At 49.2% G+C, this 70,856-nt stretch overlaps 2 protein-coding genes across 3 annotated transcripts; one reads left to right on the top strand and one right to left on the bottom strand.

The window, feature by feature from the left end:
- Positions 1–47,933: 47,933 nt before the first annotated feature.
- On the top strand, positions 47,934–55,678 carry MAPK8IP2 (mitogen-activated protein kinase 8 interacting protein 2). The gene is made up of 12 exons (XM_075552639.1): positions 47,934–47,998; positions 48,885–48,990; positions 50,080–50,331; positions 50,438–50,528; positions 50,628–51,848; positions 52,124–52,199; positions 52,321–52,493; positions 52,574–52,683; positions 53,153–53,260; positions 53,363–53,433; positions 55,320–55,418; positions 55,606–55,678. Exons 1-12 carry the CDS (start codon positions 47,934–47,936, stop codon positions 55,676–55,678), a joined length of 2,445 nt encoding a protein of 814 aa, XP_075408754.1.
- Positions 55,679–59,826: 4,148 nt separating this feature from the next.
- Positions 59,827–62,782, bottom strand: ARSA (arylsulfatase A). Of its 2 annotated transcripts, none has more exons than XM_075553425.1 (9): positions 62,648–62,782; positions 62,200–62,441; positions 61,826–62,066; positions 61,516–61,734; positions 61,270–61,439; positions 61,006–61,130; positions 60,805–60,932; positions 60,544–60,646; positions 59,827–60,470 (listed from the first exon to the last, which is right to left on the bottom strand). In XM_075553425.1, exons 2-9 carry the CDS (start codon positions 62,412–62,414, stop codon positions 59,929–59,931), a joined length of 1,743 nt encoding a protein of 580 aa, XP_075409540.1. In that variant the 5' UTR covers positions 62,415–62,441; positions 62,648–62,782; the 3' UTR covers positions 59,827–59,928. The 2 variants fall into 2 exon arrangements, with proteins under 2 accessions (XP_075409540.1, XP_075409541.1); XM_075553426.1 differs by having other exon boundaries at positions 62,672–62,782.
- Positions 62,783–70,856: the final 8,074 nt, after the last annotated feature.

Below are 70,856 nucleotides of genomic sequence, written 5' to 3'. Positions count from 1 at the left end.
CCTTTCCCCACCTCCTCCACCATTGTCTACCATGTACATCCCTGGTTTTGGTCTGGTCTCTTCCATACTACACCGTCTTCACCCCTAAAATGTTTGTATACAGTAGCTTTTTTCCCTATGCCACTTTTGCTTTAAAAAAATTTTTTTTTTAATTCTTACCTCAGCGGACTCATGTTGTACTTGTCCTTTTGTGCCTGACTTACTTCGCTTAGCATGATTTCCTCCAGTTCTTCCCATGCCGCTATGTGCCTCATACGTCCATCACTGCTTTTTAGTGATGCGTAGTATTCCATTGTATGTATATACCACAGTTTTTTAATCCAATCGTCAGTTGATGGAAATTTTGGTTGTTTCCAAATCCTTGCAATTGTGAACTGTGCTGTAATGAACATTGGAGCACAGATGTCTGGTCTTGGTTTGTTTCTTGCCTCTTCTGGGTATATGCCCAGTAGGGGGATTGCTGGGTCATATGGTAACTCTATTTCCATCTGTTTTAGGTATCGCCAGATTGATTTCCATAGTGGCTGTACGTACTTACAGTCCCACCAGCAGTGGATGAGAGTTCCTGTCTCCCCACAGCCCCTCCAACACTTGTTGCTTTCCGATTATTTGAATTGGGCTACCTTTGAGGGTGTCAGGTGGTACCTCATTGTTGTTTTAATTTGCATTTCTCTTATGGCTAAAGATCGGGAACATTTTCTCATATGTTTGTTGGCCAGTCGGATATCTGCCCCTGTGAAACTTCTGTTCAAGTCCTTTGCCTACCTTTCAAGTGGGCTATTGGTTTTTTTCTTTTTGGAAGCTAGCAGAGTACTGTAGATTTTAGTAATAAGGCCTTTGTCTGATGTGTCATTGCTAAAGATGTTTTCCCAGTCTGTGGACTCTCTTATTACTCTCTTGGTGAATTCTTTAGATGTACACAAGTGTTTTATCTTCAGTATATCCCATTTGTCGATTTGTGCCTACTCTGTGTTTGTATCCTTCCCTATTTCTGATAGCCTGTGTATTCCCTGCGCCAAAGTTCTCAAGTTGGTCCCAATTCCCTCATTGATGGCCCTAATAGTTTGGGGGTTAACTTCAAGGTCTGTGATCCACCTTGAGTTTATTCTTGTGCATGGAGTGAGATAAGGGTCTTGCTTCATTCTTCTGCATGTTGATATCCATTTTTTCCAGCACCACTTGTTTAAGAGGGCATCTGCTTCCCATTTGATCTTTTTGGGGCCCTTGTCAAAGATCAGCTGTGTGTATGCTGATGCTTTTATTTCTGGGTTTTCAGTTCTTTTCCATTGGTCTGAGTATCTGTCATTGTACCAATACCAGGCAGTTTTGAGAACTGTGGCTGCATAGTATGTGCCAACGTCAGGTAAAGCAAGCCCTCCCACGGTGTCCTTCTTCTTGAGGAGTTCTCTGCTAATTCTGGGCTTCTTCCCTCTCCATATGAAGTTGGTAATCAATTTTTCCATTTCTTTGAAGAAAGATGATGGTAATTGTATCGGGATAGCATTAAACTTATATAGTGCCTTTGGCAGAACTGACATCTTAACTATATTAAGTCTCCCAATCCAAGAGCATGGAATATTCTTCCATTTGTTGAGGTCGCTCTTGGTTTCTTGTAATAGTGTTCTATAGTTTTCCCTATATAGATCTTTTGTTTTTTCAGTCAAGTGTATCCCTAGATATTTCAGTTTGTGTTTGGCTATTGTGAAGGGTACCACCTTTTTGATCTCTTCTTCTGTGGTCTTATCTGATGTGTATAACAGTCCGATGGACTTCTGTTTGTTGATCTTGTATCCTGCCACTCTGCCAAACTCCTCTATTGCTTCCAGTACTCCCCTTGTGGAACTTTTGGGATTTTCCATATATAAAATCATATCATCTGCAAATAACGATAGTTTCACCTCTTCCTTCCCCAGACGAATACCTTTGATGTCACTTCTTTGCCTTATGCTGTTAGCTAAAACCTCCAGCACGATATTAAATAGGAGTGGAGACAAGGGGCATCCTTGCCTGGTCCCCTTTTTCAGTGGGATTGTGTTAGTCTTTTCTCCATTGACTATGACTTTGGCTGTTGGTTTTTCATATATCGCTTGTATTGTCTTGAGGAACTTTCCTTCCATTCCTATCTTCGCTAGTGTCTTAAACAGGAATTGGTGTTGGATGTTGTCGAATGCTTTTTCAGCATCCAGTGATATTATCATGTGATTCTTATACTTTTTCATGTCAATGTGACGAATAATACTAATGGTCCTTCGTATGTTGAACCATCCCTGCATCCCTGGTATGAATCCCACTTGGTCATGGTGAATTACTTGTTTTATATACTTTTGTATTCTGTTGGCTAGTATTTTGTTAAGGATTTTTGCATCAATGTTCATTAGGGATATCAGTCTGTAGTTCTCAATTCTTGTGGGATCCTTGCCCGGTTTGGGTATCAGAGTTATACTAGCTTCATAGAAGGAGTTTTGGAGTTTGCCATCTTTTTCTATGTTTTGGAAAAGTTTGTGTAGGATTGGTATTAGTTCTTCCCTGAATGCTTGATAGAATTCTCCAGTGTATCCATCTGGTCCAGGGGATTTTTTGTTGGTAATCCCTTGATAACCTTTTCCATTTCTTCTATTGCGATGGGTCTGTTGAGATTCTTGATGTCCACCGAGGATAGTCTAGGGAGGGATTGTTTTTCCAGGAATTTGTCCATGTCTTCCAAATTGTTGAATTCATTGGAGTACAATCCTTCATAGTATTGTGTAACTATCCTTTTGATTTCATTAGGGTCTGTTGTAATGACCCCTCTTTCATCCCTTATTCTTGCTATTAAGATTTGTTCCCTCCTTTCTTTGGTTAGGTTTGCCAATGGTCTATCGATCCTGTTTATCCTTTCAAAGAACCAACTTTTAGTGATAATAATTTTTTCCATAGTTTTTTTATTTTCCCTCTCCTGAATCTCAGCCCTGATTTTTATAATTTCTTTTCTTTTGCTATTAGTAGGGTTGTCCTGCTGACTCAGCTCTAGTTTTAGTAAATTTTGTGTCAGCGTATCCGTCATGAGTCTCTCTTCCTTTCTCAGGTGTGCTTGTATTGCTATGAACCTTCCTCTGATGACTGCCTTTGCTGTGTACCATAAGTTTTGGTACGTCGTGTGCTCATTTTCGTTGGTTTCGAGAAATTTCCTGATTTCGTCTCGGATCTGCACCAGTATGCACTCCTTTTGCAGTAGAGAGTTATTCATCCTCCAATTATTTGCTCTTATTTTCTTTGTCTTCCTTTTGTTGATTTCCAGTCTTATGGCACAGTGGTCAGAGAGAGAGGTCTGTATTATTTCAATGTGCTTAAATTTATGTAGATTTGCCTTATGCCCCAGCATGTGGTGGTCTATCTTCGAATATGTGCCATGGGGACTTGAAAAGAATGTGAAATTTTTTGTATTTGGATGAAAAGCTCTGTAAATATCTATTAGGTTAAATTGTCTAATTGTGGAGTTTAGCTCTCTAGTCTCCTTGTTGAGTTTCTTTCCCTGTGATCTATCTTTCTCAGTGAGTGGTGTGTTGAAGTCACCCACTATAATTGTCGAGTCTGTGATTTCTTTCTTAATCTTTTGGAGTGTTTGGTTCACATATTGAGCTGGTCTCTCATTCGGGGAATATATGTTTACAATGCTTAGTGGTTCATTGTCTATCATTCCCTTGAGCATTATATAGTGTCCCTCCTTATCTCTTTTTATGGTTTGCACTTTGAGGTCAATTTTATCCCAGATAAGGATTGCAACCCCTGCCTTTTTTGTATTGCTGTTTGCTTGGTAGGTCCTTCTCCAGCCTTTGATTCTCAGCCTATTTTTGTCTGTAGCCTTGAGATGTGTTTCCTGTAGGCAGCAAATTGATGGGTTGTGTTTTCTAAGCCATTCTGCTAGTTTCAGTCTTTTAATGCCTGAGTTCAGGCCATTGATATTCAGGGTTATTATCTCCATGTGCGGACTCTGTGATGCCATTTTATACTTTTTGTGTTGGGAGTTTTCCTACTTTCCTTTCTCATTAGTGTGTGTTTTGTGTGTGTATCATTCTTGACTTCTTTCCATCCTTAAGCCATTGCTATCTTGGGGTCTGTTTTCTCTTTGTTGTGCTCTGGGTGAGGTTGTTCTATGTGTTGGTCTCTTATTTGTGCTTGGTGAGTGTTGTTCTTCTGCCCATACTGAGTCGGCGAGGATCTTTTGTAAGGCTGGGTTTGTTGTAACGAATTTTTTGAGTTTTTCCTTGTCTGGGAAGACTTTTACTTCTCCATCGATCTTGATCGATAATTTGGCTGGGTAGAGTATTCTTGGATTTGCATTGTTTTCTTTCAATTTTTGGAATATGTTACTCCACTCTCTCCTTTTTTTCATAGTTTCTGCTGATAGGTCTGAGCATATCCTTATGTGGGAACCTTTATATGTGATTGCTTGCTTTTCCCTAGCTGCTCTCATGATTTTCTCCTTTTCCTCAAAGTTTGAAAGTTTAACTATTATGTGCCTTGGTGATTTCTTCTTGGGGTCCCGTCGTGCTGGCGTTCTTTCAGCCTCCTGGATGGTTGCTTGGTTTTCATTCATTAGGCTGGGGAAGTTTTCCTCCAAGAATTCTCTCGCTATTGTTGCAGATGACTTTTTTGTTGTGTCTTCCTCCGGTAGGCCAATAATTCTAATGTTGTTCCACTTCATAGCATCAGACATAGCTCTTAGGTTTTCTTCGGCTTCTCTGATGCTCTTATTAGATTTTTGTTCACGTTTATTAAAGTCTGCTTGGCTGTCCTCCACGACACTGATGCGGTTCTCTGATTCCTCCAATCGATTCTCAAGGAACATGATTCTGCTATTGTTTTTCGTTACCTGCTCCTCAAGCTCCTGTATTTTCCTTTGGTATATGTCTTTTATCTCCTCTATCATTTCATCCTTTTCCTGTAGTGTTTCCCTCATATTCTGCATCGCTCCAAGCACCATTCTGAGAGCTTCTTTGTATGGCATCTCAATGTCTGCTTCTTCTATGTATGTTGTTATGTTCAGGACATCTTCTTCCTTTGCCTTTTGTTTCTCCTGTTTTTTCATTGAGGTCGTTGGGGGTGATGGCTGTTTGCGTTGAGTTGTTTTTGAGGGACCAGGTGCCATTTTCTAGTCTCTCTCTGGAAGACTTATATGAATTCTTCTTCGATCTGCCTACAGCTGATTTTCTATGGGATTAACCTACCACTTTATCTTCCTGTGGCTTCCCTATCAGGGGAGTGCCCCAGATGGCAGATCGACTGCCTGCACCAGTGTTGCAGAGGCTGGGCTGAAGTTCCCGCTATTGGTTTGAATATTGATAAGTGTTGGCTGAGCTGCCTTATGTCCCCAGGTACACAGGCAGGAACTCCCTGGTGAGAAGTCTGAGGAGTATCCGCGGGAGAGCAAGCAGGCCTTACCCTAGCCTTGGGCTATCTATGCAGGGTGGAGCTCACCTAGCTGGGTGTGACCCAAGCACAAATGCCCTAGGGCAATGGGAGTACCCCGTAAGTCCGCAATGGAGTGTGAGAGAGCAGGGCAGGAACAAGGGGGGGTGAGAAAAATCAAAAAGTGAGACTAGACTGTGCAGGGGTACAGGGAAGTGAGGGAAGCAAAAGAAACTATGTAGCTGAGTCCCACTCCCTGCCTGTGGATCTACAAGGGCTTACTCCCTGCCCCAAGCCCCAGCGGTAGTTCGCAGCTGAGCCCCAAGAAGGGTCACAAGAAAACTGCTGAGCCGCCCCCAGAGAAATTGGGGGACAGAGAGCAGAGATGTTAACAGACGCCTCTGTGTAGCTGAAGCTTGATCCCTGCCTATGGAGCTGTGGGGGTTTGGGTTTATTCCCTGCTCAGACCACGCGGCATGGCTCCGGCTGTGCCTTGAAAAAGCCCCTGCGTAGTCCTCCAAGGCTGTGTGGGAATATAAAGCAGAGACGCAAACAGAAGCAACAATGTAGATGAACCCTGATCCCTGCCGGTGGGGCCACAAGCGTCCTGTTCCTGCCCTGAGGCAGATAGGGAAAAACTGTGGCTGTGCTGAGACCAAGCCCTGCTACAGGCTCCAAATGGTCCCGGCTTGTGCAGATCCGGCAACTGGACTAGGGTCGAGCCCCAGCCGGCTTCCACTGAGGTAAGCCAAAAGCCCCAGCCCCTCAAAACCCCGTGGATCTGTGCCTACTTATCTTTATGATGCACCTCCTGCGATCCAGTGGCGTTGAATTTCACTCTGAGCAACTCTCCAGGGCTGGATTCTGCGGAGTCCCTCTGGTGTGTGTCACTCCGTCACCATCTTCCCGGAAGTCCCATCTTACTGCTCTTATAACCTTCCACGTGGCTGAATGTCTTTAAAGACAGATTTTCTTTGTGCTGCTGGCAGTCGTGGCACTCTTAATATTCACCAACAACACCATCATTCAAACGCATCCATTCTTCTCTGCTCCTTCGTATTCACCGTCCTGCTTTTGCACGCATACGAGGCCACTGAACGTACCACCATGTTGTAGAACAGGCACACCAGGTTCTCAGAGTGACAGCTTGGCTCCTTAACACTTTAAGAGAGGTCGTGTGCAGCAGGTTTGCCCAATGAAGACGTAATTTGTTTTCTTGACTGCTGCTTCCTTGAGCGTGGATTATAGACCCAAGCAAAATGGAACCCTTAACAACTTTAATCTTTTCTCTTTGTCATAGTGTTGTCTCTTGGTCCCGTTGTAAGGGTTTTTGTTTTCTTTACACCGCGTTGTAATACATATGCTGAAGACGGCGGTCTTTGGTTTTCAGCAAGTACTTCAAACCTTCCTTGCCTTCAGCAAGCTGGGTGTGCCATCTGCATATTGCAGATCGTTCACAAGCCTTCCTCCAGCCCTGGGGCTGCATTTTGCCTCATAGAATCCAGCTTCTCAGGTTACTTGCTGAGTAGGTATGGTGAGAGGAGACAACTCCAATGCACACCTTTAATGATTTTGAACCATGCAATATTCTCTTATTCTGTTTGAACAACTGCCTCTTGGTCCATTGTACACTTTTCACGAGAACAATGAGTTTTCTGGGATTCCCATTTTCCCAATGTTACCAATAGTTTGTTATGAGTCACAAGCCAAAAGTCAAATGCCTTTGCAGAGTCAATAGAACACATGTAAACCTCTTTATGGTATCTCCTGCTTTGGGCTAAGTTCTATCTGATGTCAGCAGGGGTAACCTTCATTACACATCCTCTTCTGAATCTGGCTGGCATTTCTGGAAGCTTCCCGTCAGTGTGCTGCTGCAACCACTGTTGAATGATCTACACCATAATTTTACTTGCACGTGAAACTAATGATGCTGTTGTTAGGTGCCATTGAGTCCACTCTGACCCATGGTGACCCATGGTACACAACAGAATGCAGCACTGCACAGCCCTGCACCATCCTCAGAATTGTTCCATGTCCAAGCTCATTGATGCAGCCACTGTGTCAACCCATCTTGTTGAGGTCTGACCTCTTTTTCACTGCCCTTCACATTACCAAGCATGATGCCCTTCTCCAGGTGCTAATCTCTCCTGACAATATGTCGAAAATATGTAAGACAAAGTCTTGCCATCCTCGCCTTTGAGGAGCACTCTGGCCTTACGTCTTCCAACACAGATCAACTTGTCCTTTTAGCAGTCCGTGAGCTTCCCATGTTATTCTCCACTAGATACTCATGATATTGTTCCCAATTACCACATTCTGTGGGTTCCCCTTTCTTTGGAATGGGCACACGTATGGATCACTTCATTCAGTTGACCAGATAGCCACGTTCCAGATGTCTTGGCCCAGACAAGTGGGTGTTTCCAGTGTTACATCAGCTTGCTGAAACATTTCCATTGGTGTTGCATCAGCTCCTAAAGTCTTGTTTTTCACAAATGCCTTCAACGCAGTTTGGTATATATGTTAGTCTGGGTAGACTTGAGAAACAAATTCATAGACATGTGTGTATAAGAAAGAGCTTTATGTCCCTGGGCCTATAAACGCCCAGGAAACAAAGTGCTCGGGGCCAATTCCCTTCCGACGCTGCATCCCCACTATTCCGGGCAACAGAGGGAGGAAGCCCTAGCTCGAGCTAGCTAATAAACTCCTTTTTCCGCTTTTGCATCTCAAAAAAAGAAGAAGAAGAAGAAGAAAGAAAGAGCTTTATACAAGCCTGCTGAGGTAAGCTAAAAAAAAAAAAAAACACTGCAGAAGGGGCATAGGGAAAAACTACTGTATACAAACATTCCTGGGGTGAGGACCAGGTAGTGTGGTAGGGGCCAGACCAAATCCAGGGCTACATATGGTAGCCAACTAAAAAGGAGGTGGGGAAACAAAAAAAAGTAAAAAAGAAATGGATAGCAGGGGAACAGGACACTAACCCACCCAAGGGGAGGGTATTGTTTATATCTCCACAGAGAAAGAGGGACCAGACTTCAACCCAGTGCTCCAAGATGTGAATGCAACATGCCGGCATGGAGTAGGGAACCAGTGGAGAAGTATGAGGGGCCGGCCTCAATCCCAACTACTATGTGGACAGATGCTCCTCCCCCAGAAGAATTTATTTCAGAGGACAGCACTGAAGCTGCAGCTCAGGGAGAGGGACATGTCTGATAAGAGCACATGGGAGCAAATGAAGGGGGAGGAAGAGAGAGTAGAGCACATCCTGGCCCACCAAGCCTTGACAACGATATTCCCGCTCAGAGCAGCCAATCCACTGAGAAGACCCTATGGCCAGCCCCACTATGAGACACGACATCCCTCACTGACCCATAACCCTACAGGGGACAACACTGGAGACACAGTGGGAGTTATGCCCGACCTGATCCCACCACACTGAGACAAAACACTAAGGGTGTGCAACAGAACAGCAAGGGGAACAGAGCAACAAAGTCCCCAGGGAATACCAAAAATAGGCTTTGGGGCCAGGTCTTGGCACCCCATCAGATTTGACTCAAAACACTCTAAATCCAACAAACACTCCTACAAGCTTTTCTTTGTTGTTGTTGTTGTTGTGGGTTTGTTTGTTTTGACATTGACTTTTTTGTTGTTTTGGTGTTTTCTTTTGTTGCTTGGTTTTGCTCTGTCTTGTTTTTGTGCATGTTATTATGTCCACAGATCTGTCTAAATAAGATAGGCTGGATGAACAATCTGGAGAAGAAAACAATGGGACCAACAGATCCGGGGGGACATAGGAGAGGGGGAGGTGGGGAGGGAGAAGGAAGTGGTGTTAACAAACCCATGGACAAGGGAACAAATGATCCAAATCGGTGATGAGGAGGGTGTGGGAGGCCTGGTAGGGCATTATCAAGGTTAATTTAACTGAGAGGAATTACTGGAACCCAAATGAAGGCTGAGCATGATAGTGGAGCAAGAGGAAAGTAAAAGGAAATAGAGGAAAGAGCTAGGAGGCAAAGGGCATTTATAGAGGTCTAAATAAAGGCATGTACATATGTAAATATATTTATATATGAGGATGGGATAATAGACTTATGTGCATATATTTATAGGTTGAGTATTAAGGTAGCAGACAGACATTGGGCCTCCACTCAAGTACTCCCTCAATGCAAGAATACTTTGTTCTATTAAACTGACATTCTATGATGCTCACCTTCCCGACACGATCACTGAAGACAAAGCAGGTGCATAAGCAAATGTGGCGAAGAAAGCTGATGGAGTCCAGCTATTAAAAGATACAGCATTTAGGGTCTTAAAGACTTGAGGGTAAACTAGTGGCCATCTAGTTCAGAAGCAAGAAAGCCCACATGGAAGAAGCACACCAGCCAAAAAAAAAAGAAGAAGAAGCACACCAGCCTGTATGATCACAAGGTGCCAAAGGGATCAGTTATCAGGCATCAAAGAACAAAACTCATAACCTTGTGTGCTCACCTCCCCAATACGATCACTGAAGACAAAGGAAGTGCATGAGCAAATGTGGTGAAGAAAGCTGATGGTGTCCGGCTTTCAAAATATACAGCATTTGGGGTCTTAAAAGCTTGAAGATAAACAAGTGGCCATCTAGCTCAGAAGCAACAGAGCTCACATGGAAGAAGCACATCAGCCAGTGTGATCACGAGGTGTCAAAGGGATGAGGTATCAGGCATCAAAGAACAAAAAATCATATCATTGTGAATGAGGGGGAGTGTGGATTGAGGCCCCAAAGACTATCTGTAGGCAACTGGACATCTCATTATGGAAGGGTTGTGGGGAGGAGACTAGCCAGTCAGGGTACAGTGTAGCAACTATGAAACATACAATTTTCCTCTAGTTCCTAAATGCTTTCTCCCCACCCACTATCATGATCCCAATTCTACCTTACAAATCTAGCTAGATCAGAGCTTGTACACTGGTACAGATAGGAACTGAAAACACAGGGAATCCAGGACAGATGATCCTTCAGGACCAGTGGTGAGAGTGGCGATACCAGGAGGGTGGAGGGAGGGTAGGGTAAAGAGAGGGAACCAATTACAAGGATCTACCTATAACTTCCTCCCTGGGGGATGGACAACAGAAAAAGTGGGTGAAGGGAGACGACAGAGTAAGACATGACAAAATAATAATTTATAAATTATCAAGGGTTCATGAGGGAGGGGAGGGGGAAATGAGGAGCTAATGCCAGGGGCTTACGTAGAGAGCAAATGTTTTGAGAATAATGAGGGTATCAATTGTACAAATGTGCTTTATACAATTGATGTGTGTATGGATTGTGATAAAGAGTATATGAGCCCCTAATAAAATGATTTTTTAAGAGAAAGAGCTTTATATAAAAGAGTAATTGCATATATTAAGAAAACAGCCCAGTCCAGATCAAATCCATAAATCCGATATTAGCCTGTAGCTGTCTGTAAAGTCCTCTTCAGACTCACGCAACACATGCAATGACGCTGAATGAAGGAAGATCACAGGCCAGTGTGTGAAAAGTCTTGTGGATCCAATGGCAGTGGAAGCATCTCAGCGCTGGTGTGAATCTCCATGTGACTCCTTCAGCTCTGGCTGCCATCAGTGTAGTTCCACGTGGTTTGTCAACAGGAAGACGAAGCAGAGAGTGTCAGTGTATCTGGCCTCCAGTGAGTTATTTATCTCCATGGTACCTCCAAATGAGATAATCAAGCTGCGACCTGATTGACAGGCTAATCTCCACTCCTTTGCAAGTTGACAGCAGGTAATGTAACTGCCACAGTATTCGTCCTTTAAAACCACTGGTTTTTGACCACATGATCACTGTGTAGTCACACCTTTTGAAATGGTTGAATACCGATTCTTTACCACCCCTAACCCATAGCCATCACAAGAGAGTTTTATTTAGAAGCACCTAGAAAGAACACTGCCAGTTACCATGCCAGACTCAGTATTTCTCAATGCTCCCACCTCCACCCCCAGACAAACCGATCTAACTTTTTAAAAGCCACCCACTACTTTTGGTCTTGAATTCCTTCCATTTTCTTCTTAGGTGTCCTGCATTGTTCATTATTTTCCTATGAAATCTTTCAACATTGCAACTCAAGACTTGAATTTTTTCCTTCATTTTGTTCAGCTTGAGATGTGATGAAAACATTCTTCCTTTTTTTGGCTTTCCAATCCCAGATCTTCACATATTTCATGGTAATGTTTTACTTCATCTTCTTTTGAAATTGTCCACTTATTTTATTTCATCAGTTCTTCCATTTACCTTAGCTAACACACAATCAAGAGTAAGTTTCAGTCTCTTCTGACACACATTTTTCTCTTTCTTGTCTTCTTAATAACATTTTGTTTTCTTATGCATGACATTCTTGATGTCGTCCCACAACTCACCAGGTTATTAGTGTCCAGTGCATCAAATATGTTCTTCAGATGCTCTCTAAATTCAAGTAGAATGTACTCAAGGTTGTATTTTGTCTTGTTTTAATCATGAACTTGTTTTAATTTTCTTCAGCTTCAACCTTAACTTATATATGAACCACTGTTGGTTTGTTTCATAGTTGAACACTGGCCTTGCTTTAGGTGATGAGATTGAGCTTCTCCATCATATTTTCTCACAGATGTATTCCTGTGTCTCCCATTTGGTGAAGTCTACATGTATATCCACTGTTTATATTGTTTTGAAAAAAAGAGGTTTTCAATCAAGAAGTCGTTGGTCTTGTAACATTCTGTCATGTGATCTCTAACCTCACTTCTATGACGAAGGCCATCTTTTCCAAATATTGACTCTTCCTCTGTTTCCAAATTTATGCATTCTAATCACCAACAATTATCAATGCATCTCGATTGCATGTTTGATCTATTTCAGACTGAAGAAGTTGGTACAGTTCTTCAATTTCTTTATCATAAGCGTTACTGGTAGAGTATTACAACAAAATGTACAAAGACCCAGAGTTCGAAAACCGAAAGAGAAGAAAACAGTCAGCATATCTAAAGCTGAAAGAAATTAAGAAAAAATAAAAGCTTCAAGTTAAAATATTGAAGCATTCTTTGAGAAAAATATTGAACAGTGCAGGAAGTATCCAAAAAAGATGGAAGAAGTAGCAATAAGATAGGCAGAGGGGGGAAAAAAAGATGGACAGAGGATTATATGAACAGGCAGTCACAAAAAAAAGACATTCAGATGGCCAGCAAACTCATGAAGACATGCTCACAATCGCTAGTCACCAGGTAGATGTGAATTAAAGCAGTGATGAGATGCCAACGTACACAGGCATTGACAGCAACGCTAATTACACACACACATACTGAAGTGATGGAACACTCATTCATGACTGGCAGGACTGTAAACACATGCAATCACTGTGGAAAGCAGTATGGCACAACCTCTCTGGGGGATAGAAATTCCCTATGACCCAACAGTCCCTTTGCTGGGTATAGACCCTAAAGAAGCAAGAGCCATGGAACAAACATATCTTCACTCTCATGCTCATCACAGCATTGTTCACAATAGCAAGAAGATGAAAGTGACTGGAGGCCATCAGTGGAAGAATGGATAAGAAACTGGCCTATACACACAATGGAATACTATGTCTTGTTAAAGAATAATGAAGAAACTGCTAAACACCTCATGGTGTGGCTGGGCCTGTAGACCATTTTGCTGACTGAAATTAGTCAATCACATGCAACCACTATTATAAAGAAAAGAAAATTGATGACAAAGGTTTTCGTACCAAAGAAAATAGATGTTGATGGTTAGCGGGGCAAGAGATGTGGCAAGGGAGAGACGGGGAAGCAGTAGGTTAGAGGGTCTCACTCACCATCATCAGGCCGACTCTGACTCACAGCAACCCTTGAGGACAGGGTAGAACAGTCCCTGTGAGTTTTTGAGACTGTAACTCTTTATGGAATTAGAAAGCCTCATTTTTCTCTCGTAGAGTGCCTGGTGATTTAGAACTGTGGACCTTGCAGTAACCAGCCTAATGCATTACCACTACATCACCAGGGGTTAACTTCGCTCAAGTTGACAATAGATTATGTAACTACCACAAGAGGTCACAGTCATCAGGGACATTTCTGGAGCCAGTGTCTCCAACATGTATGTGCTTTCCAAGCTGTATGGAAGCTACATTATTGCATGAGCTGAGCCACTCACAGTCTGGTGGTCAGGAACCAATCCTGATTTAGACCTGCAGGGCCTGCCCCACTACCTCCTCCAAAGCCTTTGTAAAAATAAGAAGGCAAAGAAAAAACAGAAAATAAAATGGAAATTGTACTTAAAAAAGAAAACTGGAAGACAGCTAAAAGTGATTCATTTATATCCCCATTCCAAAGAAAGATGACCCCACTTAATGTGAGAATTACTGAACAATATCATTAATATTACATTCAAGTAAAATTATGCTGAAGATTATTCAACAATGGTTGCAGCAGAAATTCAAGCTAGGTTCAGAAGAAGATAAAAAATGAGGAATATAAAAAAAAAATGAGGAATATCATTGCTGATGTCAGATGGAACTTGGCTGAAAGCAGGGAATACCAGAAAGGAATTTACTTATGTCTTATTGACTGTGCAAAGGCATTGACTGTATGCATCATAACAAATTATGGATAACATTGTGAAAAATGGGAATTCCAGAACACCTCATGGTTCTCATGTGGGAACCATTCAATAGACTATGTTGCACTTGTTCAAACAGAAGGCAATATGGCATGGTTTAAAATCATTAAAGATGTGCGACAGGGTTGTATCTCCTCACTATGCTTATTGCATTTGTATGCTGAGCAAACAAAATAATTTAGATGCAGGATTATATGAAGAAAAATAAAACATCTGGATTGGAGGTAGGCATAACAACAGTGTGATATGCAGATGACACAAACTTGCTCATTGAAAGCAAGTAGTACTTGAAAGCATTTGCTCATGAAAATCTAAGGCTGCAGTCTTCAGTATGGACTGCAGCAATGTAAAGAAAACAAAAATCCTCACAATTGGACTAAGATTATACTTTTTTTTTTAAACAATTTATTGGGGCTCATACAATTCTTTTCACAGTTCATACATATACATACATCAATTGTATAAAGCACATCTGTACAGTCTTTGCCCTAGCCATTTTTTTCTCTTTTCTTCTTTTACATTTTATTAGGGACTCATATAACTCTTACCACAATCCATACATATACATACATCAATTGTATAAAGCACATCCATACATTCCCTGCCCCAATCATTCTCAAGGCATTTGCTCTCCACTTAAGCCCCTTGCATCAGGTCCTCTTTTTTTTTCCCCCTCCCTTCCCATTCCCCCCTCCCTCATATGCCCTTGGTAATTTATACATCGTTGTTTTGTCATATCTTGCCCTATCCGGAGTCTCCCTTCCCCCCTTCTCTGCTGTCCCTCTCCCAGGGAAGAGGTCACATGTGGATCCTTGTAATCAGTTCCCCCTTTCCAACCCACTCACCCTCCACTCTCCCAGCATCGTCCCTCACACCCTTGGTCCTGAAGGTATCATCCACCCTGGATTCCCTGTACCTCCAGCCCTCATATGTACCAGTGTACAGCCTCTGTCCTATCCAGGCCTGCAAGGTAGAATTCGGATCATGGTAGTTGGGGGGAGGAAGCATCCAGGATCTGGGGGAAAGCTGTGTTCTTCATCGGTACTACCTCACACCCTAATTAACCCATCTCCTCTCCTAAACCCCTCTTTGAGGGGATCTCCATTGGCCGACACTTGGGCCTTGAGTCTCCACTCTGCACTTCCCCCTTCATTTAATATGATATATATATACATATATACATACATATATACATATACACATATATACACATACATACACACACTTATATCTTTTTTTTTTTTTTGCATGATGCCTTATACCTGGTCCCTTGGGCACCTCGTGATCGCACTGCCGGTGTGCTTCTTCCATGTGGGCTTATTTGCTTCTGAGCTAGATGGCCGCTTGTTCACCTTCAAGCCTTTAAGACCCCAGACACTATCTCTTTTGATAGCCGGGCACCATCAGCTTTCTTCACCACATTTGCTTATGCACCCATTTGTCTTCAGCGATCCTATCATGGAGATGTGCAGTCAATGATATGATTTTTGTTCTTTGATGCCTGGTAACTGATCCCTTTGGGACCACTCGATCACACAGGCTGGTGTGTTCTTCCATGTGGACTTTGTTGCTTCTGAGCTAGATGGCCGCTTGTTTATCTTCAAGCCTTTAAGACCCCAGTCACTATCTCTTTTGATAGCCGGGCACCATCAGCTTTCTTCACCACATTTACTTGTTCACCCACTTTGGCTCCAGCCGTTGTGTCGGGAGAGTGAGCATCATAGAGTTCCAATTTAATAAAAGAAGGTATTCATGCATTGAGGGAGTGTTTGAGTAGAGGCCCAAGGTCCTTCCGCCACCTTAATACTTGACCTATAAATATAGACACATAGATCTATTTCCCCATCCTCCTATATATATTTGCATGTACATGTCTTTGTCTAGACCTCCATGAATGCCCTTGGACTCCTAGCTCTTTCCTCCATCTCCCTTGACTTTCCTCCTGCCCTACTACCATGCTTCATCGCCACCTGGGCTAGAGTATACCCTCTTCTCTAAGCAACCTTACCCTTGATCATTTCCCACCAGGCCTGCCACTGCCCCTTCTCTACCATTTGGGGTCCCATGTTTTTCCCTTGTCCCTGGGTTTGTTAACACCACTTCCTTACCCCCCCCTACCCCCCCACCCCAAGGCCCCCCAGAACTGTCGGTCCCGTTGTTTTTCCTCCAGATAGTTCATCCAGCCTGTCCTATTCAGACAGACCTGTGGAGTCACTAACATGCACGAAAACAAGACAGAGGAAAACAAAGCAACAGTATACAACCAGACAACAAAACAACAAAAACAAACCACTGACAAAGAACAGAACAAAACAGTTCACAAGAGAAAAGCTTATAGTTAGTTCAGGGATCGTTTGCTGGCCCTTAGGAGCGTTTTCCAGTCCAGTCTGTTGGGGCACCTCGCCCTGGCCCCAAAGTCCACTTTCAGCATTCCCTGGGGACCTTGCCACTCCATTCCCTTGCTGTTCCGCTGCACTCCCCCAGTGATTTGCCTCGGTGTGGTGGGATCAGGTCAGGTGCAATTCCTGTGTCTCCGGTGCTGTCCCCTGTATCGCCCTTAGTCACGGAGGGGCATCATGTCTCATAGTGGGGCCAGCCATGTTGTTCTCTCTGTGGACTGGCTGCTCTACTCAGGAACATCATCATCACGGCCTGGTGGGCCAGGCTGTGCTCCACTCTCTCCTCCTGCCCCTTCATCTGCTCCCGTGTGCTCTGATCAAATATGTCCATCTCCCAGAGCTGCAGAGTCAATGTTGTCCTTTGGAACAAATTCTTTTCGGGGGAGGGGCAGGAATCCACTTCATTTATGGTGCTGGGGCCAGCCTCCCAGACCTCTCCACCGGTTCCCTCCTCCACGCCGGGATATTGCATTCACACCTTGCGACACTGGGTTTCAACCCAGATTATACTATTTTTAAAGTATAATTTCCATTTTATTTTCTTCATCATCTGATGTTCACATCATGATAAATGGAACAAAGATTGAAGTCAGGGATTTCATCTTTCTTCAATCCAAAATCAATGCTCTTGGAAGCAACTGCTAAGAAATCAAACAACATATTGCTCTGTGCAATCCTGCTGCACAAGATTTCTTTAAAGTTTTGAAGAGCAAGGATGTCACTCTGAGGACTAAGGTGTATCTGACCCAAGCCACAACAGTATTTTCAATGGCCTCCTATACTGTGTAAGCTGGACAGTGAATAAGGAAAGCTGCCAAAGAGCTGATGCATTTGTATTGTGGTAATGATGGAGAGTCTTGATGGTACCAAGGACTGCCAGAAGAAGAAACAAATCTGTTTGGGAAAAGGTGCAGCCAGAATATTCCTTAGAAGTGAGGATGGTGAGACTGCCTCACATACTTTGGACATGTTATCAGGAGAGACCAGTCACTGGAAAAAGACATTGAGCTTGGTAGAGGATCATCGAAAAAGAGGAAGAGTTTCATAAGATAGATTGACATGGTGTCTACAGCAATGAGCTCAAACCAATGTAACGATGGTACAGGACCAGGCAGTATTTTGTTTTGTCCGTAAGATCTCTGAGAATTGGAATAAACTCTATGAAACCTGAGATAGTTAACGTTTATTGTCCCAACATGGCCAATGAATACATGTGGGACTAATTGAAGGGCCGAGCGATAAATGACTCAGCGAGCCTCGCCTCTCTTGTCTCTTGCTCTTTGATGATTGGACCAATGTGCCACTACCTTGCTTGTTCTGTGCTTCAATTTGCAAGCTACACTACCTGTAGGACACCTAACCCGTGGACTGTGTCGCTTTAACTTGAGGTTCCTTCAAGACCTGCTTCATCCTGCTACTGGAATATTACATCTCTTGAGCTGGGGACTGTCGGACCCTGTCATCTGGCTGACTGTGACCTGCCTTGCTGTTTGCTGCCTGTGGCCAGATAGCCTGAATTGCTCTACAGAGGACTCAGCTGTCTGCTTCCTTGACTTGCACCCAGTGGCCCTCAAGACTTGAAGGACTGCCAGTGTATTAGCTGTCTCATGGAAGTGAATTGCACTGAGCCATTTGTAGTGCTTTAAAGATTGTTTATTTTGTATGTTATCTATCTATCATCTATCTATCTATCTATCTATCTATCTATCATTATTAGTGTTCTGGTTTTGTTTCTCTAGAGAATCCTGTCTAACATAGGACCCAACAGCAAATAACAGAGCTTTAGTAGTTGGCAAGTAAATTTGAGTAATAATTGTATTCCCTGGACTTCCTTGTGCGTGTGTAGATGCTCTGCTCTCCCAGGAAGCATTGTACTTCAGGAGCTGAATGTGGTGCTATTCCTCTTGAATTTGTCATTCCCAGCAGAGTAAACCAAATGATTCTCTAGTGCAAAATGGCCAATAGCCATTCATTTGGGATATCAATACCTGGGATATCAATCCTTATAGGTTCTATTTCATTTCTGAGGGCTCCTACTTTTCCTAGTCATTCTATATTTCAAGTTCTAGTTATTTAGAAAAATCATTTTATTGGGGCCTTGTACAATTCTTATCCCAATCCATACATATATTCATTGTGTCAAGCACATTTGTACATTTGTTGCCATCATCATTCTCAAAACATTTGCTTTCTACTTGAACCCTTGCTATCAGCTTCTCATTTTCCCCTCCCTCCCCACTTCCACTCCCTCATGAACCCTTCATAATTAATAAATTATTATTTTGTTATGCCTTACCCTGTCGGATGTCTCACTTCACCTACTTTTCTGTTATCCATCTCCCAGGGAGGAGGTTATATGTAGATCCTTGTAATCAGTTTCCCCTTTCTACCCCACCTTCCCTCCACCCTCCCTGTATCACCACTGGTCCTGAAGGGGTCATCTGTCCTGGATTCCCTGTGTTTCCAGTTCCTCTCTGTACAGGTGTACATCCTCTGGTCTAGCCAGATTTATAAGGTAGAATTGGGATCATGATAGGGGGGGAGGAAGCATTTAAGAACTAGAGGAAAGTTATATGTTTCATCATTGCTACACTGCACCCTGACTGGGTCATCTTGCAACTCTTCAATAAGAGGGTGTGCAGTTGCCTACATATGGGCTTGGGTCTCCACTCTGCACTCACCCTCATTTACAATGATAGGATTTTTTGTTCTTTGCTACCTGATCCCTTTGACACCTCGTGGTCACCCAGGCTTGTGTGCTTCTTCCCTCTGGGCTTTGATGCTTCTGAGCTAAAAGGCTGCTTGTTGATCTGCAAGCCTTTAAGACCCCAGACACTATATCTTTTTTATAGCTGGGCTCCATCAGCTTTCTTCACCACATTTGCTTATGCACCAGCTTTTTCTTCAGCAATCGTATTGGGAAGGTGCATCATGGAATGCCAATTTAATAGAACATGTTCTTGCATTGAGTAAGTACTTGAGTGGATGTCCAATGTCCACCTGTTGCCTTAATACTACACCTGGCCCACCAGGCTGTGAGGATGATGTTCCTGAGTAGAGCAGCCAGTCCACAGAGAGAACAACATGGCTGGCCCCACTATGAGAAATGATGCCCCTAAGTGACTAAGGGCGATACAGGGGACAGCACCGGAGACACAGTGTGAGAATTGCACCTGACCTGATCCCACCACACCAAGGCAAAGCACTGGGGGAGTACAGCGGAACAGCAAGGGAATGGAGTGGCAAGGTCCCCAGGGAATACTGAAAGTGGACTTTGGGGCCAGGGCGTGGTGCCCCAATAGACTGGACTGGAAAATGCTCCTAAGGGCCAGCAAATGATCCTTGAACTAGCTACAAGCTTTTCTTTTGTGAAGTGTTTTGTTTTGTTCTTTGTCAGTGGTTTGTTTTTGTTGTTTTGTTGTCTGGTTGTATATTGTTGCTTTGTTTTCCTCTGTCTTGTTTTCGTGCATGTTAGTGTCTCCACAGGTCTGTCTGAATAGGACAGGCTGGATGAACTATCTGGAGGAAAAACAATGGGACCGACAGTTCCGGGGGGACTTGGGTTGGGGGGATAGGAGGGTAAGGAAGTGGTGTTAACAAACACAGGGACAAGGGAACAACATGGGACCCAAAATGGTAGTGAGGGGGGAGTGGCAGGCTTGGTGGGGAATGATCAAGGGTAAGGTTGCGTAGAGAAGAGGTATAGCTGTAGCCCAGGTGGGGACGGAGCATGGTAGTGGGGCAGGAGGAAAGTCAAGGGAGATGGAGGAAGGAGCTGGGAGTCAAGGGGCATTTATGGAGATCTAGACAAAGACATGTACATGCAAATATATATATGAGGATGGGGAAATTGATCTATGTGTCTATATTTATAGGTTTAGTATTAAGGTGGTGGAAGGACCTTGGGCCTCTACTCAAGCACTCCCTCAATGCATGAATACTTTCTTTTATTAAATTTGCACTCTAGATGTTCACTCTCCCGACACAACTGCTGAAGCCAAAGTGGGTGAACAAGTAAATGTGGTGAAGAAAGCTTACGGTGCCCGGCTATCAAAAGAGATAGTGACTGGGGTCTTAAAGGCTTGAAGATAAACAAGTGGCCATCTAGCTCAGAAGCAACAAAGCCCACATGGAAGAACACACCAACCTGTGTGATCGCGTGGTCCCGAAGGGATTAGTTACCAGGCATCAAAGAACAAAAAAATCATATCATTGGCTGCACACCTCCATGATACGATCGCCAAAGACAAACGAGTGCATAAGCAAATGTGGCGAAGAAAGCTGATGATGCCCGGCTATCGAAAGAGATAGTGTCTGGGGTCTTAAAGGCTTGAAGGTGAACAAGCGGCCATCTAGCTCAGAAGCAATAAAGCCCACATGGAAGAAGCACACCAGCCGGTGCGATCATGAGGTGCCAAAGGGACCAGGCATAAGGCATCATGCAAAATATATATATATATATATATATATATATATGTGTGTGTGTGTATATGTGTATGTATATATATACACACACAAATATATATATATATATATATATATATATATATATATATATATATATATATATATATATATATATATATATATATATATATATATATATATACCATAATGAATGAAGTGGGAAGTGCAGAGTGGAGACCCGAGGCCCAAATGTTGACCACTGGAGATCCCTTCACAGAGGGGTTTAGGAGAGGAGATGGGTCAGTCAGGGTGCGATGTAGTACTGATGAAGAACACAGCTTTCCCCCAGATCCTGGATGCTTCCTCCCCCCAACTACCATGATCCGAATTCTACCTTGCAGGACTAGATAGGGCAGAGGTTGTACACTGGTGCATATGGGAGCTGGAGGCACAGGGAATTCAGGGTGGACGATACCTTCAGGACCAGGGGTGTGATGGACGATGCTGGGAGAGTGGAGGGTGAGTGGGTTGGAAAGGGGGAACTGATTACAAGGTTCCACATGTGACCTCCTCACTGGGAGATGGACGACAGAGAAGGGGGGGAAGGGAGACTCCGAACAGGGCAAGATATGACAAAATAACAATCTATAAATTATCAAGGGCTCATAAGGGAGGGGGAACAGGAAGGGAGGGGAAAAAAAAGAGGACCCGATGCAGAGGGCTTAAGTGGAAAGCAAATGCTTTGAGAGTTATTAGGGCAAAGAATGTACGGATGTGCTTTATACAATTGATGTTTGTATATGTATGGATTGTGATGAGTTGTATGAGCCCCTAATAAAATGTTAAAAAATATATGTATGCACGTAGATCTATTTCCCCACCATCCTATATAAATATATTTACATATGTATATGCCTGTATTTAGACCTCTATAAAGACCCTTTGTCTCCTACTTCTTTCCTCTATTTCCTTTTACTTTCCTCTTGTTCTACTATCATGCTCAGCCTTCATTTGGGTTTCAGTAATTTCTCTCCGTTGCATTGCCCTGGATCATGCCCTACCAGGCCTCTCACACCCTCCTTACCACCAATTTTGGATCACTTGTTGCTCCTCTGTCCCTGGGTTGGTCAACATCACCTCCTTACCTCGGCTCCTCCTCTCCCATGTTCCCCAGAACCATCGGTCCCATTGTTTTCTCCTCCAGACTGTTCATCCAGCCTATCTTATCTAGATAGATCTGCAGAGATAATAATACGCACTAAAAAATCAAGACATAGCAAGACAAGGTGATGAATGAGAGCACAGCCATGACCACAAAAAAGAAAACCAATGACCCATACAAGAAAAATTAATTTTTAAAAGAAAAAAAATTTTTTTAAGAAAGAAAAACCTGTAAATGGATCAAGGTTTGACTTTTGAACTCTAGGAGTGTCCTCCAGTCAAGTCCAATGGGGTGCCATGCTCTGTCTCAAGTCTATCCTTTGCACTCCCTCGGGAGGTCCCTGCTCTGCTCCCCCTGTTGCTCTGCCGCACAACTTCAGTGTTTTGCCTCGGTGTCGCAGGTCAATGGCTGTTTGAACCCATTTCTTCTCATTTTGAGTCAAGCCCCATCATCAAATGAAGGTTCCAAAAACCTGAGGAGTTCATCATATGGTAACTGTGTGTGACGATGACATCCCATGGCTATCTCCTGTGTCTGAGGATGTCCTGCGGCTATTTCATGAGGTTTTCTGTGGCTAATCCCCTCAGAAATGAACAACCTATCCCCTTTTCACAGTCTGTTCATCTGGAAGCTCTGGTGAAACCTATTCACCTGGGTGAGTCTGTTAGTAGTTGAAATACCAACTTCCAGCATCACAGCAACATGCAGGCCACCACAGTAAGGGGTAATTCAGGGTAGCAGGTTTGTTCCAGAAACAAAGGGCTGAGTGTACAATGAGGAGAGGTTGGGATCCATAGACTATAGATCTGTGGTGTCCTGGGAACTCTGTGGCCCACGTCCCATTGAGATGTGGTGTCTATAACTCTTGTTCTGAAGCTGGTCGTCCTGTTGGCTTCATTAACAATAGATAGGGGGGCAGGAGTGACACCATGTAACCCCCAAGGCCACATCAGAATACACTGGGCAGTGTCCCTTGGCTCTGATCCCTGTTAGAACACTCCCTCCGAGGGAAGCTAGCCACCATCAAATCAGTCAGGTGGGCTCTCAGACCACCCTGTTTGAGAGGGCAGATGTAGGTGCAGGTTGACAGCCCCAGGTGAGCTCCCCATTGACAGACAGCATCATCTGCCAATCTTCAACTGAGCCAGCTTTGACCAGTCAATGGCCTGTGACTAAAACCAAACCACATCACTCTGAGACCCAAATTTCTTACTGAATTCCTTTTTGGTTTCCGATCCAGAGAATGAGCTGAGTAAACTTGGGGATAATTTATTACATAGCAATAATAACTGGAGAATGTTTATGGATTTAAGAGATTGTGGGTGTGGTAACACCGTAAGGTAGCACAAGGGAGTGATGACAGAGAATTAGCTACTTAAAGCGAAGACTCAGAAAGAGGCAAAATGATTGGTTAGGATGACATTTTCGCCAAGGAACCATTCTTGAGGTTTTTAATTTTTATTATACTTTTCTCTTTTTTTGCATTTTGTTGGCACCTAATCCACACAGCATACAAGTCAATAGTTCAGTCATATCAGGAAGAATTGACAACCATGACCCCAGTCAATTTTAGAACACCCCCCCCAAGTTATCATCCTATTTGGCTTGCAGCTCTAGCTATTGCCATTTTACTGTGTATTTGTAATTTCTACGTATTAAGAGGAAAATAAAAGACTGTTTATTATTCCTTTCAAATCCAAGAGAAAATTGCTGGAAACACCTTCAGGATTTGGATTGACCTGTGGTCAGGATTGCTGAAGCGGGTGGGCAGCTTTATTGATGCCTGACCAGTCCAGCCACTTGGGGCATTGCATTGACTGTCCACACCACCGATGGGTGAAGAGCAAGCAAAGGATTGAGATGGTGGCATTAGCACAGCTGATTTGTCACTTGAGAAAGAACGAATTAAGAGTGGGAGGTCAGAGAGCATGAGGCAAACTAGTGTGGAGGTGCAGGAATGCTGAGGGAGCAAAGGGGCTTGCGGCCAGGCTGATCAGCTCCACCCCATGGGCACACACAGAAAGAGATGACCCCTTTCTGCCACATCACCAATGTGCATGTGAACCCTGAGCTGGAAAGAGCAGAGTCTTGGGTGGGGCATGGGGGGCAAGAGGGACTCCAGCACAGAGTGGGCCCATGGATTGGTTTTCTGGGATTGATATAACCACCATCAACTGGGTGACCTAAACCACAGCACGTTATTCCCTCACAGTTCTAGAGACCAGAAGTTTGAAATCACAGGGTCAAGAGAACCATGTTCCCCACCCCCACCCCCAGCAGGAGGAGTCCACACCTTCGCTTTTTGACGGGATGCGGGCTTTCTCATCTCTGCCTGTGTTCTTCCTGTGTCTCCTCTCTGTGCCTGAAAGTGAGCTGGCGTCTGCCCAATAATCCAGTGTAAGACCCTCTTCTCAGATCCTGACCCTAATGACATTGTGTGCCTTATCAGGTAATATTCCAAGAACCTCAATGGCACTGGGGGTTAAATCAGGACGCTAACCACAGGTTGAAAGTTCAAACACACCAGCCATTCTGTGGGAGAAAAGGAGGCTCTCTGCTTCCATAAAGTCTCAGACACCTGGTCATAGTCATAGGCTCTGGACATAAGAGGTAAGCCATACCTTTTGAGGAGAGCACCATTCAGTCAGTTACAGCCAGGCTTGATGACCAGGGGAAGAAAGAACATTGAAAGAGCATAAATTCACGCTCTGGCGCTGCCTGGAACATCACACATTACCTCTGTGACCCTATGCCAGCAATGGACAGGGAAGGAACTCAGGTCCATAGGGCCACATGCAGAAAGCGGGTGTCAAGATGCCACAGCATCTCCGACTGACTCTGTGGTTGATGATGCTTTCTGACTGTGCTCTGTGGATGAAGGGAAAGCTCCACAGATCAAGCTGGAGGGGGAGCCCCTGGGAAGGGAAGGGAAGGGAAGGCGATCATGTGATAGGGGTGGGGAAGGAAAAGGGCTTGAGAAGGGTGGTCAGTAGTTCTGGATGAAGGCACGTGAGGGCCTTAACCACTGAGCAGCTGTAATGCCCTTCTCCACTTACTCACACACGTGAACGTGAATGATACATATGAGGGCAAGTGAAAGACATTACTAGTTGGGTACCTGTTCATTCATGCACAGGCTTTCCCAGACAAAACGTGTCCACATGGGTTTCTACAGTCACTGGACAGCTCCAGAACATTCTCTCAGCAACACATTTGTATTCATCTCATTAGGGTGACTTAAAAAAAGTCATCCTCAGGGCTTGGTGGGCTAGGAAGTGCTTCACTCCTTTTTCCTTCCCCTTCATTTGCTCCTGTGTGCTCTGATCAGACACGTTCCTCTCCTTGAGCTGTAGCTTCAGTGCTGTCCTCTGAAGTGAATTCTTCTTGGGGGAAGGGGGGCTGTCCACTTAGTTGGTAATGGGGCTGGCCCCTCAGGCCTCTCTATTGGTTCCCTGCTTCATGCCAGCGTGTTGCATTCATGTCTTGGAGCACCAGGTTGAAATCTGGTCCCTCTTTCCCTGTGGAGATATAAACAACACCCTCCCCTTGGGTGAGTTAGTGCCCTATTCCCCCAACTACCCATGTCTTCCCTCCCCTTTTTAATTGGCTACCATATGTCTCCCTGGGTTTAGTCTGGCCCCTACTATATTACCTGGACCTCACCTCAGGAATGTATGTATACAGTAGCTTCTTCCCTATTGTATTTTTGAGTTTACCTCAGTGGACTCATGTTGTACTTGTCCTTTTGTGCTTAGTTTATTTCACTTAGCACAGCCAATGCACAGAGAGGACCATAGGGCAAGCCCCACCACGAGACACAACGTCCCTCACTAACCCATAGCACTGCGGGAGACAACATTGGAGGCACACTTCAGGAATTGTGCCCACTCTGACCCCAACACACTGAGGCAAAACACTAAGGGCATGTAACAGAACAGCAAGGGGAGCAAGCATTGAAGTCCCCAGGGAACACCAAAAATAGATTGTGGGGTCAGGGCACGGCACCCTATCAGACCCAACTGGAAAACACTCGTAAAGAACAACAAATAGACCTTGAACTATTTATAGGCTTTTCTTTGTTGTTGTTGTAGCTATTGTTTTATTTTCTATTGTTGCTTTGTTTTGCTTGGTCTTGTGTTTGTGTATATTATTATCTCTGCATGTCTATCTAGATAAGATAGGTGGGATAAACAAGCTGGAGGAGAAAATAACAGGAGACAGTTCCAAGGGGACATGGGAGATGGGGAAATAGAGGAAAGGAATTGGGTGTTAACAAAACCAGGGACAATGGAACAACAAGTTACCAAAAATGGATGGTGAGGAGAAGGGCAATGTAACTGAGAGGAATTACTGAAACCCAAATGAAAGCTGAATATGATAGTTACAAGAGGAAAGTAAAAGGAAATAGAGGAAAGAACCAGGAAGCAAAGGGCATTTATAGAGGTCTAAATACAGGCATGAACATATGTAAATATATTTATATATGAGGATGGGGAAATAGATCTATGTACATATATTTATAGGTTTAGTATTAAGGTAGCAGATGGACATTGGGCCTTTACACAAGTACTCCCTCAACACAAGAATAATTTGTTCTATTAACCTGGCATTCCATGATGCTCACCTTCCCGACACAATCACTGAAGACAAAGCGGGTGCATGAGCAAATGTGGTGAAGAAAACTGATGGTTCCTGGCTATCAAAAGATATAGCATCTGGAGTCTTAGGCTTGAAGATAAACAAGTGGTCATCTAGCTGAGAAGCAACAAAGCCCACATGGAAGAAGCACACCAGCCGGTGTGCTCCCAAGGCCATGATAGGATCAGGGATCAGGCATCAAAGACCAAGAGCAAAAAAAAACATAATGTGAATGAGGGGTGTGTGTGCAAAGTGGAAGCCCAAAGCCCATCTGTAGGCAATTGGACATCCCTTTACAGAAAGGTTGTGGGGAGAAGATGGGCCAGTGATGTAGTTAGTTTATTGTGCCAACCTGTCTGATAAACACATGTGGGGTTAATTGAAGGGCAGAGGGATAAATGGCTCAGTGAGCCTCACCTTTCTAGTTCTAGGGTCTCTTACTTTGTGATGGTCGCACCAGGGTGGAGTTGTCTTAGCTGCTTCAGCTTGCAAGGCTGATTTCCTGCAAGACATCTCTGAGGAGAAGCCACATGGACCTACCCCATGCAGCCTTGGGTGCTGGAGTACCCATGTGGAGACCCTGCCAGCGCTGAGATGCTTACACGTTCACTGACTCGGCTTTCCTCCTGCGGTCGGCATGGCACCATTGTGTCTGCTTTGTGAGATGGAGGAGGACTTTGTGGATTGGTGTTGGACATATGGGTTAATGGGTTAATGTTGGACTTGTGGGCTTGGGCAGCACTGGGTTGGGATGTTTTCTTGATGTGCACTTAACCTTTATATAAAACTCTCTCTTATACATGAGTTTCTGTGGATTTGTTTCTCTAAAATACCCAGGCAAATAAGCCAGTCAGGGTGCAGTATAGCACTGTTGAAACACAGCTTTCCTCTGGTTCTTTAACGCTTTCCCCCACACTATCATGACCTCAGTTCTACCTCACAAATCTGGCTAGACCAAAGCATGTACATGGGTACAGTTAAGAGCTGAAAACATAGGGAATACAGGACAGATAAACTCCTCGGGACCAATATTGAGAGTAGCCATACCAGGAAGGTAAGAGGAAGGTGCGAAGAGAGAGGGGGGACTGATCACAATAATCTACCTATAACCCCCTCACAGGGGATGGACAACAGAAAAGGGGTTAAAGGGAGGCATCGGACAGTGTAAGACATGAAAAAAAATTATCAAGGGTTCATGAGGGAGAGAGGGAGGGAGGGAGGGAGCAGGCAGAGAGAAGGGAAAAAATAAGAAGCTGATACCAAGGGCTCAAGTAGAAAGAAAGTGCTTTGAAAATGATGATGGCAACATATGTACAAATGTGCTTGACACAATGGATGTATGTATGGATTGTGATAAGAGTTGTACGAGCCCCCAATAAAATGATTTATAAAAAGAAAAATCAAATCAAAACAGTGGCTTCTGAGGCAGTGATTAGTCAATTCAGCACTATCAACAATCATACAATCATTTACACTCATTAAGCTTGAGCATCCAGTGGATAAAATGTCTTCTGATTTATTACATTTTGAAAAGGAAACAATTTTGGATTTATATATATATATATTTTTAAAAACAAACTCACTGCCATTAAGCCAATTCCAAGTCACGGCGACCCTACAGGAGGAGGTAGAACTGACCCTGTGGCTTTCGCAAATTGAGTAGAAAGCCCTTTTCTCCCGTGGAGTGACTGGTGGTGTTGAACTACCGGCCTTGCAGTCTGAAGCCCAGTGGGTAACCACTGCCCTTTTGTCTCATCTTCAGTGAGCTTTTGGCTTCGCCCTGCAGTATTTTTTGCCATTGCACTTTGCCTGAATAGACGATTACATCACTTCTAAAATTTGGTTCTGCCATAGCAAATCAATGTGAGTAACTGAAAACAAATAACATTTATAAAACAAATAAAATTTGCATTTTCACTTGGATTTTAACAAAAAATTACATTTAACATTTGTGATTAAAATATACTGGGATCAAAAAAAAAAAAGATAGAAAAATAAAATATACTGGGATCATGTAACTTTCAACAAGAGCCCAAAGAAGGGGAACCTGGAAGGCAATCCGAAATCGTCGGATTCCTGTTGGTGCTTGCTAATGGAACCACCGTAAAGCTCCATGAGTGCTCCTCATCTCAAGAGAGTGCTCACAATTTGGCACACCCCTTTCTTTTTTTTTTTTGAAATTATACTGTTTTATTATAATATATTTCTACATTGTAATTTTTTTTCTTCTTTTACATTTTATTAGGGACTCAAACAACTCTTACCACAATCCATACATATACATACATCAATTGTATAAAGCACATCCATACATTCCCTGCCCCAATCATTCTCAAGGCATTTGCTCTCCACTTAAGCCCCTTGCATCAGGTCCTCTTTTTTTTTCCCCCTCCCTCCCCATTCCCCCCTCCCTCATATGCCCTTGGTAATTTATACATCGTTGTTTTGTCATATCTTGCCCTATCCGGAGTCTCCCTTCCCCCCTTCTCTGCTGTCCCTCTCCCAGGGAAGAGGTCACATGTGGATCCTTGTAATCAGTTCCCCCTTTCCAACCCACTCACCCTCCACTCTCCCAGCATCGTCCCTCACACCCTTGGTCCTGAAGGTATCATCCACCCTGGATTCCCTGTACCTCCAGCCCTCATATGTACCAGTGTACAGCCTCTGTCCTATCCAGGCCTGCAAGGTAGAATTCGGATCATGGTAGTTGGGGGGAGGAAGCATCCAGGATCTGGGGGAAAGCTGTGTTCTTCATCGGTACTACCTCACACCCTAATTAACCCATCTCCTCTCCTAAACCCCTCTTTGAGGGGATCTCCATTGGCCGACACTTGGGCCTTGGGTCTCCACTCTGCACTTCCCCCTTCATTTAATATGATATATATATACATATATACATACATATATACATATACACATATATACACATACATACACACACTTATATCTTTTTTTTTTTTTTGCATGATGCCTTATACCTGGTCCCTTGGGCACCTCGTGATCGCACTGCCGGTGTGCTTCTTCCATGTGGGCTTATTTGCTTCTGAGCTAGATGGCCGCTTGTTCACCTTCAAGCCTTTAAGACCCCAGACACTATCTCTTTTGATAGCCGGGCACCATCAGCTTTCTTCACCACATTTGCTTATGCACCCATTTGTCTTCAGCGATCCTATCATGGAGATGTGCAGTCAATGATATGATTTTTGTTCTTTGATGCCTGGTAACTGATCCCTTTGGGACCACTCGATCACACAGGCTGGTGTGTTCTTCCATGTGGACTTTGTTGCTTCTGAGCTAGATGGCCGCTTGTTTATCTTCAAGCCTTTAAGACCCCAGTCACTATCTCTTTTGATAGCCGGGCACCATCAGCTTTCTTCACCACATTTACTTGTTCACCCACTTTGGCTCCAGCCGTTGTGTCGGGAGAGTGAGCATCATAGAGTTCCAATTTAATAAAAGAAGGTATTCATGCATTGAGGGAGTGTTTGAGTAGAGGCCCAAGGTCCTTCCGCCACCTTAATACTTGACCTATAAATATAGACACATAGATCTATTTCCCCATCCTCCTATATATATTTGCATGTACATGTCTTTGTCTAGACCTCCATGAATGCCCTTGGACTCCTAGCTCTTTCCTCCATCTCCCTTGACTTTCCTCCTGCCCTACTACCATGCTTCATCGCCACCTGGGCTAGAGTATACCCTCTTCTCTAAGCAACCTTACCCTTGATCATTTCCCACCAGGCCTGCCACTGCCCCTTCTCTACCATTTGGGGTCCCATGTTTTTCCCTTGTCCCTGGGTTTGTTAACACCACTTCCTTACCCCCCCCTACCCCCCCACCCCAAGGCCCCCCAGAACTGTCGGTCCCGTTGTTTTTCCTCCAGATAGTTCATCCAGCCTGTCCTATTCAGACAGACCTGTGGAGTCACTAACATGCACGAAAACAAGACAGAGGAAAACAAAGCAACAGTATACAACCAGACAACAAAACAACAAAAACAAACCACTGACAAAGAACAGAACAAAACAGTTCACAAGAGAAAAGCTTATAGTTAGTTCAGGGATCGTTTGCTGGCCCTTAGGAGCGTTTTCCAGTCCAGTCTGTTGGGGCACCTCGCCCTGGCCCCAAAGTCCACTTTCAGCATTCCCTGGGGACCTTGCCACTCCATTCCCTTGCTGTTCCGCTGCACTCCCCCAGTGATTTGCCTCGGTGTGGTGGGATCAGGTCAGGTGCAATTCCTGTGTCTCCGGTGCTGTCCCCTGTATCGCCCTTAGTCACGGAGGGGCATCATGTCTCATAGTGGGGCCAGCCATGTTGTTCTCTCTGTGGACTGGCTGCTCTACTCAGGAACATCATCATCACGGCCTGGTGGGCCAGGCTGTGCTCCACTCTCTCCTCCTGCCCCTTCATCTGCTCCCGTGTGCTCTGATCAAATATGTCCATCTCCCAGAGCTGCAGAGTCAATGTTGTCCTTTGGAACAAATTCTTTTCGGGGGAGGGGCAGGAATCCACTTCATTTATGGTGCTGGGGCCAGCCTCCCAGACCTCTCCACCGGTTCCCTCCTCCACGCCGGGATATTGCATTCACACCTTGCGACACTGGGTTTCAACCCAGATTATACTATTTTTAAAGTATAATTTCCATTTTATTTTCTTCATCATCTGATGTTCACATCATGATAAATGGAACAAAGATTGAAGTCAGGGATTTCATCTTTCTTCAATCCAAAATCAATGCTCTTGGAAGCAACTGCTAAGAAATCAAACAACATATTGCTCTGTGCAATCCTGCTGCACAAGATTTCTTTAAAGTTTTGAAGAGCAAGGATGTCACTCTGAGGACTAAGGTGTATCTGACCCAAGCCACAACAGTATTTTCAATGGCCTCCTATACTGTGTAAGCTGGACAGTGAATAAGGAAAGCTGCCAAAGAGCTGATGCATTTGTATTGTGGTAATGATGGAGAGTCTTGATGGTACCAAGGACTGCCAGAAGAAGAAACAAATCTGTTTGGGAAAAGGTGCAGCCAGAATATTCCTTAGAAGTGAGGATGGTGAGACTGCCTCACATACTTTGGACATGTTATCAGGAGAGACCAGTCACTGGAAAAAGACATTGAGCTTGGTAGAGGATCATCGAAAAAGAGGAAGAGTTTCATAAGATAGATTGACATGGTGTCTACAGCAATGAGCTCAAACCAATGTAACGATGGTACAGGACCAGGCAGTATTTTGTTTTGTCCGTAAGATCTCTGAGAATTGGAATAAACTCTATGAAACCTGAGATAGTTAACGTTTATTGTCCCAACATGGCCAATGAATACATGTGGGACTAATTGAAGGGCCGAGCGATAAATGACTCAGCGAGCCTCGCCTCTCTTGTCTCTTGCTCTTTGATGATTGGACCAATGTGCCACTACCTTGCTTGTTCTGTGCTTCAATTTGCAAGCTACACTACCTGTAGGACACCTAACCCGTGGACTGTGTCGCTTTAACTTGAGGTTCCTTCAAGACCTGCTTCATCCTGCTACTGGAATATTACATCTCTTGAGCTGGGGACTGTCGGACCCTGTCATCTGGCTGACTGTGACCTGCCTTGCTGTTTGCTGCCTGTGGCCAGATAGCCTGAATTGCTCTACAGAGGACTCAGCTGTCTGCTTCCTTGACTTGCACCCAGTGGCCCTCAAGACTTGAAGGACTGCCAGTGTATTAGCTGTCTCATGGAAGTGAATTGCACTGAGCCATTTGTAGTGCTTTAAAGATTGTTTATTTTGTATGTTATCTATCTATCATCTATCTATCTATCTATCTATCTATCTATCTATCATTATTAGTGTTCTGGTTTTGTTTCTCTAGAGAATCCTGTCTAACATAGGACCCAACAGCAAATAACAGAGCTTTAGTAGTTGGCAAGTAAATTTGAGTAATAATTGTATTCCCTGGACTTCCTTGTGCGTGTGTAGATGCTCTGCTCTCCCAGGAAGCATTGTACTTCAGGAGCTGAATGTGGTGCTATTCCTCTTGAATTTGTCATTCCCAGCAGAGTAAACCAAATGATTCTCTAGTGCAAAATGGCCAATAGCCATTCATTTGGGATATCAATACCTGGGATATCAATCCTTATAGGTTCTATTTCATTTCTGAGGGCTCCTACTTTTCCTAGTCATTCTATATTTCAAGTTCTAGTTATTTAGAAAAATCATTTTATTGGGGCCTTGTACAATTCTTATCCCAATCCATACATATATTCATTGTGTCAAGCACATTTGTACATTTGTTGCCATCATCATTCTCAAAACATTTGCTTTCTACTTGAACCCTTGCTATCAGCTTCTCATTTTCCCCTCCCTCCCCACTTCCACTCCCTCATGAACCCTTCATAATTAATAAATTATTATTTTGTTATGCCTTACCCTGTCGGATGTCTCACTTCACCTACTTTTCTGTTATCCATCTCCCAGGGAGGAGGTTATATGTAGATCCTTGTAATCAGTTTCCCCTTTCTACCCCACCTTCCCTCCACCCTCCCTGTATCACCACTGGTCCTGAAGGGGTCATCTGTCCTGGATTCCCTGTGTTTCCAGTTCCTCTCTGTACAGGTGTACATCCTCTGGTCTAGCCAGATTTATAAGGTAGAATTGGGATCATGATAGGGGGGGAGGAAGCATTTAAGAACTAGAGGAAAGTTATATGTTTCATCATTGCTACACTGCACCCTGACTGGGTCATCTTGCAACTCTTCAATAAGAGGGTGTGCAGTTGCCTACATATGGGCTTGGGTCTCCACTCTGCACTCACCCTCATTTACAATGATAGGATTTTTTGTTCTTTGCTACCTGATCCCTTTGACACCTCGTGGTCACCCAGGCTTGTGTGCTTCTTCCCTCTGGGCTTTGATGCTTCTGAGCTAAAAGGCTGCTTGTTGATCTGCAAGCCTTTAAGACCCCAGACACTATATCTTTTTTATAGCTGGGCTCCATCAGCTTTCTTCACCACATTTGCTTATGCACCAGCTTTTTCTTCAGCAATCGTATTGGGAAGGTGCATCATGGAATGCCAATTTAATAGAACATGTTCTTGCATTGAGTAAGTACTTGAGTGGATGTCCAATGTCCACCTGTTGCCTTAATACTACACCTGGCCCACCAGGCTGTGAGGATGATGTTCCTGAGTAGAGCAGCCAGTCCACAGAGAGAACAACATGGCTGGCCCCACTATGAGAAATGATGCCCCTAAGTGACTAAGGGCGATACAGGGGACAGCACCGGAGACACAGTGTGAGAATTGCACCTGACCTGATCCCACCACACCAAGGCAAAGCACTGGGGGAGTACAGCGGAACAGCAAGGGAATGGAGTGGCAAGGTCCCCAGGGAATACTGAAAGTGGACTTTGGGGCCAGGGCGTGGTGCCCCAATAGACTGGACTGGAAAATGCTCCTAAGGGCCAGCAAATGATCCTTGAACTAGCTACAAGCTTTTCTTTTGTGAAGTGTTTTGTTTTGTTCTTTGTCAGTGGTTTGTTTTTGTTGTTTTGTTGTCTGGTTGTATATTGTTGCTTTGTTTTCCTCTGTCTTGTTTTCGTGCATGTTAGTGTCTCCACAGGTCTGTCTGAATAGGACAGGCTGGATGAACTATCTGGAGGAAAAACAATGGGACCGACAGTTCCGGGGGGACTTGGGTTGGGGGGATAGGAGGGTAAGGAAGTGGTGTTAACAAACACAGGGACAAGGGAACAACATGGGACCCAAAATGGTAGTGAGGGGGGAGTGGCAGGCTTGGTGGGGAATGATCAAGGGTAAGGTTGCGTAGAGAAGAGGTATAGCTGTAGCCCAGGTGGGGACGGAGCATGGTAGTGGGGCAGGAGGAAAGTCAAGGGAGATGGAGGAAGGAGCTGGGAGTCAAGGGGCATTTATGGAGATCTAGACAAAGACATGTACATGCAAATATATATATGAGGATGGGGAAATTGATCTATGTGTCTATATTTATAGGTTTAGTATTAAGGTGGTGGAAGGACCTTGGGCCTCTACTCAAGCACTCCCTCAATGCATGAATACTTTCTTTTATTAAATTTGCACTCTAGATGTTCACTCTCCCGACACAACTGCTGAAGCCAAAGTGGGTGAACAAGTAAATGTGGTGAAGAAAGCTTACGGTGCCCGGCTATCAAAAGAGATAGTGACTGGGGTCTTAAAGGCTTGAAGATAAACAAGTGGCCATCTAGCTCAGAAGCAACAAAGCCCACATGGAAGAACACACCAACCTGTGTGATCGCGTGGTCCCGAAGGGATTAGTTACCAGGCATCAAAGAACAAAAAAATCATATCATTGGCTGCACACCTCCATGATACGATCGCCAAAGACAAACGAGTGCATAAGCAAATGTGGCGAAGAAAGCTGATGATGCCCGGCTATCGAAAGAGATAGTGTCTGGGGTCTTAAAGGCTTGAAGGTGAACAAGCGGCCATCTAGCTCAGAAGCAATAAAGCCCACATGGAAGAAGCACACCAGCCGGTGCGATCATGAGGTGCCAAAGGGACCAGGCATAAGGCATCATGCAAAATATATATATATATATATATATATATATATATATATATATGTGTGTGTGTGTATATGTGTATGTATATATATACACACACAAATATATATATATATATATATATATATATATATATATATATATATATATATATATATATATATATATATATACCATAATGAATGAAGTGGGAAGTGCAGAGTGGAGACCCGAGGCCCAAATGTTGACCACTGGAGATCCCTTCACAGAGGGGTTTAGGAGAGGAGATGGGTCAGTCAGGGTGCGATGTAGTACTGATGAAGAACACAGCTTTCCCCCAGATCCTGGATGCTTCCTCCCCCCAACTACCATGATCCGAATTCTACCTTGCAGGACTAGATAGGGCAGAGGTTGTACACTGGTGCATATGGGAGCTGGAGGCACAGGGAATTCAGGGTGGACGATACCTTCAGGACCAGGGGTGTGATGGACGATGCTGGGAGAGTGGAGGGTGAGTGGGTTGGAAAGGGGGAACTGATTACAAGGTTCCACATGTGACCTCCTCACTGGGAGATGGACGACAGAGAAGGGGGGGAAGGGAGACTCCGAACAGGGCAAGATATGACAAAATAACAATCTATAAATTATCAAGGGCTCATAAGGGAGGGGGAACAGGAAGGGAGGGGAAAAAAAAGAGGACCCGATGCAGAGGGCTTAAGTGGAAAGCAAATGCTTTGAGAGTTATTAGGGCAAAGAATGTACGGATGTGCTTTATACAATTGATGTTTGTATATGTATGGATTGTGATGAGTTGTATGAGCCCCTAATAAAATGTTAAAAAATATATGTATGCACGTAGATCTATTTCCCCACCATCCTATATAAATATATTTACATATGTATATGCCTGTATTTAGACCTCTATAAAGACCCTTTGTCTCCTACTTCTTTCCTCTATTTCCTTTTACTTTCCTCTTGTTCTACTATCATGCTCAGCCTTCATTTGGGTTTCAGTAATTTCTCTCCGTTGCATTGCCCTGGATCATGCCCTACCAGGCCTCTCACACCCTCCTTACCACCAATTTTGGATCACTTGTTGCTCCTCTGTCCCTGGGTTGGTCAACATCACCTCCTTACCTCGGCTCCTCCTCTCCCATGTTCCCCAGAACCATCGGTCCCATTGTTTTCTCCTCCAGACTGTTCATCCAGCCTATCTTATCTAGATAGATCTGCAGAGATAATAATACGCACTAAAAAATCAAGACATAGCAAGACAAGGTGATGAATGAGAGCACAGCCATGACCACAAAAAAGAAAACCAATGACCCATACAAGAAAAATTAATTTTTAAAAGAAAAAAAATTTTTTTAAGAAAGAAAAACCTGTAAATGGATCAAGGTTTGACTTTTGAACTCTAGGAGTGTCCTCCAGTCAAGTCCAATGGGGTGCCATGCTCTGTCTCAAGTCTATCCTTTGCACTCCCTCGGGAGGTCCCTGCTCTGCTCCCCCTGTTGCTCTGCCGCACAACTTCAGTGTTTTGCCTCGGTGTCGCAGGTCAATGGCTGTTTGAACCCATTTCTTCTCATTTTGAGTCAAGCCCCATCATCAAATGAAGGTTCCAAAAACCTGAGGAGTTCATCATATGGTAACTGTGTGTGACGATGACATCCCATGGCTATCTCCTGTGTCTGAGGATGTCCTGCGGCTATTTCATGAGGTTTTCTGTGGCTAATCCCCTCAGAAATGAACAACCTATCCCCTTTTCACAGTCTGTTCATCTGGAAGCTCTGGTGAAACCTATTCACCTGGGTGAGTCTGTTAGTAGTTGAAATACCAACTTCCAGCATCACAGCAACATGCAGGCCACCACAGTAAGGGGTAATTCAGGGTAGCAGGTTTGTTCCAGAAACAAAGGGCTGAGTGTACAATGAGGAGAGGTTGGGATCCATAGACTATAGATCTGTGGTGTCCTGGGAACTCTGTGGCCCACGTCCCATTGAGATGTGGTGTCTATAACTCTTGTTCTGAAGCTGGTCGTCCTGTTGGCTTCATTAACAATAGATAGGGGGGCAGGAGTGACACCATGTAACCCCCAAGGCCACATCAGAATACACTGGGCAGTGTCCCTTGGCTCTGATCCCTGTTAGAACACTCCCTCCGAGGGAAGCTAGCCACCATCAAATCAGTCAGGTGGGCTCTCAGACCACCCTGTTTGAGAGGGCAGATGTAGGTGCAGGTTGACAGCCCCAGGTGAGCTCCCCATTGACAGACAGCATCATCTGCCAATCTTCAACTGAGCCAGCTTTGACCAGTCAATGGCCTGTGACTAAAACCAAACCACATCACTCTGAGACCCAAATTTCTTACTGAATTCCTTTTTGGTTTCCGATCCAGAGAATGAGCTGAGTAAACTTGGGGATAATTTATTACATAGCAATAATAACTGGAGAATGTTTATGGATTTAAGAGATTGTGGGTGTGGTAACACCGTAAGGTAGCACAAGGGAGTGATGACAGAGAATTAGCTACTTAAAGCGAAGACTCAGAAAGAGGCAAAATGATTGGTTAGGATGACATTTTCGCCAAGGAACCATTCTTGAGGTTTTTAATTTTTATTATACTTTTCTCTTTTTTTGCATTTTGTTGGCACCTAATCCACACAGCATACAAGTCAATAGTTCAGTCATATCAGGAAGAATTGACAACCATGACCCCAGTCAATTTTAGAACACCCCCCCCAAGTTATCATCCTATTTGGCTTGCAGCTCTAGCTATTGCCATTTTACTGTGTATTTGTAATTTCTACGTATTAAGAGGAAAATAAAAGACTGTTTATTATTCCTTTCAAATCCAAGAGAAAATTGCTGGAAACACCTTCAGGATTTGGATTGACCTGTGGTCAGGATTGCTGAAGCGGGTGGGCAGCTTTATTGATGCCTGACCAGTCCAGCCACTTGGGGCATTGCATTGACTGTCCACACCACCGATGGGTGAAGAGCAAGCAAAGGATTGAGATGGTGGCATTAGCACAGCTGATTTGTCACTTGAGAAAGAACGAATTAAGAGTGGGAGGTCAGAGAGCATGAGGCAAACTAGTGTGGAGGTGCAGGAATGCTGAGGGAGCAAAGGGGCTTGCGGCCAGGCTGATCAGCTCCACCCCATGGGCACACACAGAAAGAGATGACCCCTTTCTGCCACATCACCAATGTGCATGTGAACCCTGAGCTGGAAAGAGCAGAGTCTTGGGTGGGGCATGGGGGGCAAGAGGGACTCCAGCACAGAGTGGGCCCATGGATTGGTTTTCTGGGATTGATATAACCACCATCAACTGGGTGACCTAAACCACAGCACGTTATTCCCTCACAGTTCTAGAGACCAGAAGTTTGAAATCACAGGGTCAAGAGAACCATGTTCCCCACCCCCACCCCCAGCAGGAGGAGTCCACACCTTCGCTTTTTGACGGGATGCGGGCTTTCTCATCTCTGCCTGTGTTCTTCCTGTGTCTCCTCTCTGTGCCTGAAAGTGAGCTGGCGTCTGCCCAATAATCCAGTGTAAGACCCTCTTCTCAGATCCTGACCCTAATGACATTGTGTGCCTTATCAGGTAATATTCCAAGAACCTCAATGGCACTGGGGGTTAAATCAGGACGCTAACCACAGGTTGAAAGTTCAAACACACCAGCCATTCTGTGGGAGAAAAGGAGGCTCTCTGCTTCCATAAAGTCTCAGACACCTGGTCATAGTCATAGGCTCTGGACATAAGAGGTAAGCCATACCTTTTGAGGAGAGCACCATTCAGTCAGTTACAGCCAGGCTTGATGACCAGGGGAAGAAAGAACATTGAAAGAGCATAAATTCACGCTCTGGCGCTGCCTGGAACATCACACATTACCTCTGTGACCCTATGCCAGCAATGGACAGGGAAGGAACTCAGGTCCATAGGGCCACATGCAGAAAGCGGGTGTCAAGATGCCACAGCATCTCCGACTGACTCTGTGGTTGATGATGCTTTCTGACTGTGCTCTGTGGATGAAGGGAAAGCTCCACAGATCAAGCTGGAGGGGGAGCCCCTGGGAAGGGAAGGGAAGGGAAGGCGATCATGTGATAGGGGTGGGGAAGGAAAAGGGCTTGAGAAGGGTGGTCAGTAGTTCTGGATGAAGGCACGTGAGGGCCTTAACCACTGAGCAGCTGTAATGCCCTTCTCCACTTACTCACACACGTGAACGTGAATGATACATATGAGGGCAAGTGAAAGACATTACTAGTTGGGTACCTGTTCATTCATGCACAGGCTTTCCCAGACAAAACGTGTCCACATGGGTTTCTACAGTCACTGGACAGCTCCAGAACATTCTCTCAGCAACACATTTGTATTCATCTCATTAGGGTGACTTAAAAAAAGTCATCCTCAGGGCTTGGTGGGCTAGGAAGTGCTTCACTCCTTTTTCCTTCCCCTTCATTTGCTCCTGTGTGCTCTGATCAGACACGTTCCTCTCCTTGAGCTGTAGCTTCAGTGCTGTCCTCTGAAGTGAATTCTTCTTGGGGGAAGGGGGGCTGTCCACTTAGTTGGTAATGGGGCTGGCCCCTCAGGCCTCTCTATTGGTTCCCTGCTTCATGCCAGCGTGTTGCATTCATGTCTTGGAGCACCAGGTTGAAATCTGGTCCCTCTTTCCCTGTGGAGATATAAACAACACCCTCCCCTTGGGTGAGTTAGTGCCCTATTCCCCCAACTACCCATGTCTTCCCTCCCCTTTTTAATTGGCTACCATATGTCTCCCTGGGTTTAGTCTGGCCCCTACTATATTACCTGGACCTCACCTCAGGAATGTATGTATACAGTAGCTTCTTCCCTATTGTATTTTTGAGTTTACCTCAGTGGACTCATGTTGTACTTGTCCTTTTGTGCTTAGTTTATTTCACTTAGCACAGCCAATGCACAGAGAGGACCATAGGGCAAGCCCCACCACGAGACACAACGTCCCTCACTAACCCATAGCACTGCGGGAGACAACATTGGAGGCACACTTCAGGAATTGTGCCCACTCTGACCCCAACACACTGAGGCAAAACACTAAGGGCATGTAACAGAACAGCAAGGGGAGCAAGCATTGAAGTCCCCAGGGAACACCAAAAATAGATTGTGGGGTCAGGGCACGGCACCCTATCAGACCCAACTGGAAAACACTCGTAAAGAACAACAAATAGACCTTGAACTATTTATAGGCTTTTCTTTGTTGTTGTTGTAGCTATTGTTTTATTTTCTATTGTTGCTTTGTTTTGCTTGGTCTTGTGTTTGTGTATATTATTATCTCTGCATGTCTATCTAGATAAGATAGGTGGGATAAACAAGCTGGAGGAGAAAATAACAGGAGGCAGTTCCAAGGGGACATGGGAGATGGGGAAATAGAGGAAAGGAATTGGGTGTTAACAAAACCAGGGACAATGGAACAACAAGTTACCAAAAATGGATGGTGAGGAGAAGGGCAATGTAACTGAGAGGAATTACTGAAACCCAAATGAAAGCTGAATATGATAGTTACAAGAGGAAAGTAAAAGGAAATAGAGGAAAGAACCAGGAAGCAAAGGGCATTTATAGAGGTCTAAATACAGGCATGAACATATGTAAATATATTTATATATGAGGATGGGGAAATAGATCTATGTACATATATTTATAGGTTTAGTATTAAGGTAGCAGATGGACATTGGGCCTTTACACAAGTACTCCCTCAACACAAGAATAATTTGTTCTATTAACCTGGCATTCCATGATGCTCACCTTCCCGACACAATCACTGAAGACAAAGCGGGTGCATGAGCAAATGTGGTGAAGAAAACTGATGGTTCCTGGCTATCAAAAGATATAGCATCTGGAGTCTTAGGCTTGAAGATAAACAAGTGGTCATCTAGCTGAGAAGCAACAAAGCCCACATGGAAGAAGCACACCAGCCGGTGTGCTCCCAAGGCCATGATAGGATCAGGGATCAGGCATCAAAGACCAAGAGCAAAAAAAAACATAATGTGAATGAGGGGTGTGTGTGCAAAGTGGAAGCCCAAAGCCCATCTGTAGGCAATTGGACATCCCTTTACAGAAAGGTTGTGGGGAGAAGATGGGCCAGTGATGTAGTTAGTTTATTGTGCCAACCTGTCTGATAAACACATGTGGGGTTAATTGAAGGGCAGAGGGATAAATGGCTCAGTGAGCCTCACCTTTCTAGTTCTAGGGTCTCTTACTTTGTGATGGTCGCACCAGGGTGGAGTTGTCTTAGCTGCTTCAGCTTGCAAGGCTGATTTCCTGCAAGACATCTCTGAGGAGAAGCCACATGGACCTACCCCATGCAGCCTTGGGTGCTGGAGTACCCATGTGGAGACCCTGCCAGCGCTGAGATGCTTACACGTTCACTGACTCGGCTTTCCTCCTGCGGTCGGCATGGCACCATTGTGTCTGCTTTGTGAGATGGAGGAGGACTTTGTGGATTGGTGTTGGACATATGGGTTAATGGGTTAATGTTGGACTTGTGGGCTTGGGCAGCACTGGGTTGGGATGTTTTCTTGATGTGCACTTAACCTTTATATAAAACTCTCTCTTATACATGAGTTTCTGTGGATTTGTTTCTCTAAAATACCCAGGCAAATAAGCCAGTCAGGGTGCAGTATAGCACTGTTGAAACACAGCTTTCCTCTGGTTCTTTAACGCTTTCCCCCACACTATCATGACCTCAGTTCTACCTCACAAATCTGGCTAGACCAAAGCATGTACATGGGTACAGTTAAGAGCTGAAAACATAGGGAATACAGGACAGATAAACTCCTCGGGACCAATATTGAGAGTAGCCATACCAGGAAGGTAAGAGGAAGGTGCGAAGAGAGAGGGGGGACTGATCACAATAATCTACCTATAACCCCCTCACAGGGGATGGACAACAGAAAAGGGGTTAAAGGGAGGCATCGGACAGTGTAAGACATGAAAAAAAATTATCAAGGGTTCATGAGGGAGAGAGGGAGGGAGGGAGGGAGCAGGCAGAGAGAAGGGAAAAAATAAGAAGCTGATACCAAGGGCTCAAGTAGAAAGAAAGTGCTTTGAAAATGATGATGGCAACATATGTACAAATGTGCTTGACACAATGGATGTATGTATGGATTGTGATAAGAGTTGTACGAGCCCCCAATAAAATGATTTATAAAAAGAAAAATCAAATCAAAACAGTGGCTTCTGAGGCAGTGATTAGTCAATTCAGCACTATCAACAATCATACAATCATTTACACTCATTAAGCTTGAGCATCCAGTGGATAAAATGTCTTCTGATTTATTACATTTTGAAAAGGAAACAATTTTGGATTTATATATATATATTTTTAAAAACAAACTCACTGCCATTAAGCCAATTCCAAGTCACGGCGACCCTACAGGAGGAGGTAGAACTGACCCTGTGGCTTTCGCAAATTGAGTAGAAAGCCCTTTTCTCCCGTGGAGTGACTGGTGGTGTTGAACTACCGGCCTTGCAGTCTGAAGCCCAGTGGGTAACCACTGCCCTTTTGTCTCATCTTCAGTGAGCTTTTGGCTTCGCCCTGCAGTATTTTTTGCCATTGCACTTTGCCTGAATAGACGATTACATCACTTCTAAAATTTGGTTCTGCCATAGCAAATCAATGTGAGTAACTGAAAACAAATAACATTTATAAAACAAATAAAATTTGCATTTTCACTTGGATTTTAACAAAAAATTACATTTAACATTTGTGATTAAAATATACTGGGATCAAAAAAAAAAAAGATAGAAAAATAAAATATACTGGGATCATGTAACTTTCAACAAGAGCCCAAAGAAGGGGAACCTGGAAGGCAATCCGAAATCGTCGGATTCCTGTTGGTGCTTGCTAATGGAACCACCGTAAAGCTCCATGAGTGCTCCTCATCTCAAGAGAGTGCTCACAATTTGGCACACCCCTTTCTTTTTTTTTTTTGAAATTATACTGTTTTATTATAATATATTTCTACATTGTAATTTTTTTTCTTCTTTTACATTTTATTAGGGACTCAAACAACTCTTACCACAATCCATACATATACATACATCAATTGTATAAAGCACATCCATACATTCCCTGCCCCAATCATTCTCAAGGCATTTGCTCTCCACTTAAGCCCCTTGCATCAGGTCCTCTTTTTTTTTCCCCCTCCCTCCCCATTCCCCCCTCCCTCATATGCCCTTGGTAATTTATACATCGCTATTTTGTCATATCTTGCCCTATCCGGAGTCTCCCCTCCCCCCTTCTCTGCTGTCCCTCTCCCAGGTAAGAGGTCACATGCGGATCCTTGCAATCAGTTCCCCCTTTCCAACCCACTCACCCTCCACTCTCCCAGCATCGTCCCTCACACCCTTGGTCCTGAAGGTATCATCCACCCTGGATTCCCTGTACCTCCAACCCTCATATGTGGCACACCCCTTTCTGTCCCTGGACGTTTCATTTTCACAGGTCCCTGGACTACTGCCCACACCTGACATCTGCAGGGGCAAGAGCAATCACAAAGCACAGATGCAAATACAAAGGTCTGCTTAATGGAAAGACACAGTTTGGCTCCATTTATTCAGGAAAGAACCAGATACATTGTAAGTCACAGGATTATGGTGCTGATGATGAGTTCTTAGGTAGCTAATGAAAAAGGGCTACTTGTGAGGTTAGACCTGATGAATCCAAAATGAAAAGTTATGGGTATTAACTTATAGGTGATCATTATTAACCTATGCAACATTTAAAAAGTGTACATGTACATTTTACTTCTCTCAACCCCCCATACTCAGTGATATAATGATAGCACATCTCCACTAGCAAGTCAATTTCTTAAGAGAAAGTCAGTCTGAGGGAAATGGAAATTAAAGTAAATTTTACTATCTAAATATTCATAGTTGATTTCATGGAGGAATTATTTAATTTCCTTACACACTCACTGTCATCAAGTCAATGCTAATTCATAACAGCCTTACAGGACAGACTAGAACTGCCCCTGTGAGTCTCCAAGACTGTAACCCTTTACAGGAGTAGAAAGCCTCATCTTTGTCTCACAGAAAAGTTGGGGCTTTCAAACTGCTGACCTTGTGGATCGCAATCCAACTTGTAACCATCACACCACCACAGCTCCTTTTCCTTACATGAAGATATATAAATCTTCTGATAAAATACACGTGTAATGCTCTAATTAACCCCTTGGTTGTTTTCTTGGATGACAACCTTAGAAACACACTCATTGTTGCAACACAGAAACATGTCACTCGATAAACAAACATTGAATTTTTGTCCTTTGAAGGCACCTCAGACTCCAAACTTGCTGCCATTGATTTGATTCCGACTCACAGCCATCCTGTAGGACAGGGTAGAATTGCTCCCATGGGTTTCCAAGACTGTCACTCCTTCCAGGAGTAGAAAGCGTCATCTTTCTCCCATATGGCAGCTGGTAGTTTCAAACTGTTGACCTTGTGCTAGCAGCCCAGTGCGGAGCCACGATGCCACAGAGCTCCTTATCGCATTCATTAGCATATGCAGGCTAATGTGCATTCCACACAACAAGCAATAAATACTGAGACTCATTTGATGTTAGCATTATATTAAATACTTTAGTCAGTAGTACCCTTATTGGCATTATGGAGCTCTGGTGTCACCATGGTTACAAGTTGGGTGTGATTAGTTACCAGTAAACAGTTACAATCTTGCAAACTCTGGATGCAGTTTTACCCTGTCCTATACTGTCACTGGGAGTTGGCATTGACTTGATGGCAGTGAGGTTTTTTTTTATACTCGTATGACATTAAATGCATACTATATTGTGTCTAAGCATATGTGAAATGTATTTCAAAGTTAGAGCTATACATAATTTTGTTTACAAAATTCAAGACACAATTCTGCGTGTAAATGTGATAAAGCTGAAAAGTAATCTGATTGGCTCAATTGCAATGGTCTGCTTGTTCAGGTTCCCTCACTGTGTGCACCATCTGGGCCTGACATTCCCAGGATGGTTGCAAGAGCATGTCCTTGTGTTTGTATCATTGTTGGTCCCTCCAGGCTGGAGTGTCTGGACCAGCAGATGTGTATGGACCAAAGGCTTTTCAGAATGGATTAAAGACCCACTGTCTATTAGTATAATCTGTCCTTGCTCAGGAACTACTCATGCTGTGTCGTTGCTTTGGTGGTAAATACTCAACCCTGCTCTTGTTTATGAGAAAAAGACATTGTACACTCCCAAGAGACATGTGGAGATAAGTTTCAATGACCTGCAAGGGACACAGGAGACAGATGCCAGTGCAGGTGCGGAAGCATCAGCAACCTAGTGCCTGGGCATCCTCAGCGGTGTGGACTTTCCCTCCCTGGCAGGAGTTCAGCCCTGGAGCTGATGTGCTTATAGTCAGAGTTCAGCCCTCTGTTGCCTTCTGCCACCAGTGTCTCTGAGGTTCTGTTTGGGCAACTGGAGCCCCTGCTTTGTTGACACCATAAACACATGCTTATCTTGCTGACTGGGTAATGACCTGAGATAGGCTTGGAGACTGTATTTCTGGATTAATGGTTTCTTGGGGGGTCTGGCAGGGGAGGTTGGGAAGACATGGGGAGCTAATAGCAATGCGTACAAGATAGAACAAAATGTTCTAAAATTGATTGTGCTGATTATTGTGCAACTCTTCTTAATATGGTCGAACTATTGAATTGTGTGATGTGTGAATTATAGGCCAACAAAACTGTTTTAAGAAGACTCTAATATCTCACTGTTGGTGTAATTCTAGGAGAAGGTGAACCTGGTGGAGGCGGGGGTGTTGCAGGGTTGGCGGAGGCTCTTAATGGAATAGGGCATGAGAGCCCACAGATCAGCAGTTAGTTTTTATCAGAAGCAAAGAACTAGTCACTGATAGGGATGTGCAAGTTTACCCATTTGATGACAAGAGTCAAAGAGGAAACATAGAAAGTTGGGGCCACACCCTTCTGATGATTCTAGAGAGATGGTGAAGTTTGAAGGGGAGACAAGAGAAGTTAATGCAACCAGATTCTTTAAACCTCAGAAATGGGGAGTGCTTTTGTGAACAATTCTCCTGAAACAGAAACCAAACCAGCAGTGAGATGGTTCAGTCTGAACTCTCATTGATTTAGCCGTACACACACACACACACACACATTTCTAAGCAGCGGCTGTGTCCAGGCACTGCAAGGGGAGCGTGGAAGCCCAGCCAGTGACAGGAAAATGCAAACTAACAAAGCCCACCTGGGGAAAGTGTTGTCCCCCAAAACAACCTTCTCCCTGAACTTGAATGACTGCTGTCCTTCTCACCCAGAGAAGGGTTTCAGCTGCCAAAACTCATCGTGACCTCAGAGATAACATCCACACACACCCCCCCCAAAAAAAACCCTCACTGCCATCAGGTCGATTCCCACTCATAGCATGGGACAGGGTAGAAGTGCCCTGTACGTTTATGAGACTGCCACCCTTTGAGAGAGTAGAATGCCTCATCTTTCTCCCTTGGAGAGGCTGGTGGTTCCCAACTGCTGACCTGTGGTTCTCAGCCCAAAGCGTTACCAACATGCCATCGGGCTCCTTATAGATAATTTCCAAAGAACAAAAACCCCACCAAACTCACTGCCATTGAGTTGATGCCATCTCATATCGACCCCATGGGACAGGGTAGAACTGCCTTTATGGGTTTCTGTGGCTGTAACTCTTTATGAGAGTAGAAATCACTGCTGTAGAGCAGCCGGTGGTTTCGAACTGCTGGCCTTGTGGTTAGCAGCTCAAAGTTTCACCACTAGAAGTAACTTAAACATAAAGAAATAGTGCACATAATTTTCATCCAGGAGGGAAGGGATATTCCATTGCCCTCTTGAAATTCTGGCCTCACAGCCAGTTTTCAGCCACAGTATCCCTTCAGAGTCTCCCCAGCTCTACCCCCTCCTAACCCTGGCAGACCCTTCCCAGACTCCACCGCCGGCTGACCCTGACCTAGTCTGACCCCGGCAGCAACCTTCACTCTCCTAGCCCGCCGCCCGCGGAGCCGGAGGAACACAGCCTCAGGACTGGCGCCTGTCTGCGGCGCCGCCGCCTGTTCCGTCTGCGCGGCGCGAAAGTTCCGGTCTGGCTCCGAGCAGCGACCGGTGCCTGCGCCAGCCTGATCAGCACCCCAAGGAGGAACAGCTCCTGCCGCTCAGATCAGCACCGGACGAGGGACAGTTCCCCACTCGGCGCGCGAGTCTCCCCACACCAAGGCCTCCAGCAAGTCCTCCGGTCGCCTGGGGGTCAGCGCTGGCTCGGGGGTCGCACCCTCGCCCCCACCAGCCCCCCCTTCAAAGAAAGCCTGCGGACCCAGGCCCCTACCTCGCTCCTGTTTTCTACCTCAGGGACCTCCCCAAGGCTCTACTCCTCCCGCCCGCACCCGCGATCCACCCCCTCCCGCAAGAACGGGTGCCCCCATCATCCGCTCCTCACCTGGTACCCCTCCCCCCGCCCTCCAGAGAAGACGCAGCGCACGCATCCTTTCTCAACCAGATCCTCCTCGAGCGACAGTCTCCGCCAACCAGCGTCCCCCGCCCCCTCCCCGCCCTCCCCAGCACCCTCCCTCTCCCCTCCCCCTGCGGTGCCACCATTCGCGCTGCAGCCGAGTCTCGGCCGTGTAGCGAGGGGCGCCGGCGGGCGGGTGTCGCAGGGCGTGTCACGAGGTGACTCCGAGAGGGCCGAGGGCCGAGGGCCGGAGCCGCGAAGGGCGCGGGGACTGTCGCTCCGCCCGCCCCTCCCCCGCCGCAGTCGGAGCCTTTCCCCGGAGAAGATGGCGGATCGGGCGGAGATGTTTTCTCTCTCCACCTTTCACTCGCTGTCGCCGCCAGGCTGCAGGTACGCACGGGGCCCAGACCTTGGCGGCCCCCTCTCCTTGCTGCAGCGTCCCCACACCCCCGCGTTCGGTCCCCAGGCTCCTCTACCACCCGTCTTCGCCCACCCGCGGCCTTTGCGGACCCAACCCTAGCCTCCGCGCCCCCCCTCCGGAGGCTGACTCCTGCCCCCCAGCTTCTGGGTCTCCCCATTTTCACCCCCATGGTCCAGTCCCACTGTCCCCAACAACTGTCACACCCCTCCCCCATCTCCCTCCCGGCCGCAGCCGCACCCAGCCTGGGAGGCAACCTGTCCAGAGCGGAGGGCCTGGTCTGAGCCTCAGAGGGAGCCATGGGCAGGCTGCTGGGCACACCCTAGACGCCCAGCGTCCCTGCCACCCTGCCGGGCCTCTCTAGATGAGGCTCACTGAAATCCAGCAGGGAGTCTGGGGAGAAGGGATCATGTGGGGAGGGGGCTGGTTTCTGGGTGTAGGCCAGTTGTGAGGGCAGGGAGGTTTCTGGGTGTAGGCCAGAGCAGCTCACCCCTCTCTGCTGCTTCTGGGTCTCCACCCTGCTCCTGGCCCAGTGGGACTCCTCCAGGCCCTGGCTTCCAGACCCAGAGGACTGGCCAGAGCACAGAAGGCAGGTGCACTCCCTGGCTCCCTGGGGAGGAACTGGCTTCCCCCTGGGCCTGCAAAACGCAGTGGGGGAAGGGACAACCAGGGAGTAGAGCTCAGGGTTCAACTTGAAGTCAGGATGTGAGTCTGGGAGCCTGGGGTCATTGGGACTCCAGCCTGGAATCTGGGGTTCTTCTTTGGCCTCCCCTCAGGGCCAGCCCCTGGGCCACAGTTTGGGTTGGTGGCACTCGCGGGAGCCCTATCCTTGCACCCTGACCCTGGGCTCTCCTCCAGGGCTCCTCAGGACATAAGCCTGGAGGAGTTTGATGATGAAGATCTGTCTGAAATCACCGATGACTGTGGCCTGGGCCTCAGCTACGACTCGGACCACTGTGAGAAGGTGGGAAAGAGGCTTGGCCCACAGAGCCCTCACAGGGAGGGTCTGGCTTAGAGCTCCTCTCTGACTGCCTCCAGCCTTCTTGGTCCCTTGGCCTGTGATCTTCTTTGCATCGAATCTTGTTTCTAGCAGTTTCAGGGGGTCCTCTCCTGAGAGAGGCCCTGCTCCAGCAGGTCTGAGTGGCGAGGAGTGAAGTGCATCAGCTTTGCAGATGAAATGTCAGTGCCCAGAAAGAGCTAGTGCCTCCCACTGCCCTCTCCTGGATCCTTGTCCCCCAGTTCTCCAACCTCTGCACCCATCTGCCCTCCTGTCCGTCCCCCCACCCCCTGCCCACCATAACCCTCTCACTGTCCCATCATTGCCTCATTGCCCTGCCTCCCACAGACTCTTCCCATTAACATCATTCATTCAGGAACATGTCTGACCCAGGGGCAGGCGGTGAGGGCTTCTGGTGCTGGGGGATGCAAGACAAGGGGTGCTTAAGCATGGACAGGTGTGGCCCTGGCTCTCAGGGAAGAGACAGACATGCTAGGGACGGTGACTGCTCACATGACCAAGGCTAGATTCCCATGAGGCAGCAGGTGTAGGGTGGGGAACACAAAGTGCTATGGGGCAGTTGGAGGAATATTGGCAGGACCCAGGCACGGGGGTCCTCTCGGAGGAGGAGACAAGACAGGAGTCAGGGGCCGAGGGTGGGCAGTCCAGGCCTGGAGGCCCTTCATTCACTCCTTCCTCACTCATCAGTGTCTACTGGTTCTGAGCACCAGTTTCTGCTTTGGGGCTGAGGCATCGCTGTGCCACACGCACAGGGTTCTAGCCTGGTGGGCATGCAGAGAAGTGGGGACAGGCCAGACTCCTCCGATGATCACTGTAAATGCTTCCAAGGGAGCCAGGTCCATGTTGGACGAGGCAGGCGGGGTCAGGGAGGGGTGAGTATGTTGCTTGGGACCTAGTACCTGCCTGGAGGCCTCTGTCATCCTCTTGCAGGGTGGTGTTGGGGTCAGAATGAGCTGCTTGTCCCTTTCCTGGACCTGGGACCCCAGTCGCTGCCTCAGAACCTGGCCCAGTCCTGCTCTCCCCTCCTTTCTGCAGGACAGCCTCTCCATGGGGCGCTCGGAGCAGCCACACCCCATCTGCTCCTTCCAGGACGACTTCCAGGAGTTTGAGATGATCGATGACAATGAAGAGGAGGAGGAGGAAGAGGAGGAAGAGAGAGATGGGGAGGAGGGAGGCTTCCAGGACTCCAAAGCTCCTGTCTCTGAGACCCTGATCCCCTCCCCCTCCTCCAATGAGCCCCACAAGCACCGGCCCACCACACTCCAACTAACTGCCCTGGGAGCCCAGGTGAGTGACTCCCCCAGCACCCACCAGTCTGGGGCTCACTCAGCCCCTCTGGGCCTGCCTCCCCTGAGGCTGGCACACTCCTCAGCACAGCTCCTCACCCACCCAGGACTCCCTGAACAACAATGGGGCCCTCGACCCTGCTCCGCTAGCTTCCTGGCCAGAGACCCTGCGCTCCCCGCCCCAGGAGCCCCTCCCAGGTGAGCAGGTGCTGGAGACCAGGTACTGGGGAAGGGGGCTGGCGACCAGAAGGATACGTAGCCTCCAGGCCCCCTCCTCCCATCTCCTCCCACCTGCAGAGCCCCTCGATGGCGGCAGCGCCCTCCCGCCTATGGACGCAGGTTCCCGAAGGGTCCAGTCCCCGGCCTGCACCGGCTGGGATAGCCAGGGGAACCGGCCCGCAGCGCCTTGCGGGGCCTCGCCCTCCTCAGACCCGGGCATCGAGGCCGACCTGCGGAGCCGCTCCAGTGGGGACCGCGGCGGCCGGCGGAGCAGCCAGGAGCTGTCCACGCCTGGCTCGGACTCAGAGGATGCGGGAGGAGCGCGCCTGGGCCGCATGATCTCGTCCATCTCCGAGACGGAGCTGGAGCTGAGCAGCGACGGCGGGGGCAGCAGCAGCGGCCGCTCGTCGCATCTCACCAACTCTATCGAGGAGGCCTCGTCACCCGAGGCCGAGCCTGAGGCTGAGCCCGAGCCGCCGCGCCGGCCAGCCTTCCTGCCCGTGGGCCCCGACGACACCAACAGCGAGTACGAGTCGGGGTCCGAGTCAGAGCCGGACCTCAGCGAGGACGCCGACTCGCCCTGGCTGCTCAGCAACTTGGTGAGCCGCATGATCTCCCAGGGCTCCTCGCCCATCCGCTGCCCCGGCCAGTGCCTGTCGCCGCGGCCGCCCGGGGAGCCCGCGTCGCCAGCCGCCGGGGACACCCAGCCCGCCCAGGCCGCGGCGCAGGTCGGTGTGGAGCTGGTGGACATGGAGACGCTGTGCGGGCCGCCGCCGCCGGCGCCCCCAGCGCCCGCCCGGCCCGGCCCCGCGCAGCCCGGGCCCTGCCTCTTCCTCAGCAACCCCACGCGGGACACCATCACGCCGCTGTGGACCGCCGTGGGCCGCGCCGGCCGCCCGGGCCGAGCCTGCTCCGCCGCCTGCTCGGAGGAGGAGGAGGAGGACGACGACGACGAGGAGGACGAGGAGGTCGCCGAGGCGGGCGCAGGGCCTGCTGGGGTCAGGGCCATGGGCCCCGCGGCGCCCCGGGACGCCTCCCTGGTCTACGACGCCATCAAGTACACGCTGGTGGTGGATGAGCATACGCAGCTGGAGCTGGTGAGCCTGCGGCGCTGCGCAGGCCTAGGCCAGGCCAGCGAGGAGGACAGCGGCAGCGAGGCCAGTGAGGAGGAGGTGGGCCCTGGGCTGCCGGGCAGGAGCGGCAGCGGAGACCTTGAAGATGCCTCCCCTGACAGCCCCGACCTCACCTTCTCCAAGAAGTTTCTCAATGTCTTTGTCAACAGCACTTCTCGGTCCTCCAGTGAGTTGTGGTGGGGGTGGGGCCCTCCTGGTCAAGGCTGCCCTCTCGGCCAGGACATGTTGGGTGAGGAGTGGGGTGGGAGGTCTGGCCCAGTCCAGGCCTTGAGGTACTTTTCCTCCCCATCTCTGTCTCTGTCTCCCGGTGTGTCTCTTCTCATCTGTCTCCCCACCTTTCTCTATCTCTCCCCATCCCTGCCTTCTTTCTGTCTCTATCTCTCCCCACCTGTCTCCCTGTCTCTGTCGCCCCTCTCTCCATTTCTCCCATCTCTGACTCAGGCACTGATTCATTTGGACTTTTCTCCTGCCTGGTGAATGGGGAGGAGCGAGAGCAGACTCACCGGGCAGTGTTCAGGTATAGATGCTCCCAGCCCCAGCTACTGAGGACTGCAGGCATTTGGGAACCCTGACTGGGGACTGGGAAACTGCCCAGCCAGCCCTGCCCTCTCTGTGATGTCACCGCTTCCTGACCTCAGGTTCATCCCTCGCCATCCCGACGAGCTGGAGCTGGACGTGGACGACCCAGTTTTAGTGGAGGCTGAGGAGGACGACTTCTGGTCCCGAGGCTTCAACATGCGGACGGGAGCTTGGGGGATCTTTCCCGCCTTCTACGCACATGCGGTGCCGGGTCCTGCCAAGGACCTCTTGGGTGAGGCCCTGCCCGGGTGGGGAGTGGCTGCCACCCCAACATTGGCCCCTGACCTGGGTGGGCCCTGTGTGGCTCTGCAGGAAGCAAACGGAGCCCCTGCTGGGTGGACCGATTTGATGTGCAGTTCCTGGGCTCTGTGGAGGTACCTTGTCACCAAGGCAATGGCATCCTGTGTGCAGCCATGCAAAAGGTCAGTTCTGGGTTGGGGTCCTGCAAGGGGGTGGGGCAGGATGTGAGCTGGGGCCTCCAGTCAGGTCACAGTGGTTCTCTGGAGCCAGATCAGCAAGCGCACACGCTTGATTCGGAGGCTGAGCCCACTGGCCCAGCAGCTGGCCTGTCCCCTCTCTGCCAGCTCAGTGGGCCTGCCCTCTGCTGGCGCCTCCTGTCCTTCAGCTTTCCCAGCCTCTGTCTGAAAAAAGCAGGCCAGCTCCTTTAGCCCTGGTTCCCTTGATGTGGGTGTGAGTAGTCCCTGGAGTGGTGTGAAGGGGCAGCCGGGTGGGAAGGGGTTGGGTAGACAACTGGGGACAGACAGTGAAGCTGGAAGGTACTAAAGATTCCTTGGCTATGAAGGGAAGGAGACAAAGCACAGTCCGACGAGGAGGAGACAGGGATGAGGCCCTGAGAGTCCCTGAATCTTCCACTCCTGACTTCCTCTCCAGATTGCCATGGCCCGGAAGCTGACTGTGCACCTGCGCCCTCCTGCCTCCTGTGACCTTGAGATCTCTCTTCGGGGGGTCAAGCTGAGTCTGAGTGGTGGAGGTCCTGAGGTGAGAGCTAGGTGGGCCGAGGCCCAGGAGGGTCAGCCTGTGGGATGGACTGGTTGCCTGGCCTCCCCTTTGACTAGTGTGTCTGCCCCACCTCTGCTCTAGTTTGAGCGCTGCAGCCACTTCTTCCAGATGAAGAACATCTCCTTCTGTGGCTGCCACCCCCGCAACAGCTGGTGAGCCCACCCTCCAAGTCCCCAAGACACAAGAGTCTCCTGTGCCTGCTCTGTCCACCCCACCTCAGGGCCACCATGCTCTCTGTGTGCTGGACCCTCCTCTGTTCTGGGCTCGGGGAAAACAGTCAGACAGGTTTATAAGTAGCCTGGGTGGGAGCTGGATGTCACTGGGCCATCAATGCTGTCTGCCGGGTACCACTAAGCTCTCCTGTTGGACTTTGGACACAGCAAGGGGTGAGGGCAGCTGAGCAAAGACTTGTGGGGCCTCTACTGTGGGCATTGGGGAGTGAGCAGGGTGAGTAGAGACCTAGGCCTTTTGTGCTAAGGACCCTGTGCTAACCCACCAGCGGTGCTCTGTGCAGGCTTGGCACAGTCTTGGGGCCAGCGAGAGTGGTTCCAGCCACTGCAATAGGAACAGATGCTCTTCGTCAAAAGGTCACCCAGGTGGTTGGCTGTGTGGGCAGGAGAAAGCAGGTGCAGGAGAACTGGGGCAGGCTGGATGTGGGGTGGACTGGGGTCACTGCAGGTAGGGCCACACCCCAGAAGGACAGAATGACTCAACCTAGAAATGTCTCAGAGTGTTGGAGAGAGGCATGGGGTGAGTGGCTGAGTTTAGGGCAGGGAGGGATGAGATGACCTAGGCTGAGTGACAAGGGACAACTTCTAGAAAGAGGAGAGAGGCAGAGCCTGGCCAGCGGGTGGCAGGGGATGCAGGCTCCAGGGTCACAGGGTGCCAGGAAGACTGCTGTGTCCCTTCGGCCCATGGAGGTGGGGGGAGGTGGGGGGAGCTTGGTTGGGGGCCTGGTGGGAGAGTGGGAGGGGGTCTCCCATGTCAGGTGGAGGCTGAAACAGATGGCAGGGCTATGCTGTGCCATTTGGGCACTTTTTGTGGGAAGGGTCCTGGTGGCTTTGGTGGCAGGGAGCAGGATGGGGAGATACTGCTGGAAGCTTTGGGGAGGCTGGATAGCAGGTGGGCTCAAACCAGACAGTAGGAGGCCTCCATCTGGGACAGTGGGCAGTGGGTAGTATGGCCACCAGAGCAAGGAAGAACAGTCCTATTTCCATGCCCCCTCTTGAGCCTGGACTTTCTGGGGAGCAGCTGCTGGCACATGGGCTTGGGGACGAGAGACGGCAGTGGGCCTCGCTAGCCTGCGTCTGGAGCCATAGCTTCTCTGTGTTCCAGGGTACAGCAAGGCCCTCACAGGGCGATGTGGTGGGTCTACAGCTCCTGATAGCACTTAAGCCTGTGGCCGGGTGCTCCAAGTGTCAGCTCTGTGCCAGTTTCCAGGGGCAGGGCATGGCCAGTGGGTCACTGGGGACAAGGACACTGTCTACACGCAGTGTTATTGAGACGTGGCTTGTAGGGAATTCCGGACGCCAGGGGAGGCCCACTTTCTGGGGGTGGCACGTCTCGTGGGCTCCACCGGTTGAGATCACAGGCCCCAGACGTGGATTCCTCTGCTCAGTAAGCATCTGAGGGAGGGCAGGGAGGGCGGATTCTGGACATGCGCAAGCAGGAGTTTTAGGAGTTGGCCCCTGAAGTAAGCAAGAGCACGCGGGCCTCGCTGGTGGACAGGGCAGGCCCAGGATGCGGTTGTGAGCAGGGCACCGCAGAAAGCCTGTGGGAACTCGCACCCTTGAGGGCTGCGCTGGCCACATTGGCTCTGGTGTAAGATGGGCACTCTGGCGACTGAGCCCCCCTGGCCCATGCCCAGGGTGTCGGGTCCCTGCCCTGACTGAATCCTGGGAAGAGCTCCACTCTTTCTAGGAGCTCGGGGCACTGGCACCCCAAAGCCCCATTCCCTTGCCTCCCCAAATTTCTCCAAATCTTTGGGGGATGGGCCTGAGGGCGGAGCCTCTGACCTGCCTCTACGGCCCACCCCCAGCTACTTCGGCTTCATCACCAAGCATCCCCTGCTGAGCCGCTTCGCTTGCCACGTGTTCGTCTCCCAGGAGTCCATGCGGCCAGTGGCACAGAGTGTGGGGTGAGTGGAGAGGGCGCAGGGAGATTTGGGACAGTTGCAGTGGGGTCAGCATGCGTGAGTCACTGGACCCCCGAGGAGGGGATGAGGGTTGGCAGGCCCCGGGGGAATTCTGAGAGGGTGGTGGGCTGTGGGGCAGCACTGGGCGGGGCAGCTGACAGCAACCCCACCCCCCCTACCCCGCCCCCAGCCGCGCCTTCCTGGAGTACTACCAAGAGCACCTGGAGTACGCCTGCCCCACCGAAGACATTTACCTGGAGTAGCCGCCACCCTACCCGCTCTGCCTGCCCAACCTGATCCAGGCACAGCAGCGCTAGCGGGGTGGGTTGGGGGTGGGTGGTGTCACAGGCCAGGAGGCTTCAGCAAGGACTAAATTAGGGGCACGAATTTTAGGGGCCCTAATGTTTGCAGGGAAACCAAGAGCTCCTCCCTCCTCCTTGTTCCCCAGACCCGGCCTGTGGGGGCTACAGGAGAGAGGGCCCCAGCCCACTCTTTCTTCCCCTCCAACACAGCCTTCCTTGGTGTCGCCCTGTCCTCCTCTGCCCCTTGATCTCGGACCCCGTTTTTTCCTGCGTCCATCTGGCCCCTCTCTGTGCCTGCCCTCTTCTTCAACTTGGGCCCAGCAGGGGAGGTGAGGGAAGGTGAGGCTTCCAGCTGACCCCTTGCCCATCATTTATAAAGAAATTTTAATTTTTATAGACTCTGGGGGCCCTCCTGCCCTTGATCACAGAGACAGAGAGGCCCCTTACTGCCCCACCCGGAGCTCAGGGGCCGCAGAGAAGGGTCCCCAGGAGAGCCTTGGGGGCTAGGAGAGGCTCTCAGAGGAGGGTGCCCTGGGCCTGTCCGCTTTGCGCTGCTAACACCCTGGTCCAGTGCGCCTGTATCTGCTCCCATGCTGTACGTGGGCCCCCACTCCAGCCTCAATAAACTCCGCTTGGTGTGACCCACTATTCCTTAGGGGTCCCCACTTAGGGTGACTAGGCATGGGGGTGGCTTGGGAAGGCACCCCAAAAGTGTCATATCAGGGCTGCCCCTCCAGGTGCTCCTCACTTGATTCTCTGGCTGGGAAACCGAGGCTGGTCAAGGCAGCACTTGGGCAGGAGGTAGCCCCACTGAGCTCCAGAAACTCCTGTGATGAGCCCCACTGACACCTGCCAAGACTAGAGGTGGCCTCCAGGTTGGGCCCCAGGTGGCCTCCAGGTTGGGCCTCCAGGTTGGCCGAGGCCTGGGACACCCGCTCCCAGCAGAGGTCTGCGTTGAAAGGGTGCTTCTGCCAACCACAACAGCAGAGTGTCGAGCTTGTGTGGAGGGCCCAGCTCATCACATGTCCTGAGAGAGGGACCTCTGTCCCCGTGACTGCACTGGGGCTGCTGTCCCACCAACCATCACCCTCAACCTCCAAGAAGAGTGGCAGAGGGGGAAGCGCTTTTGACAACCACTCCATTGTCTTTGTTTAGACACCACCACCACCCCTGGGCACTGCAGGGATCAGGCCCCAGGTACATACACACTCAGAGCTGGCTCCTGGTACCATCCTGAGGAGCTTGTGCCTGAGCTCCTGACCTCTTGATTCAGACATGGACTCTCTGCTCTCTCAGGCAGTGGGGAAAGGGGGAAGCAGTTCCTCAGGACCATCACCCTGGTACTGCCAAGGTTAGGGGTCTAAGACCCCACCAGACTCTGCTGCTCAACCCCACTTGAGCTGTCAGGTGTTTCTCATGCAGTTTAGGGGGTAGAGGGCAGACCTGGGGTGGGAAGCCCACTGACCACCCATTAGTCTGGGACTCAAAGGCTCCCCACCCCCACAAGTGGGGCTATTTGAGAAGCAAGTGGCACCCTCAAGAAGGGCTGCTCCCCCTCCCCAGGAAGTGCTCAGCAGAGCAGGGGACTTGGGACTTCCCCAAGTGCAGCGGGGAGCTAGCCTCACCTGGTTTTCAGGTGTGGGCACAGATGTAGGATTTGGCAGGTGTGAGACCCATTTGAGATTGGTATAGGACAGTCCCCCTGGGCCTTGGGCATCTCCTGTCCCTTCCATGGAGCTGGCTTAGAAGCCAGAGCATGGCTGCTGCCCTGTCTTGCATGAACTGGTTTGGACATTGTCAGCACATCGATCATGGGAGCACAGGTGTCCCCACCACGGTTTTGTGGAGCACAAAGCAACTTTGCCCCTACAGCCAGTTCAGCCCTCTGAGTTGATGATGAGAGGGCAGTTTCATTCTGGTCCTCATTTGGTTCATGCACATTCTGTGGAAGAGCCAGCCTTGTGCCTGCCTGGCATAGAAGGCCTGGCCTCCCCACTCTGGGCAGGCAATCTATCGGGCCCCTTTCCCATATACTGGGATCCACAACCCTGCCTAGCAGCAGCCTCTGGCCATGGGGAGTTTACCCAGGGAGACAGACTGTTGATCAGGATGTCCAGCTTGGGGTCAGCTGAGGACCTCTAGCCTCAGCTGGACCCCTGGCCACCTTCCCTAGGACATTACAGTAAGAACTGGCATGTCCAGCTCATGCTGGGCAGCCGTGGGGACACAACCCTGTAGCGTGAGCCCTGAGTCCAACTGTGTCTGTTGTCCCTTGGCTTGGTTTCCACAATGGGGCCATGTTTCGCAACATCAGGGTCAGGAAGACCTGTCCTTCGGTACCATGTGTGGTTTTGCGACTAGGTAACTGCAGCAGAGGGGAGCTTGTTGGGGGGTAAAGTGCCTCAGTGGACAGGACAGGAGGGCTGCACATGGGCATCCTAGTCAGGGTGCTCTGCTATGACAAACTCCCTGTGGACCTCAGCCAGCTGTCCACTTCTGGACCATGGGGTTCAGTACTGTCCATACAGATGGCTTGGTCTGAGAGTCAGCCACACTCCACATCACCACAGGTGCCATAAACTGCCCGCTCACCTGGCAGAGGGCCCATGGGCTGCCCACCCAGGAGGGGTCTCCTCCCAGAGGGGCTTTGGAGAGGGATGTGACAGACACTGGGAGAGCAGTGTCCAAAGTAAAAAGCCAACAAGGTCACGTATCAGTTGAGAGTGAGGTGGGTGCACACCTGCTCAGGTGCATGGCTGACCTGCTTTGTGCTCATATTCACAGAAGGGCTTCGGGGACCTCCGTGTAACAGGGACCATGGAAGGGCCCCCTGTGCCCCCTCCTGGCCTCAGGCAGCCCTGCCTCCAGTGCCCCTCCCTCCCCTTCTCTCCACCCACCACGCCACCCCAAGTGATGACCACACCACCAGCACAGGCTTGTGTGTTCTGCCTGTTCTCACACATGCAGCACCTCAGGCAGGGACCACCTGACCAGCGCTTGTGCTCCCCATGTCAAGTTGCAGGAAGGGATGTGCTGGGACGGTGCAGCCAGCCAGGAAAACTGTGTACCTGTGTGTGCATGTACACACATGCATGGTTGTGAATGTGTAGGCCTTCATGTGTTCATGAGAGTGCATGTTTGCTAATGCATGTGTGTGTGTACTTGAGTATTGACATGTGCATGGCCAATCATGTGTACTTACACACATTTACTTGCCTAAGTGTGTGTGAGAGCCCACAGGAGAGTTCATTGGGAAAAAGCAGTTACAGCAACAAGAAACCCATCTCTGCACACAAATGCATCCATGCAAGAGCAAGGGGGCTAAGAGGGCCTGCTTCTCTGCCCCTTGACCCCTCCCCAAATACCCTGGGCACAGATCCATACTGGCCACTCGTCCAACAGGTGGCCAGGCAGTGGATCTGTGAGCGGAAGGTAGCTGCCCACTCAGATATTCATGGACTGTTCACACCTGGGGGCCTCATGCCCATTCCCAGCCCCATGCCTCTTGCCCAGGCAACACTTATGGGCACTGTTCTACCTGCATGCTGGGGAAAAGGCCCAGCGCCCTGCCACATGCACTGCTTTCCACCGTCTCCACTCCCGGCAGTGACTGAGTGGGTTTGGCCATTGTGGAGGGTGGGGGTGGGGTGGGGTGTGGGGGGCATGGGGAGGAGCGGGGCGGGGAGCTGGGTCCTTTGTGCACAGGTGGCTGTGCTGGGACCTCAGCAAAGAGGGGACACAGCTGGGCAGGTGGCAGGGGTTGGCTATGGTCTTTTTGAGACACAACCTGACATGGTATTCAAAGGTGACCTTGTCTGCTGGGGAAGGGCTGGCTCTTGGGGACAGGAGTTCAAGTGGAGCCCTCAGGACCTGCTGATACCACCTTCCTGGAGCCTTTGCTCACCCACCCACCCGCCCGCCACCACCGGCTGTGCCTGCTTCTTTCACTCCTCCTACAGACCTTCTGAGATGGGTCTGAACCCCTCCCCGCCTTCCATGCCCCAGCTCCCAGCAGACACAAACCCTCACCCACTCTCCCACTTCCGTGGACACAGCACCTACTTCCACAGGGTTAGCATGAGGGTTAGATGAAATATTACACCTACAGGTCAGAGTGAGGCTGGACACAACCATTGTGTCAGCTCATGTTATCATCCTTACAGGTACAAGCACACCTGCACACACCTGCACCCGTGTAAATAGGCTTATAGTCACAAATGGTCCAGGCCTCTGGGGGGACCAGGATGAAGCTCAAGATGGGGCCGGATCTCAGGGTGCTTAGGGAGAGGCTGGAGCTCAGGGTGGGGCTCCAGCTGGGACATGGCCTGGGACTTGGACTGGGATTGCAGAAAAGGTTGAGACTGAGATGGGGCCTCAGGCTGGGGCAGGGCCTGGGGCTTAGGATGGAGCTGGGGTTTTCTACTGAGGCCCAAGTTGGGGCCCTGGTCCGGGCAGGAGCAGCAAACTGGCCAGGGCTTGCAGCCAGGCCGGCAGCAGATCTGCAGGGCTGGGTCCTCCCCCTGGGTCATCTGGCTGGGGCTGAAAGTGATTTCCGCATCAAACTGGGCTTTGAGCAGCTGGATCTCCTTCAGAGCCTGCAGCACCTCTGGGGAGACCAGGGGCACGCCCCCCAGGAGGTCGTAGTTCTCGCCTGGGTCCGTGGATAGGTCAAAGAGCAGTGGGGGCTCATGGGCGGTCAGCGGGCTTGTGGCTTGGCAGGCCGGGTCGGCAGTGGTGTCACTCTGGACAGAGCCTGGTGGGCAGGGGGTGAGTGGGGATGTAGAAGTGGGGAGGCAGGAGGAAGGAGGGAGGGGGGGAGGGCTTACCCTGGGTGAAGAAGTGAGCCTTATACTTTCCACTCCGGACAGCGAAGACCCCCTGGACTTCATTGGGGTAGCTCGGGTAGAAGACAAGAGACTTCCGGGGGCTCTGGGGCAAAGGCAGGGGTCATAGAATTGGGGAGGCCAGGAGCCATCAGCCAGGGTCACTTGCCTAGCAGCCAACTAGCATGAGGGACACTGCCCATGCTCATACCCACACCCATACCATGCTCCCTCAGGTTCCCAGCCCCTGGGCTCACAGCCCACCTTGCCTGTGCCCATCAGCACAGGGCTGAGGTCAAAGCCATCCAGGGTGACATTAGGCAGTGGGGCCTCAGCTAGGGCAGCCAGAGTGGGCAGCAGGTCCAGAGAGCTGGCCAGCTCGTGGGTCACCCCTGTAAGCAGATGTCTCTCAGTCACTCAGTTGGGAGGGCACTGGGTCTACCTGGAGAAGGCCTGAGGACTGACCAGGAGTGATGTGGCCTGGCCAGAAGGCCAGGGCTGGCTCTCGGACGCCCCCTTCATAGGTGGTCCCCTTCCCGCAACGCAGGAGGCCGGAGCAGCCGCCATGGGACATGCGCATGGTCTCAGGCCTGGGACACACCAGATGGCCCATCAGCAGCAAGGAACCCAGGCCTTCAACCCCAACCTCTACCACCAAGGGGGCTGTGGCCCAGTCCTGGCCCCACCCCACCTTCCTCAGCCAGTGCCAGCAGCTGCAGGCCTTCATACCCGTTGTCAGCAGTGAAGATGACGAGTGTGTCCCTGAGCAGCCCCAGGTCCCCAATGGTGGCCATCAGAGCCCCCACAACAGCGTCCAGCTCCATCAGGGAGTCCCCAAATGGCCCCCGGCCAGAGAGCCCCACAAAGCTCTTCCCGCTGAACTGGGGGTAGTGGGTGTGCTGGCGGCAGAGGCTAGAGTCAGCACAGTGGGGCACTGGCAGGCGGGGGGTGGGATGGGGCAGGGCAGGTACTCACGTGGGAAGCGTAGTAGAGGAAGAAGGGGCGGCCCTGACGTTTCGCATCAGCCATGAGGTCCTGGGCAAAGGCCAGGTAGCGAGCCTCGAGCCCCGGCAGCCAGGGGGGCTGCGCCTCCACAGAGAGGTTGGCCAGCAGTGGGATAGGGACCAGGCCTTGGTCACAGCTGCCCTCACACAGGGTGTCCGGTGGGAAGCACGTGAGGTTCTGGCAGGGGCCCTGAGGATCGTCTCCAGTAAGGGGTCTGGGGGCTGTAGGAGGTGGGAGGCTCCCTGGGAGAGCACCCCGGCCCCCAGTGGGAGTTTCCTACCTGGTCGTGGGAGTATGGAATACCCAGGAAGCGGTGGAAGCCCTGGTGTGGGGGCAGAAAGGCCCCCTCAGGCCCCACCCCGAGGTGCCACTTTCCAGCAATTCCTGTAAGGTAGCCGTGGGCTTCCAGGACCTCAGCCAGGGTCACCTCCTCCAGGGGCAGCCCCCCCTTGGAGCTGGGCTCCAGGACTCCAGGGTACATGCCCATTCGAACAGGGAGCCGGCCAGTCAGGAGGGCAGCCCTACAGACAAGGCACATTGTCTCTTAGGCAGCGGGAGGCCTGCCGGGGAGTGGAAAAAAGGGCAGGGGCTGGTGGGGACAGACACTCCTGGTCCCATGCTGCAGTGACCGCAGCGGCTTCCCTGCCCACTCACCGCGAGGGCGTGCACAGGGACACCGGGACGTAGAAGTCGGTGAACCGCAGTCCCCCTGCGGCCAGCTGGTCCAGGTTGGGGGTGGCGGAGCTGGGGTGGCCGTAGGCTCCTAGGTCCCCATAGCCAAGGTCGTCGGCAAAGATGATCACGAAGTTCGGAGGGCCGGCCGCGGTCAGGCCAGCCAGGGCCAGCGCGAGGGGCCACAGCGCCCCCATGGCAGCGGAAGGGCCTGCCCCCGACCCCTGGGGAGGAGGGCAAACTGACTGAAGACTCCAGGACCAGGCGTGACCCCTCCCCAAAGACCCCAGACTCAGGTGTCACTCCTGGCTGGAGAACCCCCCCTCCCTCGGGACAAGCTCGGACTCGACCCTGGAGACCCCGAGCCTACAGAAGCCAGGAGGCCGTGGCTCGGGATACCAGCCCCTGACACCTTCAAGGACCAGGGCACCTTTAGATTCTCCGGCGGCCTGACCTCTTTCACCTGGAGGGGCCTAAGCCTGAGCCGCCGCGGAAGGCCGAAAAGGGGCGGAGCCACGGGCGCGGGCCGCGCTAGCGCAGAGGGCGCTTCCGCCTCCGCGAGGCCCCGCCCCGGCCCCGCCCTCGGTTCTGAGAACAGGGCTGCGCGAGGCCGGACAGGGCGGGGCCTGCGCTGGCTGTGATTGTGCGGGCTCGGGGGCGGGATCTGAGAGGGCCAACGCCGCGCTTGCGAGAGTCCGGAGGCGTGTCTAGGGGCGGGGTCTCGGAGTCGGTGCCACCCGGGTCGCGGTCCTGCTCCCCGCGGGGTGCGGCTTTAGCCTCTTCCGCCGAGTTCTCTCGGGTCCCTCCGTTCACCCCTGGGCTGTTAGCGACAGCCAGGCCCAGACCGATCTGCGGAGAATGGGGCTCCTGCTGTTGGGAGAAGGCCCTTGTTTTGGAGGCCCGGGCACCAGCGAGAGCGTGGCCCTTTACCCCGCGAATGAGCAGATCTAGATGGAGCTGCTCAAACCTCCGGGCCCTGAGCTGCCCCTGTGACTGCTCGGAGCCTCGTCTTTCTCCCCCTGAGCGACTGGTGGCTTCTAACTGCTGACTTAGATGAAACCGCAGGAAGCCATACATAAGTGAGATTCGGGAGACAGACCTGTGGCTTCTCCCAAGACAAGGAAAAATCCTCCCCGATGCCAGTCCTCTGTGAACGTGGGTGTTGCCAGGGTCAAGAGGGCAACTCTCCTCCAGGAGCTAAGGGGAGCCTCGCTCCATTCTGCCGGGTCCTGGGCAGATGGCCGACGCTTTGTTCCTTGCTTGAGCTGTAACGTAGGAATGCAAAGCTGTTTCTCAGCGTGAGAGCTAGCACCTGAGAGGGCCCCTGCATGGGGCAAGTCATTGGACCCACCAAGAGCAGTGTCTCCAGGACTGTCACTCAGACAGGCCCACCCAGGGAAGATCCCACCCCCACCAGGCAGCTCCTCCTAGGGAGGTGTCCCCCTGTGTTAATCCAGGTTGACTAGAGAAACAAATTCATTGACACTCCTGTGTAAGAGAGAACTTTAGATCAAAGAGCAATTGTATATTAAGAAACATCCCAGTCCAGATCAACTCCATACATCCAATATGTCCAATACTAGTTAATAAATTTATCTTTAGACTCACGCAGCCATGCAATGCAGGAAGATCTCAGGCCAGTGGGTGGAAAGTCTTGTGGATTTAGTGCTGGTGGAAGCATCTCAGCACTGGCGTGGGTCTCCACATGGCTCCTCCAGCTCCAGGGCTCTGTCTCCATCAGTGTGTCTACATGTGGCTTGTCAGCAGGAAGATGAAACAGTGTGTGTCCCACCTCCAGGAAGAAAGACAGGAGTTCCCAGAATCCTCAGGAGAAGGCCATGCCCACACAGAGGCATTACTGGTTGTGTATTGATTGACACACTAGACTCCATCTCTTTGAAAGTTGACAGGAGATTATGTAACTGCCACCCCACCCCACCCAGCTCCTCCTAGGACAGTACATCATGGCCCTGCCCCAGGGCAGGACCCTCCCCCCCAAAAAAACTGACCCCTAGCCCCTGGACTTTGGTTTCTGATACCTGCTTCTTGGGGAGCCCGGATGCCATGGGCTGCCGGGACCAGCCAGCACCAGCCGTGTTTTTCTATGGGGATGAGCATGCGCGTGGACTGGGAGGCCCGGCATGCAATTCCCAGTGGCCAGTCTGGCTGGGAAGCTGCACTTTCCTTCTGTTAGGTGCTGTCCAGTCAGTTCAGACTCATAGAATGAAACAGCGCTGCGTCCTGTACCCTCCTCACTGCGGTCTTCTGTCCAAGTTCACTGTGGCAGCCGCTATGTCAAGCCATTTCCTGCACCTCCTCCCTCTTTTGCACCCCAAGGACCAGTCAGCTGGCAGGAAGCCAAGTTCCAGAGGCAGTGTCCTTGTCCAGAGAGCAGGGAGGGACCAGCCTCAGGTGAGACCATGCCTCTGGGCTGGCCTTCAAACAGGGCACCCTTCAGATTTTGTTTCTGTTATAGATGGCCAAGGGTCTTGGTAAAATGCAGAACCCCTCAGTTTATCTGGGGTGGAGAGCATTCTCAGTGTGTGTGTGCGTGCATTGTGTGGGTTGGGGGGTGGGCCTTGGGCCAGGCTTGGCCTGCTTCTGGGTCTGTGCGTGGTTGCAAACTTTCAGGGTCAGTGGGGAGGGTTGGTTGTTGCGGGCCGGGCTGGGCTCTAGCACTGGGGCCGAATGCGTGTCTGTGGCCCAGAAATCTTTGAAGCTGTAATTGGAGCTGTCACAGCTGGTCGGCGCCAGGAATTGGGGTTGAAATAGAATAAACCAGAAGTGTGTGCCTGTCTTTCAAGTGTAAGCTGGGAACTGCCCCAGGTGGCAAGGACCTGCCCATTATTCTCCTTCTTGAGAGGACAGTGTGAGACAGCTTGTGTATCCAAGAGGCTCTGGGGGTGAGCGCAGGACCACATGTACCCAGAAGCAGCAGACTCTGCCCACCCTGACCTCAGGCCCTTGGGACGGCTGCTGCAATGTCTGTTCAAAGCTGGCCTCTGTGAGCTGCTGCTGTCTTTGGTGGTGAAGGTGAATCCTTTTTTTGGAGCTGCTGCAGGAGTCTGGGAGGGGGAGCCAGGCTGTCCTCCCCGTGAGAGAGGGTCAGTCTGGGACAGGGCCCAGATTGGAGGCTGCCCACCTGCCGTGGGGAGCTGGCTTGGATGCCTGGGGCATTGCTAATTCCAGACTTTCGCCCACAGATGGGGGAGGGGGCCTTGGAGTGAACCCTGTGGGGCCTTTGTTTCTGCCAGTGGGTGAGGGTGGGACAGCCCTCTCCCCGGCCAGTCAGGGGCTGGCTGGAGGTGGGCACCTGGCCACGTGAGGGACTGAACAAGTGGAGAGAGCCATGCCTGGGCACCTTCTTGCAGCCTCACCCTTCCCAGCCTTCTCTCCTCAGTCCCCTCCCTGCTGCTTCCCAGCCACTCTGGGTGGGAGGGCAGGGGGGGGACAGTCCCAGCTGTGTGTCCCCCTCTCAGCACCTTGAGGACAGTGCTCTCCTAAGAGAAGCCCACTTCGAAGGGAGATGGGGTCCCGGGTGGCAGAGGCTAGGTGGATGCACTGGGCAGAAAGATTTAGGGGCTGGTTGGCTGTGTCCCTAGGACAAACAGGTGGAGGGAGACCAGGACTCAGGCTGCATTCACAGATCCTCCTGCAAGGTCTGGGTGGGGGTCAGCTCACAGGTGCAGCAGTGCTTGCCTTCCTGCCAGAGCTGATCAAGTGACACAGGGCTCCCCTCCCCCCACAGTCAATGTGTGGCCATAATCCATCTCACCTTGCACCTGGTGGGCACCAGAAGTCTCAGCTGTGCTAATTTCTCCCACATTGTCTGCCTGGATTTGCATACTCTCAGGGAGGCGAGAGTGACTGGCCATCTGTGAGCCAGCCAGGGCTCCTCTCCCTTGGGAGGTGCCCTTCCTGCACCAGCTGAAGGATTATGAGTTTCTCTGACAGAAACCCCCTTATCTTAAAAGAAAAGAAGAGAAAAGAAACCCCACATCTTACAAGCTCAGGAGACATTCCTTTCTCACTCACAGAAAATCCAGCAAAATGTGCAGAGCTGGGGGCTCTGGGCTCCACACCACCCCTCAGTCCAGGTCTGTGTGGCTTGTGGGTGAGAGCTGTGGGGATCTCTGCCCTCATGCTCTCTGTGTGGCTCAGAAACCTAGCGGGGCACTTGTCAGGAGCTTGGGCTAGTCCTCACCCACTCTTGCCAATGGCGCTGTGGCACAAATTCTGTCTTGCATCCCTCTCTGCTCAAATTGGACACAGGGATTCAAGATCTACAAGTGAGCACTGGCTCAGACAGTGACTGAGTGGAAAGGCTGAGGAACTGAGGGGCTGTAGGGGAAGCATGAGAGGAGGGGGCTGATGTCAGTCTGTTAGGGGAACTGACAGTCTATGACCCAGACCTCTGAGTGAAATGAATGGTTTCTCTTTTTACATATAGCCTGATAATGTCCACAAAACAGTGGGTGGGGCCAGGCAAATATGGTGTGTAACACTCTTGCTGTGATTGGCTGGGGATATGTGGATAAGGTGCCTGTAGCCCATGTGGGTGATGATTGGTCGGTTTTTGCCATCCGCAGACTTGAGTAGAACCAATCCCAGTGGCTGAGGGGCCTCACTACCATCAAGAAGAGGAGGTGGATTATAGCCTGCCCATTGGACCCTGTAGTCGTTACATAATTTCATGCCAACTTGATATATAAACGTGTAGGGACCAGACCAAATACAGGGATACATATGGTAGACAATTAAAAAGGAGGTGGAGAAAGGAAAAAAAATAATAAAAAAGAAATGGGTAGTGGGGACACAGGGCACTAACCCACCCAAGGGGAGGGTATTGTTTATATCTCCACAGGGAAAGAGGGACCAGACTTCAACTCAGTGCTCCAAGATGTGAATACAACATGCCAGTGTGGAGTAGGGAACCAGTGTAGAGGTCTGAGGGGCCGGCCCCAATCCCAACAACTATGTGGATACCTGCCCCTCCCCCCAGAGAATTTCTTTCAAAGGACAGCATTGATTCTGCAGTTCTGAGAGAGGGACATACCTGATTGGAGCACACGGGAGCAGATAAAGGTGAAGGAGGAGAAAGTGGAGCACATCATGGCCCACCAGGCCTTGAGGACGATGTTCCCGATTAGAGCAGCCAGTCCACAGAGAGGACCACATGGCCGGCCCCACTATGAGACATGACGTCGGTCTCACTGAGCCATAGCCCTACAGAGGACAATACCAGAGACGCTGTAAGACTTGTGCCCGATCTGATCTTGCCACACCGAGGCAAAACACTAAGGGGGTGCAACAGAACAGCAAGGGAATGGAGCCGCGAGGTCTCCAGGGAATGCTGAAGGTAGACTTTGGGGCCAGGGCATGGTGCCCCAACAGACTGGACTGGAAAACACTCCTAAAGGCCAACAAACAGTCCTTGAACTAACTACAAGCTTTTCTTTCTTGTGTTTTGTTTTTTTTGTCATTGGTTTGTTGTTGTTGTATACTGCTGCTTGGTTTTGCTCTGTCTTGTTGTTGTACATGTTATTATCTCCACAGGTCTGTCTAAATAAGATAGACTGGATGAACAATCTGGAGGAGAAAACAATGGGACTGACAGTTCCGGGGGACATGGGAAAAGGGGAGGTGGGGGGAAAGGTAGTGGTGTTAACAAACCCAGAGATAAGGGAACAACAAGAGATCCAAATCGGTGGTGAGGTGGATGTAGGAAGCCTGGAAGAGCATGATCAAGGGTAATGTAACCAAGAGGAATTACTGGAACCCAAATGAAGGCTGAGGATGATAGTGGGACAGGAGGAAAGTCAAAGGAAATAGAGGAAAGAGCTAGGAGGCAAAGGGCATTTATAGAGGTCTAGATAAAGGCATGTACATATGCAAATATATTTATATATGAGGATGGGGAAATACATCTATGTGATATATTTATAGGTTTAGTATTAAGTACAATTCTTATTATAGTCCATACATCCATCCATTGTGTCAAGTACATATGTACATTTGTTGTCATCTTCATTCTCAAAACATTTGCCTTCTACTTGAGCCTCTGGACATCCCCTTACAAAAGGGTCGTGGGGAGAAGACGAGCCAGTCAGGGTGTGACGTAGCAATGATGACACATACAACTTTCCTCTAGTTCCTAAATGCTTCCTCCTCCCCCACTATCATGATCCCAATTCTACCTTGCAAGTCTGGCTAGACAGAGGATGTACACTGTTACCGAGAGGAACTGGAAACACAGGGAATCCAGGGCAGATGATCCCTTGAGGACAAGTGGTGTGAATGACAACACTAGCAGGGTGGAGGGAGGGTGGGTTGGAAAGGGGGAACCTATTACAAGGATCTACTTATGACCTCCTCCCTGGGGGACGGACAGCAGAAGAGTGGGTGAGGGGAGACGGTGGACAGTGCAAGATATGACAAAATAATAAAAATTTATAAATTATCAAGGGTTCTTGAGGGAGGAGGGAATGTGGAGGGAGGGGAAAAATGAGAAGCTGATGCCAGGGGCTTAGGTGGAGAGCAGATGTTTTGGGAATGATGAGGGCAGTGAATGTACAAATGTGCTTTACACAGTGGATCAATGTATGGATGGTGATAGGAGTTGTATGAGCCCCTAATAAAATGATCTTTAAAAATGTGTAGGGGTAGAGTCTAGCCTGTCAATCAGGCCGTGGCCCGATGGTGATTCCTTGTGGGCATGGCCCTCTCATAAGGAGGGCCCTGGGAACCTCCATCCCCACCTCACCCCCACCCTGCCCCCTCTACCTTCACCTTCCTGTTGCCACATGAAAATCTGTGCCAGCCCTGTGATCCACTGCCATTGGATCCACATGACTGCACCCACTGGCTAGTGATCCTCCTGCTTTGCATGTGGCTGTGAGTCTGAAGAGGAACTTATGGACTAGTATCAGACTTATGGACTTGATCTGGACTGGGGTGTTTTCATGCTATACAATCACTCCTTGATATAAAGCTTTCTCTTACACATATATGAGTGTCCCTGGATTTGTTTCTCTCATCAACCTGGCCTCACACAGATCCAGAGAGCTCGTAAAATGCAGAACTTCCTGGGCCCAAAAGACAGAGACTGGCAGGATCAGACAGCCGGCTGGGATGGGTTTGCTAGCCCACAGAGTGAGAGAGTGGGGTGCCCCTAGGCCGAGGCTTGCTGGCAGAATGGAGTGCCTCAGAGCATTTATAGGTGAGCTAAAGGTGTGTGCACTCACCTGAGTGAGGCCTGTCTGGTGACAGGAAGAAAGTACCCTGGAAGTACATGGAAGAACTGTACCCTGAGGTCTGTTATTTCCAGGATGATCTTGATCCTTAATTGTATCTGGTTAGCTTCCCTAATAAATTCCATAATCAGGAATATTGTCTCTTGTGGGGGAAGAGCCAGCCCCATTCCCCCACTAATCATGGATTCAATAAGCGCAATTGTACAGTTGAGATATATAAATATTATAGTAAGTCATAGAGAGCATGAGATAAAAGAGAGATTGAAATAATGGTGTCAGACACATTTCATGGTAGCATGCTCACCTCAGCCCCACTTGATGATCCACTTGGAGAGAGGGGGGTGGGAAGAAGGACAAGGGGAAAGTGAACAGGGGAGTGAGGACGGGAGAGGAGAGGGAGAACATACAAGAGGCCAAGAGGGGAGCTGGAGAGAGCTCTTTATTGCTGATTTAGGCCTATATATCTTTGCCGGGCATGCAAGCCCACTGATTACAGGTAAAGACACACGTCACAGGAAGGGGTTGCACTATAGGTAATACAGCAATGGGGGGACAATCTAGGGATATACACGCAATAGGAAGGGGGTGGGGGTGGGGCACACATGTGACAAGATGGGCGGATCCTAGATTCAGGATGGCAGCCTAACTTTGGATGTCACTGAGCAGGTTTGACCTGTTCTCTGGATCTCCATAGAAATCATTATCAGTAGGGTGTAAACCCCACCTACAGGAGCCAAGCTAATGGTCCTTAACAGCAGGGAGCTGGGCCTACCTGTAGTCTGGCAACTGGCTGCCTTCAGGGAAGTAACTTGACAATCATTTATCATTAGCTGCAAGCAGTGTCCTAAGTCTAATATATATTTGGGGGAGACAACTTGGGAGAAATCTTTCTGTTTCCCAGTCTCGAAGTCTGTGTGTCAATCCCTGGTGTCAGACTTGGGAAAAGTTTGGGGAGTGGAGATGTGTCTGGCCTCAGCTTCTGGGCATCGGCCTTGGGGTTTCTCTGTCTTCCCCATGGAGTAAGAGGCCTCGCATTGCTGTTGTTGCTGTTGTGAGGTACCATCGACTTGGGTTCCAGTTGGTTCTGACCCATAGCGACCCTGTGCACAACAGAAGAACACTGCCCTGCCCGTTCCTGTGCCAGCCTCAGAACTGTTCCTGGGCTTGATCCCCTGGTTGCAGCCACGGTGACACTCCATCTACTTCAGGTCCTTCCTCTCTTTTGCTGCCTCTCCACTTTACCAAGCACAGTGTCCTTCTCCAGGCACTGGTCTCTCCAGACAATGGTCCAAAGTACACGAGACAGTCTCACTGCTACCATTTCATAACAGAGATCACTCAGTGATGGGGACGAGCTTGACCAGAGGATCCCACCTGCTGTAACCC

Source organism: Tenrec ecaudatus, chromosome 6 (genome assembly GCF_050624435.1).
Source record: "Tenrec ecaudatus isolate mTenEca1 chromosome 6, mTenEca1.hap1, whole genome shotgun sequence".
Lineage (NCBI taxonomy): Eukaryota > Metazoa > Chordata > Mammalia > Afrosoricida > Tenrecidae > Tenrec > Tenrec ecaudatus.
The sequence above is the reverse complement of the archived record's forward strand: the minus strand, read 5'-3'. Positions and strand labels throughout refer to the sequence as shown.

Bases quoted from the DNA above. Each gene is read 5' to 3' on its own strand.
- MAPK8IP2 (XM_075552639.1), top strand. From the start codon at position 47,934: ATGGCGGATCGGGCGGAGATGTTTTCTCTCTCCACCTTTCACTCGCTG. The intron at 50,529-50,627 runs GTGAGCAGGTGC...TCCCACCTGCAG, and splicing joins GCCCCAGGAGCCCCTCCCAG to AGCCCCTCGATGGCGGCAGC. The intron at 53,434-55,319 runs GTGAGCCCACCC...GCCCACCCCCAG, and splicing joins TGCCACCCCCGCAACAGCTG to CTACTTCGGCTTCATCACCA.
- ARSA (XM_075553425.1), bottom strand. From the start codon at position 62,414: ATGGGGGCGCTGTGGCCCCTCGCGCTGGCCCTGGCTGGCCTGACCGCG. The intron at 61,735-61,825 runs GTAGGAAACTCC...GACGATCCTCAG, and splicing joins TTCCATACTCCCACGACCAG to GGCCCCTGCCAGAACCTCAC. The intron at 61,440-61,515 runs GTGAGTACCTGC...CTCTGCCGCCAG, and splicing joins TCCTCTACTACGCTTCCCAC to CACACCCACTACCCCCAGTT.